At 39.1% G+C, this 70,271-nt stretch overlaps 5 protein-coding genes across 8 annotated transcripts; 3 read left to right on the top strand and 2 right to left on the bottom strand.

Annotated features, from left to right (window-relative positions):
- Nucleotides 1-3,019: 3,019 nt before the first annotated feature.
- LOC135606322 (protein NSP-INTERACTING KINASE 3-like) lies at nucleotides 3,020-16,517 on the top strand. Of its 2 annotated transcripts, XM_065097378.1 has the most exons (12): nucleotides 3,021-3,295; nucleotides 3,419-4,101; nucleotides 4,961-5,093; nucleotides 5,201-5,272; nucleotides 5,462-5,605; nucleotides 5,697-5,768; nucleotides 5,883-5,942; nucleotides 6,025-6,122; nucleotides 6,231-6,398; nucleotides 7,184-7,522; nucleotides 8,221-8,612; nucleotides 15,956-16,517. In XM_065097378.1, the coding sequence occupies exons 2-12, from the start codon at nucleotides 3,900-3,902 to the stop codon at nucleotides 16,271-16,273; spliced, it is 1,998 nt and encodes a 665-aa protein (XP_064953450.1). In that variant the 5' UTR covers nucleotides 3,021-3,295; nucleotides 3,419-3,899; the 3' UTR covers nucleotides 16,274-16,517. The 2 variants fall into 2 exon arrangements, with proteins under 2 accessions (XP_064953451.1, XP_064953450.1); XM_065097379.1 differs by having other exon boundaries at nucleotides 3,020-4,101; nucleotides 6,249-6,398.
- Nucleotides 16,518-24,138: 7,621 nt separating this feature from the next.
- Nucleotides 24,139-30,078, bottom strand: LOC103976620 (NEDD8-conjugating enzyme Ubc12). Of its 2 annotated transcripts, none has more exons than XM_009391889.3 (6): nucleotides 29,854-30,078; nucleotides 27,510-27,622; nucleotides 25,864-25,972; nucleotides 25,391-25,469; nucleotides 25,199-25,315; nucleotides 24,139-24,454 (listed from the first exon to the last, which is right to left on the bottom strand). In XM_009391889.3, the coding sequence occupies exons 2-6, from the start codon at nucleotides 27,616-27,618 to the stop codon at nucleotides 24,317-24,319; spliced, it is 552 nt and encodes a 183-aa protein (XP_009390164.1). In that variant the 5' UTR covers nucleotides 27,619-27,622; nucleotides 29,854-30,078; the 3' UTR covers nucleotides 24,139-24,316. The 2 variants fall into 2 exon arrangements, with proteins under 2 accessions (XP_009390164.1, XP_018675153.1); XM_018819608.2 differs by lacking the exon at nucleotides 29,854-30,078 and adding an exon at nucleotides 29,365-29,622.
- Nucleotides 30,079-36,219: 6,141 nt separating this feature from the next.
- On the top strand, nucleotides 36,220-50,650 carry LOC103976803 (serine/threonine protein phosphatase 2A 55 kDa regulatory subunit B beta isoform). 2 transcript variants are annotated; one of them, XM_018822356.2, is made up of 14 exons: nucleotides 36,228-36,444; nucleotides 37,290-37,393; nucleotides 37,533-37,628; nucleotides 37,741-37,860; nucleotides 38,015-38,209; nucleotides 38,658-38,749; nucleotides 39,808-39,926; nucleotides 40,913-41,036; nucleotides 41,418-41,541; nucleotides 42,601-42,669; nucleotides 48,267-48,358; nucleotides 48,469-48,546; nucleotides 49,808-49,881; nucleotides 49,957-50,650. In XM_018822356.2, the coding sequence occupies exons 1-14, from the start codon at nucleotides 36,363-36,365 to the stop codon at nucleotides 50,112-50,114; spliced, it is 1,527 nt and encodes a 508-aa protein (XP_018677901.2). In that variant the 5' UTR covers nucleotides 36,228-36,362; the 3' UTR covers nucleotides 50,115-50,650. The 2 variants fall into 2 exon arrangements, with proteins under 2 accessions (XP_064953449.1, XP_018677901.2); XM_065097377.1 differs by lacking the exons at nucleotides 48,267-48,358; nucleotides 48,469-48,546; nucleotides 49,808-49,881; nucleotides 49,957-50,650 and adding an exon at nucleotides 43,882-48,229 and having other exon boundaries at nucleotides 36,220-36,444.
- A 7,024-nt stretch (nucleotides 50,651-57,674) lies between these two features.
- Nucleotides 57,675-61,125, top strand: LOC135606321 (protein neprosin-like). Its single transcript, XM_065097376.1, has 7 exons — nucleotides 57,675-58,200; nucleotides 58,296-58,382; nucleotides 58,473-58,688; nucleotides 59,499-59,663; nucleotides 60,082-60,135; nucleotides 60,256-60,402; nucleotides 60,507-61,125. Exons 1-7 carry the CDS (start codon nucleotides 58,012-58,014, stop codon nucleotides 60,882-60,884), a joined length of 1,236 nt encoding a protein of 411 aa, XP_064953448.1. The 5' UTR covers nucleotides 57,675-58,011; the 3' UTR covers nucleotides 60,885-61,125.
- Nucleotides 61,126-61,403: 278 nt separating this feature from the next.
- Nucleotides 61,404-67,181, bottom strand: LOC135585088 (uncharacterized). The gene is made up of 10 exons (XM_065097374.1): nucleotides 66,895-67,181; nucleotides 65,955-66,060; nucleotides 65,601-65,670; nucleotides 65,225-65,279; nucleotides 65,033-65,124; nucleotides 64,324-64,590; nucleotides 63,505-63,731; nucleotides 62,659-62,883; nucleotides 61,702-62,091; nucleotides 61,404-61,608 (listed from the first exon to the last, which is right to left on the bottom strand). Exons 1-9 carry the CDS (start codon nucleotides 67,008-67,010, stop codon nucleotides 61,981-61,983), a joined length of 1,269 nt encoding a protein of 422 aa, XP_064953446.1. The 5' UTR covers nucleotides 67,011-67,181; the 3' UTR covers nucleotides 61,404-61,608; nucleotides 61,702-61,980.
- Between the last annotated feature and the right edge of the window lie 3,090 nt (nucleotides 67,182-70,271).

The following is a 70,271-nucleotide window of genomic DNA, read 5'->3' as shown; positions in this document are numbered from 1 at the left end:
AGTTTTTGTGCTTGATGCTTGTAGCATAAGTTATCATTGATTATAAGCCGAGTATCCTTCATTGATTATTTGTCCTTTTGCCTATTTTACTTCGAGAGAGTTACAATTTTTCAATGTGCCATGATGTGTCGTGTATATGTTAATGTATATTGCAAGAGAGGAACGTTAATACGTGAGAACTTACGGTGGTTGATAGATATTATAAGTCTCTTTTATAAAGTCTGAGTTAACATACTGTCACGAATGGTTATCGTGTACCCGTAATAACTCTGTTCAACGAACCGTTCATCGTTCTCATCTACATGTACAACTGCTTAGCAGTATGTTTTGGTTTGATTTTAAGTCATTTTGCTTGTAAAAATGTGAGTTCGAATAAGTTGCAGTGCTACAGTACGATCGCTCACCGAACCAAGCAAAACAGTCCCAAAATAGTTCCATTTTCGTATGCCACGAACTGTTTTCTACAGCCCGCTGCTGCACACGAAATGTCAGCCATCTCGGCACTATGAAACCACCTAGGTGGCATGTCATATATTAATATATTTCTTTAATATATCAACATAGGACACGATAATCAATCATCCATGCTGCTTTGTACATATTGTACTTGTAAATAAATTCAGCCACTTTATGACAGATGAAATTTCGAAATAAAATTATAATTTTTTATCACTTTAATTTTTTTTTTTATAATTACAAATTAAAAAAAAAACAAAAAAATAAAAAAAAAAGTTTTCGGTTTGTAATAGAAATCAGAAACAGAACCATCCATCTAGGAACCAAAAACAAAATTAATAAGTCTCGAACTGAAATCGAAATCATCTAAACCTGATTCGATTTTGATTCTAAACAATTTAGAACCGGAATCACCAGTTCGGGGATGTCCGAGAAGTCATGCCGAAGTGGCTTGGCTTGGTTTTTTTTGTTGTTTTTGTTTTTTTAGTATATTAGAAACATGTCCAATCACATTACCGTATTATTATTATTATTATTATTATTATTTTGTATCGCATTCCTCGCAAGCATTGGAAGGGCCCGCTGCCCCATGTATCATCGCTTTTTACGCCTCAGAGAGTTGCCCGCCTTTGGTATATAGATATATTCCTTTCACCATTCCCTTCAGCAACAGTGTTGTTCTTTTGCAAAGGGGAATATCTTTGCTGGTTGTTGTCGGAGCGAGCATCTTATCGTTTGTGCTCTCGGGCCAAACAAAGAGCGGTTGAAGTTAGTGAGGCGATCCTCAGGTAATTTTATCATTTGATGTTTACATTTACCAAATAAAAAAAAGGGCTACCATGTCTCTCTCTCGGCCATAGGTTTTTTTTGCAAGTTGCATGCATGCCCCACCCACAACCCTCATATTTTATTCACAATTCAATGAATTAAATTGCACAAAGATGATGATGATGATGATGATAATAATAATAATAATAATAAAGATTACTTATCTGATCGTGGTTAATAATTTTCCAATAAATCAATGTTCCTTTGCACAATTATGTTGGTTTCATCGAAGAATCACATTTTTATATATCAAGAGAAATTCATGTGCTCTCTTCCATCTTCACATGAGTCAAATATTTGTATGAGATATTGCATTATAATGCAAATTTGGTCTCTACTTGTCTCACTCTGACACACATACAAAAAAGCAATCCTTAGTTTTATTGATTCCTTCAAATATTAGTCTTAGAAGACAGATAGATGCCTAAGATTTTGTTTTTTAATATTCTGGAAATTTGGGAAGGGAATTCTGAATCCGTAAACAATGAATAATCAAAAACAAAACACAGGAGAAAAAAATATACAATGAATGAGAAATGATATGTACCTTCAAACGGTAAATAGACAATTACTTTCACGCGGGAAAGTGTCATGATTGTCTAATGACATCAAGTGATTCGTTGGTGCAGGCACAAGGAGCGAGTGACGTGCGCTAGGATTTGTGATTTCAAGGAATTGTTTAATTTAAATAAATGAAAAGAGGGTTTTTTTAATATAAAAAAATATATTAAATATATAGATGTTTGTGAATATAAACAAGACAAAAAAAGGACGTACCGTTGAAAGCGAAGCCAACAAGGAAAAGGCCGAGACCAAAAAGAAAAAGGTCGGGGCACCCATGTGACCTCCAGCATGCATGCATGCATGCCTGCCCGCCTGCCTAGGAGTACCTTCGGCCATCGCCTTGCCCATGTTTAAACCACCACAACAAGCAAGGTCTTTAAAATTAGGAAAAGAACCACGCGCGCGCGCGCACACACAACAACAACATCTGTTCTTACACATTGATTCGAGAAAATGGAACGTTGAACCCTTCATTTCTCTCTCTTGTCTCAACCGCCCGCCTATCTTAAACGAAAATAAGTTTGTAACGTCCAAGAAATCCCACCTACACATCAACGTGAATATTTTAAATTTATTCACTTTATTAAAATCTATGTATGTATTGTATGTACGTATACATGATTTGTCGAGCGAGCGCTTACAGATACCTTACAATGTTCGTTCTATCAGGATGAGGAATAGGTGAATGAATAGCAAAGGTGGCTGTTCATTCGTGCATACGAACAGTAGGTGTTGCATTGTGAATCGAATTAGACCAAAAGGACCCCGCCCGGATGGAGATGGTCGGGATGTAAAACCTAACCTAACCGCATGTTACGTGATATGGCAGCCTCCCTCTCCTCTTCTTGGATAATGGATGAGAGAGAGTGCAACAGTACAAAGTTCCTTCCTGCCTCCTCTGTATTTACAGAATGCAAATAAATTATGGCTGATCAACGGCCGTCACGACGCGATGCAACGATGGATGCCGGGTGGTGATTGGATTATTATTGTTGTCATATATAATATTTTTGCAGCATGGTAGATGTAGTGTGAGAACTGAGAAGCATCTCTCCTTCTCTGTCACGGTCACAGCAAGGATGTCATTGTAGTACATCTGCGCCCGTGTCGGCTTTGTCAGTTAGCATTGGCTCTTTGCGTGTCTGGTTGCAGCGCGGTTTTTGCCCTTTTCCTGGGGAGGGAGGGAGGTAGCGAGGAGGACGATATGGGACTCTGCCTGCCAGAACCCAAGGAATCCATCCACGCCCTTGCCCTCGCCCTCGCCTTCTCCATCTCCCTCGCTCTTGCTGCTGCTGCTTCTGCCGCCGCTGCCGAGAGACCACCACCTCCACTACCACTGTTGCTTCTGCTGTGCTGCCACAGCGAGGCGAGGCGAGCAACAACGACAACAGCTACAGCTACAGATACAACGACAACAACAGTAACAGTAACAGCGCGGGCGGGCGCAGTATATCTCTTGCATATACCTTTTTCTTTTTCGCGATGAATGAAAAGAATAGACTCCTTGACAGATCTGGCAGCGACATTTGTGGCTTTCCCTGACGCTCGTTCTATCAATTCCATTCTTCAGCCCGCAGAGCACTAAGGCGGTCTCGGGAAGCAGGACCGACTCAAGAAGGAGAGCCCCTTCCTCCCTCTTCTCCACGTCTCTTTCCCTTCTTAATTTCTCCGTGAACGCCTTCTTAATTAGTTCTGGGGCTGGGTCGGTGAAATTTCTTCCGGGTTGGTTGAAATCTCTCTGATCAGATCTGTGAGGAATTTCGTGTCTTCAGGAGCAGCCTTGGATTTTGCTTCTCTCCTTCTTCCGGTTCCGGCAGGGGGTTATTTGCTAAGAGTTTGGTCGACAAAGGTGAGGAGCCAAGGTGATTCCTTCACAGGACCGATCTTTTTAAAGATCTGGGAGAGGGAATAAGGTTGTGTTGTCGGCTTCTTGTGCTATCGTATCGCGGGTGTTTCATTCTGGGGCTCCCGCTGGCTTTGGCTCTCTGCTATCTTCATCTCGAACTGGTAATTTGCTGGTTTGTTGTGGTTTTGCTGCCTTGGATGGTCGTATGATTGTAGATTGGCGCGGATATGGTGGCCGTGGCAAATGGGTTGTAGCCATAACGACACAAGAAGAAGGGAAGAGTTTGGACTGGGGAAGGAGCATGGAGTGGAAAGTTGTTTTCTTTTGTCGGACGCTTTGTTTGGTGCTACTGCACTTTCTCTATTTGTCCGCGGCAACGCTCTCGCCTTCTGGTATAAATTACGAAGGTCAGTAGCTCTCCATTCATTTCCCTTCCTTTTTTTTTTTGTTCTTGAACTTAAACGAGGACACTATCAAAGACGCCATGTAATTGTTTTAATATCTGCCCCAATCTAGTGGTTCCCAATTCGAGCTCTTCCTAATGGTCCTCTGCTTTTCCATGTATGCAAGGCTTGATAGACGTCAGATTTCTTGGAAGATGCCTCCTTGCGTTCGCTTGTTTCTTTTTCTTCCCTCCATTTTATATGCTTCTGTGTTCGGACCATTTGTTTCCCCTTTCATCTGTTATCTTATTTAATTTCAGCAGTAAGAGCATCTGCATCTAACTCCCATAATTTTCTGACTGTTTCTTTTTACCTTGTTATATATTCATAATGATAGAGATAAGTGAGATGCCAGTTCAACTTTCTGTGTTGCTTTACCCTGAATTTCCCTACCTTTAATTCTGCTGTTATGACATAATGCAATTGCTTACTACTTACTACCTTGGGTGGCAATGTGCAGTTGCTTTTTGAAATGCTAGTAATCTTTTATGATTTGGTGTTCTTGAAGCCCATGCCACCTGCCTAGATTTCAACTCTTCCACTCATTTGACTCGGCAACTTCTGTACAGCTCGACTGTTAGGATAGTTGACACAGTGCACCAGTACCCAGTGTACCATCTAAATTTGAAGCATTACACTTTACCTGAAGAAGCCACTTCACCTTTTGCCCTGATCATCTATTAGCAAATTTCTAGCAGAAGAAATATTGTCACTTTGCCATTCAGATTTAGTAATCTAACAATTATTGAATGTTCTTGTATTTGTCAATCCCTTTCTTATAACTTGTTTTCTGATGCTTGATCTTGTCTTTATATGAATGCAGTTGTAGCATTGGTTGCGATCAAAATGGAATTAAATGACCCCTACAATGTTTTGGAAAATTGGGATATCAACTCAGTAGATCCATGCAGCTGGAGGATGGTCACCTGCACGTCTGATGGTTATGTTTCTGCCTTGTAAGACTAATTGACACTTTTCTTTTTTGCAGCATTGAACTGCTTTTCCTTTTACACCTCTCAGTAATGTACATCCTTGATTTATTTTTTCTGCTTTATCGTGTCAGGGGATTGCCCAGCCAAAGCTTGTCTGGAAAATTATCTCCTGGGATGGGAAATCTCACGAATTTACAGTCTGTGTAAGCGTGCAATACCTCTATGAGTTTTGATTTTTCAAGTTTAATTGGGTGGATACCAAAGTTATGTTATATTAATTCAGAGATTCTATAAAAATTTGGGTAGTTAACAATGATTGAAGGGCCCTGCTTGGCTAGTTATTTTTAAATTGTGTATTTGAAGAAGGTAAGATTTGGTGCTTCCTCTTGTAGGCTGCTTCAAAACAATGCTATATCTGGTCCTATACCTGCTGAGATTGGCAAACTAGAGAAACTCCAGACACTGGACTTATCCAACAATCAGTTTGGGGGCACTATTCCGAGTTCACTTGGGGACCTTAAAAACTTGAATTATCTGTATGATTTCTCCAGTTTCATAGTCTCTTTTAGTATCTACATTGTTGATCTTTAGATCAAGAGGCTTATGATTTTTTGCTTTCTTTTTCAGGAGACTAAACAACAATAGTCTATCTGGATCTTGCCCTGACTCATTGTCAAATATCAAAGGTCTCACTCTTGTGTATGTTCTCTTCTCTAACTCAGCTTAATGCAATCTGTAAGCCCTGAGTGCTTTGCTGTAAAACATGCCACTTGAAACTAAAGATAGCATTTTAAAGGCTGATAACACTTACAGGGACCTTTCCTATAACAACTTGAGTGGTTCCTTGCCAAGAATATCTGCGAGAACCTTCAAGTAACACATTCAGTCTCTATTTCTGTGCTCTCCAACTTTTTTTCCTCTTAGGAGAGTAATTTGTTTTCAAATTTTTTACCAGCATTATTGGAAACCCTTTAATATGTGGAACAAATTTGGGAAGTAACTGCTCTTCAACATCACTCGATCCAATTTCATATCCACCAGATGACCTAAATGGTAAGCTGTATCTTCTGCTGTTTCTCATGCTGTAGAGTCTCTGCTCCCACAGTTAAGGAAATTTTGAGAGAACTTAAGTAATCCTTTAATAACTCCTCTAATTATTAGGCGTATTGGATTCTTCAGCTCAGTCAAGGTTTGGAGGAACAAGAAGTCAGCGTGTTGCTATTGCATTTGGTGTTAGTGTTGGTTCTGTTACATTACTGGTATTTGTTATTGGCTTGTTTCTTTGGTGGCAGCACAGACATAATCAGCAAATCTTTTTTGATGTAACTGGTAAGGGACTTTGAGATTCTTTTAGATTGTACTTTCAATCAGGTACTTTTTGATGGTCTTTCTTTTTGCATCTTCTTCTCTTTGGTCTGTCTTTTTTTGTAAAGGATGGAATAACTACAAATTTTGTAAGGATGGACTAAATCTATTTTGACTATGACAATTTCTCTTTAACACTGATGCCAGATCTTTGACAAACTCTTATGCTGCCTTTGGCAATTTGAAGAGCCACCATTTATATTTGTAATTATGTTAGGTGCTGTTTTCTACTTCCTATAGTCTCCTAGCTTCCCGGTTGCTTACCATTGATTTTATGCTTCCAACAGTCATTAGATCTACTCCCAGACCTTGCTACTTTTTCATTAATCTTCTCTTCATATTGAGACCCTGCTGCATGCAACATATTGTACTTTGTCACTGACATGTGTAGGGACCTGCTATGAGAGATAAGGTTAGCAATTTCTCGAGTAACTTGAAGTCACAAAAAGCCACCACTTTCCTTTGCTCTGCTAAATCAGATTGCTTGTATTGAGGTTCAAATTTAGCAATTCATCAACCATTGTTAGCTCAGAAGATGAGTGTCTGATCAATTGAAACACTGCAATGGTCCTTTTCTCAAGGCTCTTGTCATTGCATGATTAACCTCTTGCTTTTGATGTTGTGGTCAGGCACTAATTTACGAAACTTTGTATGAATCTGTGACTTAAGATAAACTATTTTCTCATAGTTAGTGACCTGGTTCTGCGAGTTTTATCTTTGTTTCTCTCTCAAGACAGTTTCTTTTGCAGATCACTATGATCCAGAAGTATGCCTTGGGCACTTGAAGCGGTATTCATTTAAGGAGCTCCGAGTAGCCACCAATAACTTCAATTCCAAAAATATATTAGGAAAAGGAGGATATGGAATAGTTTACAAAGGTTGTATGCGTGATGGCACCATAGTGGCTGTTAAACGTTTGAGAGACTATAACACCATTGGAGGAGTTCAGTTTCAAACTGAGGTTGAAATGATAAGCTTGGCAGTTCATCGTCATTTACTTAGGCTTTGTGGATTCTGCACAACAGAAAATGAGAGACTCCTTGTCTATCCTTACATGCCTAATGGGAGTGTAGCTTCTCAACTAAGAGGTGAATGTCCTATGTCTTTGCCTTCTTCATATAACATGGCCTGTGAACAATATGAAGTTGTAGCATGTTCTGTCACAAGCATTCCTTTCCCATAGTAACCACTAGCCATTGATACATCAGTAACTTTAGAACACAAGAAATTTTGGATGTCTAGCATCCTTCAGCAAATTTTTTGGTGACTCAGGTAAGCTAAAATTACACAATAGTTTTTGTTAGAATTAATTTATCTTTTAATCAATGTATGATTTGCATACTTTATCAGAAAATACTGAAAATTTACATCATTTTTCCAGGTATTCTTTTGACATTTTCCATCAATTGCTTGCATGAAAATGCTGTCATCAATACAAATTGATATTCCTTAATATTTCTCCCTCACATTATGGTGTGACAGATTATGTGCCTGTGATTCCCTTGAGTTTCATTATAATATCCTAGAGAATTTCTTGTGCACACTGCACCATGGTTTCCTGTGACCTTTCTCTTGCTTCCTATCTCAGATTACGGCCTTTGGGCTTGCTTTGTAGTATTTTTCCTCTTTTGTTTATGATATGCATCTGCTCCATACTTCAACAGTAAAAAAACTAGAGAAAAGCTTTATGCCATGATGTAATCGAACCTTCTTGGAGTTAAAAATGAAAAATATGCGGCACTGCTTTTAAAACACATTTTTTTATTATTAGTTTTGTTTCTTGCAGAACATGTTCATGGTAAGCCAGCTTTAGACTGGTCAAGGCGAAAGAGAATAGCACTGGGGACAGCCCGAGGATTATTGTATCTGCATGAGCAGTGTGATCCAAAAATTATTCATCGTGATGTAAAAGCTGCCAATATTCTTCTTGATGAAGATTTTGAAGCAGTGGTTGGGGATTTTGGATTGGCAAAACTTTTGGATCACAGGGAGTCACATGTTACAACAGCAGTACGTGGAACAGTAGGACACATTGCGCCGGAATATCTTTCAACAGGTCAATCATCAGAGAAGACTGATGTCTTTGGCTTCGGTATATTATTACTTGAGCTGATTACTGGTCAGAAAGCACTGGATTTTGGAAGACTCACAAATCAAAAAGGGGTGATGCTTGACTGGGTAAGTTTTCTTTATGCTTTCTCATGTCAATTATGGTAAAAGATAAAATTGTGTAAATTTAGGTTAGGACAAGAAGAAATGCTCAAGTGACATGTGCAACTCTAGCAAGAGTCCTCATTAAAACTGGTTATAGTCATCTATCCATTTTCTTTGGTGTCTCAAGTTTAAGAATCAATTTAACTTAGACAACTGAAAAATCTTTCTAGTCGAATGCTAAAACTTATGCCAAGTAATCCTTGGAGAAGAATGCATGCTTCTTACTAAAAAAGAACACATAAAGACCTAAAATCCTAAATGGGGCATGAACAAATGATTATAATGGTAACGCTGAGCAGCATTGTTAGTGATAGTAGATGAGATTTCCCCAACTGCACGAGGAAATCTCAATGATCTGTTGAGGAAAATCTTCTCCTCTAACTTGTATAAATAGTGAGCATGTCAATAAATTTTCATCAAGATTTGTAATCACGTTTCATTTTATCATGGTATCATAGCCACTTGCCTAGAGTAAGCTCTCTTCTCGTTGTCCAACAATAACAATCGATCCTCATCGAGTCCTGCAACCTCCCGACGAAGAACCTTAATTGCTTTGTGGTACCTTCGTCTTCTGCTCCAATCGCTCATTCGTCCCTAGCAACCCCACCGTCGTTCCTGCAAAAGCGTGACATCTCACTGCGGTTGATTTCTCGCTTGAACTCACAGTGAGCTTGTGAACTCACAATACACTACTACTTACAGTACTAACATGATACCCCGACGTCTTCCCTTTCCCTTCGTGAGTTGACGAGTGGTCGCTTGCCTCAACAACCTATTCCAAATGGCTGAGTACAACGGGAGAAGTGCTTGGTGAGTCGTGCATGCATCTCACAGATCGGCGACGATTGCAGCTTCCTCCCCCTCTTCTTCCTTGAGTAAGACCCGTTCCACCGAGTCGACGTCGAGAACTCTCTCTTCTCTCCTCCCTCGTCCTCTGAGGCCCGCCCGGCTAGGGCAAGACCACGCTTGGTCCTGCTTTCGCCGTCGATCTCCCTGAGCTTCCTCCTCTGCCTCGGCCCACCTTCGGCGACATTGATATGAGACGACAACGACTGTCCAGTAGCCGTCGCTTTCTTCCCAACAGCGATTCCGGTGCTTCGTCGCATCTTTTTGTCGTTATCGCCCGGCTGACCATAACTCAGTAGTTCGTCCATCACCTGCGCCTCCCTCGGCAGATCCGTCGCAACAAGGCAACTGACTACTCACGGCACTGGACTTCGTGGGCGTCATCCAAGTCGCTCTCTTCTTCCTCAACAGAGCTTCCTCAGCCATATCTCACTAGGCCGCTCTTATCCCTCACTGGCCTTGCCTCCCTACAGGTCCTACTCTACGACAGCCTCTTCACCGATCACTCACTACGTCGATCTCCCTGTTGTCCTCAGCGATGAACCTATGATGTCAAGGTTGTCACCTGCGCCAACCTTGTCACATCCGTCGTTGCTCGATGGCCTTCTTTCTTTGCTGCCAATCTAATCATAGTCGGTGGACTTCAAGCCTCTAGCGGACAATAGGACGTAAGCGCCCCCACATTCTTCCTACGGAGGCAGAGCCTAACCTTCTCCCTTAACGAAGAAAGGTGGGAGTTTTGGGCGGCAAAACAGAGAAGCAAAGAGGAAGAAACGCTGCCCTGCCTCTACAACCCCGTCGCGCTCTCTGCCCCGTCACACCCCAGCACTCTCCTCCCTGCGACTCACGAAAGTTGCAGTGGCAACACAGATCTGTGGCACGAATTGTAGTTCTCTCACCGATTTGGGACAAGAACTGTAGATCTCTCACAGATCTGCAGTCGCAGCACAGACTTGTCGATTCTTCCTCCACCAATAGATCTCTGCTCAAATCTGCTGAGATCTACTGCTGCTTCTCATTTGGCGGTTGCAATCTTGCCTGCTTTAGGAGGCAGTCGAGCTTGATCATCACCAACGCCACCAGCTGCCCAGGAAGCGACTCCCTATTGATCTACCGTAGACTCCCAACTTGATCCCTCAGATCGGTACTTATCCTCAAAATGTCTTCATCGTCTACCTCTAACGCTCCATGTATTGTTCCTGTAGGGAACCATAGCACTACTCAACATACGAACCTTATCTCCATCAATGCTGCAACTATATTCCTCTTCAAATTATCTAAAGGTGGCAACTACGTATCTTGGCGTACACAATTTTCTAATCTCCTATTTGGATATAATCTACTAGGCTACGTCGATGGCTCTCTCAGTTATTCACCAACGATGATCACCATTCTAGGAGAACTCATTCCAGTATCAAATCCGACCTACAAACTATGGTTATGCCAAGATCGTCTCATCCTCCAAGCAATTCAAGCCTTAATTGTTGGATCCATCGCCCCACTCATATCTTCATGTGACACTATTGTAGAAGCATGGTGCAAGTTGCAAACCACCTTAGCAAATTGCTCGCATACTCGGATGCTCAGTCTCCTATCCAGTCTAATGAAAATAAAACAAAAGGGAAGTACTATCGCTGATTATCTACAAAATATAAAAAGTTATCATCGATGACTTGGCTTTGATAGATCATTCCCTCAGTGACGAAGAAGTCATAGTCCACACCCTCAATGACTTGGGAGACGCTGACAGCAGCAATTCGGGCATGCGACTCACCGATATCATTCGAAGAACTCTATGACAAGTTGACTGACTATGAGACATATTTGAAACGCGATGATAGGTTGCTAAGACCAACCATCACAGCTCAAGTCAATCAAAAATCCAAGAATAAAAGCAACCAGTATAACAAGAACATCAATAAAGGTTTGGCCAAGATGTCTCTTGAACCTATGGGTACCAAACAAACCTCCCCTTATCCATATCAACATTTCAATCAAAACTTCAAAAACTATCAAAGTAACAACTTCAATAACCATCATCCCTGGCGTAATGACCACATAAACCAACAATGAGTTCAGCTGTGTGATAAAGTCGGACACTCCGCAAAAGTCTATCCGTCTTGACCCAGACGTCCTGCTCCATCAAATTGGCCTCAAGCGAATCTCATGACTACTCCGACTACTAGTCAACATAATTGGATTTTTGACTCTGCGGCCTCTCATCATATCACTTATGATCTACAGAATTTGTCCATCCACAACAACTATGGTGAAAATGAAGACATAATCATCGGTGACGGTAAAGGAATCTTCATTAATCATACTGGTTCCACAACGCTTAATTCATATATCATAATTTTTACACTCGATGATGTTCTGTGTGCATCTCACATTAAAAGAAACATCATTTTCATTTTTTTAATTCTTCAAACAAAATAATACCTTAATTGAATTCTTTCCTGACTCTTTTCTTGTTAAAGATTTGAGCACGGGGCATCCTTGGTTCGAGGCCAGAATAAAGATAACATTTACGAGTGGTCGTCATCTCCACAAATAACCCAACCCATTGTTCACTCTTCATTTGCAACTTCAATTGATGTGTGGCATCGTCGTCTTGGTCATCCTTCGTCCTCTATCTAGCAGAAATTATTTTTTCTTTACTCTCTTCCTATTTTTTAAACAAGTAGCATTATAATTCATTGTGATGCTGGTCTTAGCACTAAAAGTCATAGACTACCTTTTGGAACATCCTCCATATCCTGCTCTAAACCGTTTAAAATTATTTATACCGATGTTTGGGGCCCTACCCCAACCACTTCTTTTGACAAGTTCAGATCTTATATCATTTTCGTAAACTATTTCATTAAGTACATATGGTTATATTCTCTTCATCATAAATCTGAAGTTTCAATAATCTTTACCGACTTTAGAAAGTTGGTCAAGAACTTCTTTCAGTCTACAATTAAAACAGTTTACTCTGATGGCGGAGGTGAATATCAAACCCTCATATCCTGTCTCTTAGCTTGTGGTATACAACACCTTAAGTCACCCCTATATACTCCTAAACTAGTTGGCTCTGCCAAACGCAAACATCGTTATATAGTTGAAATTGGTCTCACACTTTTACATCAAGCCTCCATACCACCAACCTTTTGGTCAGCAGTCTTTCAAACTATAGTCTACCTCATTAATCGTATGCTCACTTTAGTCCTACAATATCAGTCACCATTTGAAAAACTATTTCATAAACTTCTAAATCTTCAGAAACTTAAAGTATTTGGATGTCTATGTTATCCATAGCTATGTCCTTGTGCCTCACATAAGATAACACCAAGATCTAAGCCTCATATTTTTATAGGATACTCTTTTAAACATAATGCTTTCCGATACTACGACCCCTAAACTCAAAAAGTCTTTATATCACGTCACGTTATTTTTGTGGAGTCTACCTTTCCTTTTCAAAACCACGAGTCGCCTGCCATGCGAGCCACTCCAACAAACATACATCACTGGAGTATACCTCCGATCCTGTCAAACGAGCCTCCCACAACACCGTCCAGTCCTTCCCCTCAGGATTCACACTCTATTGTTACTTCAGTTCCGTAGCTCCTAACTCCCTCCACTACTTCTCCACTTCCTTCTTTACAAATTCCCCTTATTGATGAAGCAATGCCCTTAGAAACACAACCATTGTCTTTACCTTCTCCTGGACCCAATGACATTGAAGTACCTTAGCCTGACCAGGCTCGTGTCACTGACTCTCCACCACTTATACCTACAACATAACCTAACAATCCCACGACCCCTGGACATTCAATGACAACACGCTCTAAAAGTGATATTTTCAAACCGCGTCACGTCCTTGACCCTCCATAACTCTACATAGACCCTTGTACTCTTTCATCACACAAAATATCATCGGGTGTAAGTGGGTCTTTCGAATGAAGGGGAACCCAGATAGATTCGTTGCCAGATATAAAACACGTCTAGTGGCCAAAGGGTTTCGTCAACGACCTGGTGTTGACTTCACAGAGACATTTAGTTTCGTACAACTATCCAACTTATACTCAGTTTGGCCATCACAAAAGGCTGGCACTTACGACAACTTGATGACATTATTATCACAGGCAATAATCCTATGAATATCAAAGAATTTCTCCAGCAATTGGTAAGTCGATTCTCCTTCACAGATCTAGGAACCTTGAGCTATTTTCTAGAAGTGGAAGCAACATATACATCTTGAGAACACTTCCTATCATAAAGAAAGTATATTCAAGATTTATTATCAAAGACGAATATGCAGGGCGCGAAAGAGGTTACAACTCTCCTCTATACTAGTAAATCACTTAAATTATGTGATGAGAGCTCTGCTACGGACCCTACTCAATACCGACAAGCAAGGTTTGCAATACCGAATGATACTGCCCATATCGGGCGATACGTACTGGTCCGTCAACAGACTGGTACATGGACCGAGCAGTACCGTCGATGGAGAAGTTATCGTCGACGGTGACCGAGGGAGAAGAAAGAAGAGGTAGATGGTGAAGAAAGAAATAGGAAAAAAATAGAGAACCTAGAGATCGTCGCTCTCCTCATCTGTCGGCGACTTCTCATCCGCGCGCGGGAGAAGAGGCATCGTCGTCGTAGGGCGGAGAGAGGCGAAGAATTTTTTTTTTCCCTTCTCGGGCGACGTCGCCTGTAATTTTTTTTATCTTCAACGTTACCTCGGCTACATCGCCCGAGAAGGGAGGAGACGTCGTAATTTTTTTTTTTTTAATCGAGGCGACATCGCCCAAGAAGAGAGGCGACATTGCCCCGCATAGAGGTAAACCGAGCGGTTTACCTATATATATATATATATATATATATATATATATATATATATATATATATATATATATATATATCGCTCGGTATACTGTACCGAATAAGTCTCGAAATTTCGGTACAATATAAAATTTCAATCTTTGCCAACAAGTACTTGGCTCCTTACAGTACTTAGCTCTCATCCGTCCAGATATCTCATTTGCAGTTAATAAATTATCACAATTCATACATCGACCATCTACTATGCATTGGTCTGTAATTAAACGAATCTTGCGATATCTTAAAGGGACCCTCAATTATGGACTCTTTCTTCGTAAACACTCCCCACTTCATCTCCATGCCTTTGTCAATATTGATTGGGCAGGGAACTTTGATAATAGAACATCCTCGTGAGGGTATATTGTCTTCCTTGGAGCTAATCGAATCAGTTGGAGTTTTAAGAAGCGAAAGATAGTCACACGATCTACAACTAAAGCTAAATATTGTGTCATCACCATGACTGCTGCAGAACTCAATTGGGTCACGAATCTGCTCAAGGAACTTGACATCAACTCCACACTTACTCCTACAATATATTATGAGAATGTCGGAGCCACCTACCTATGCGCCAATCTAGTATTTCACTCATGCATTAAACACATTGCCATTGACTTTCACTTTGTGCGAGATCAAATTGTCATACATCAACTACGCGTTTCTCACGTATATACGGCTGATCAACTAGCAGACTCACTCACGAAGCCTCTCACCCGCAAACTATTTTCATTGCATCGGTCCAAGATCAACATCTTTGACAGGGGCCCAATCTCGCAAGGGCATGACAATAGATAAGATTTCCTCAAATGCACGAGGAAATCTCGTTGATTTGTTGAGGAAAATCTTCTCATCTAACTTGTATAAATAGTGATCATGTCAATAAACTTTCATCAAGCTTTGTAATCACATTCCATTTTATCAGTTAGCACTGGTGTTGTGCTTCATAGTTAGCTGTTTCATGCTTATCTAAATTCCAGACATGTCAAGATTACCACACGTATGCTTTTGGGTTTAAACTAACATGTCCTGAAAAAAGAGAACGAGAAGTTAGCAAGTAATCTTTTTCAAGCTTCTAAAGAAATCAGTAATGGAATGCAGATCTGCGTATGCAACTGTATTCATGAAATGGGGTGTCAGATGGAACTTTCTGTTGTAAACTGCCAAAGATAATGCAAAGAAGCTTTTGACTGAAATGGATGAAATGCCATATGTTCCTCATAACTTGGAGTGCGCACCATGAACATAGTTTATTCAGAATGGACATGTATCGAATAGTTGTAACCTGTAGTTCAGTTGTTTTCTTTTACATTTATTTGAAATGCACACATGGTATATCTAATATGAGAAGTGATTTAGGTAAGGAGACGTAAAACCTGCTTCACTCATACATCCAACCACAAAGAACGCTGCAATAACAATATGGAGAGTTAGAAATTCAATGACAGCACACTGTACTATATATCTGTAAACATGCAGTTTCGACTTTCACAAAATTGTTGCACGAATAATAGTAAAACTCAAGACGGACATGTTGGTTATAACCTTGTTACTGGCTCAATGATCTGCAGTTTGGTTAATGTTATCTTTGACATTCACAGGTAAAGAAACTCCATCAAGAGAACAAGCTGTACATGATGGTGGACAAAGACCTCAAAAATAACTATAACAGAGTTGAGCTTGAGGAGATGATTCAAGTGGCTCTGCTTTGCACGCAATTTCTCCCTTCCCAGCGCCCAAAGATGTCAGAGGTGGTAAGAATGTTGGAAGGTGATGGGCTTGCTGAAAAGTGGGAAGCCTCACAGAGGATGGACACCCCAAAGTCAAGATCTTCAGAGCAGCTTACTCCAAAGTATATAGACTTCATGGAGGATTCTTCGTTTGTGGTAGAAGCAATTGAACTTTCAGGGCCTAGGTGAGTACAATATGTTCATCAACTGTAAATGGAGGAATCTTCTGAACTTTCAGGGCCTATATGAGTACAATATGTTCATCAACTGTAAATTCGTGGGTTTTGGAAGCTTGGAAATGCATGTGGATTACAATTGTGTACTTCTTGCAGTTTGATTGCATGACTGTACATCTGTATAAAAGGAAAGAGATTGTTGTAAAAGAAAATTTTGTCAAATTTCAGTCTTTGTCAAAGAGATTGTTGTTTGCGTGGGTTGCTCGTTCTTTTTGTCTGCATTTTTCTTTCTTTCCTCTCCGCAGAGACCAAATGTTTCATTTTTACCCTTGTTTTGCCCTCTACTCAGATGACGCTTTGACACAGCTCAGCTTCCTTAAAACCAGAGGCCTAAACTACCAAGGGTTTCGCTCAGAATCCATCGAGGATTTGATTCATATTCTATAATCATGTTTAGGAATCACGCATGGGCAGATAGTTCATCGACATGGCTAGCTGCAGCCCCGACTTCTACAGTGATTAGGAACCGAGATATGACCTCGTCCAACCCTCGCTCATTACAGACATTGCAATTCTCTGGGACTAACCCAGCAAAAACCAATAACTATTCTTTAGGGCACGACAAAACCTCGGAGATCATTTTATTGAACGTTATAATTCTTTTTACCCCGGACTGCATCACTGATTATATAATCATGATATCTTAATTTCATTGCCACAGCAACTGGTCGACGAGGGAGGTTAAAATCAACACAGAAAGGAATAGAGGTACAAAAAGAAAAAAAGAAAAGAAAAAGAATAACACATGGTAGCAATTTCATTGCCACCATCTTATGTTGCAAAATAACTTGTATTACTACATCAATTTCTGACACTTTATTGCACCTATTACAGTAAAGAGACCGTGATACGAACAAAACTATCGAGCAGGTATAGCACCACAAGCATTTCTTGCTGCGGCTGCACAAATCATGGTCTACTGGCATAACACAGCTTCACAATATGACTTCATGGATCTAACAAGAACCTTCTTAAGTATTCAAGGCCTCCTGAAGGACTGCAAAAAAGAAGCCGGACAGATTAGAGGGCATCACATGAAGAATTCAACAGAAAAGCTTAGAGGCTAGCAAAAGACTATTCTATGAATAAAGACATACATCATCATCTTTTGTGGCATCCTTCAGTTGCGCAACAAGTCGTTCTCTTGCCTGAGCAGCTGCAAGAGACATCAAAAGTAGCAAATGAAAACGAAGTTGCCCCAAGCCAGAATTTTACTGCCAACTCAGAATGATAATTTTCAGAAAATAATCAGTCATTCATATATTTTTAACTGTAAATTAGATTGCTAGCCTTTATATTACATAACTACAAGATCAAGCAAGAAATTTACTGCCAACTCAGAATGATAATTTACAAAAAATGATCAGTCTTTCATATATTTTAACTGTAAATTAGATTGCTAGCCTTTATATTACATAACTACAAGATCTTTGCAACGATGTTCACCAATGGACACAGTTTGAGCAATGAATACAGTTTGCAAGTTCTTTCTATACCGCATTATACTGCTAAGATGTGTCAATGAGTATAGTCTAGCACTTTCTTTTTGGTATCCCGAGAATAGTAAGGTGATCTGTAAAACTTAAAAGGTCAAATTCTGCAATTTAAAAGGCATCGAAATTGCATAGATCCCACCGGTTGAGATGCATACTTCACAAAACACAAATCAAGCACACATATTGTAGAATAAGCAACAATCCTACAGTGAAAGACAAAGCTGTCAAAGACCCTGGTACTGGTCATCCGATTTTCACAACAATTTCTAAGAAAAACCCACAGGACATTCTGGTACTTCGAATTTTGCAATACTTCTAACCAAAATCCACAAAATATTTCAAACTAGCCCATGAGATATATTTATGTCCGTTGATGGAAAAGCATATGTTTTTTCAGGCTCAGGAATATGAGCTGGATTACATCTACATTTCCAAAAAGACAGAAAGCAAAGATAATTTACCTTTAGTAGAAACATCTTCTATAGCTTTAGAAGTTCTCACGGCAAACCTTTGAAAGGCACGGCTGTTCACACCGAATCATAACGTCAAGGTTATATCAAATGACCACAAAAATCTAAATTAACATTCTTGGATGAACCAGAAAACTTGAGAAAGAAAATCTGGCAACCAAGCCAGAACAGTTGGTACGAACATGTGGCTTACCATCATTCAAATGCTCAAATGCAACAGTGAGTTTGCACCAAAATTTTGTTGCTTCAAATACAAATATAAACTCATAAAGCAGACAAACCTCTCTGAATCTCTCCAGTAATGAGACAAAGCAAAAGGACAACTTTTTCTGACTTCAAATACAAATATAAACCATAAAACAGACATACCATGCATTTATCAACTAAGGAGACAGAGAAAAAGGCAAATTTTCTTGCTTCAAACACAAACATAAACCATAAAACAGACGAATCATATTCGATATAAAATGAATGCAAAGGATATAACACTGCAAATAGTTTTATGTTGTAAAGCACTTCAATAGAATGACAACGACTTCGGTCCTATAGATGGTCCATCACCTCCACAGTAGTCATTACAGGTCCGAAGGATGATTACAGTTTTGTGAGCTGTCTAACAAGAAGATTCTTATAATTCTAAAATCGGTAAACAGGACAAGCTTGAAAAGAACATAAAATATAAAGCAGCCCAAATGATCTAAAAATATATATAAAAAGGAGAAAATTTTAAAGGGTATTTATTATACTGCAAACCAAAAAAAGATAAACTGGCATGCGATCATTTCCATAGAATCATCACGGCCTGTGGGATCATCGTGGTTGTATAAATTGCAAAAGAAGCAGGTTTCTTAATCATCTAAGTGAAATATTTGTCAAAAGATAGGGAAAACAAACAATTCTCAGAAGCATAGACCAGGTGCAATCAGTTCTCAAACAAATGTGACCTCGTTACCACACGGACGTCAATTGGCTATGCTAAAAGGGTGCACTCGATCTCCCCAGCCGGCGGCATATGCCTGAAATACAGTCTACTGGAACGGAATACAGAAGAAGAGAGATAAACTAAAAGATGCCTTTGCAGCTTCGAAGGAACGAGTCGAACGAGAAATGGATCAGAAGACCCATCTAGAAGATTAAGAAGCATACACCCAAGGAAAAAAAGAACAGGCTGCGAGATAGCATGGGAACCAATAAAGGAACAGAGGGTTACTTGTTAGCGAGGCCTTCCACGACCAACTCGTTGACGACGTAGCTGATGACTCTTCCCAAGAAATTACCGCCAGCCATCAGATAACCAGAACCAGGAAGCTGAGCGAAGTCCCCGACCTGCTCTAGATCAGGAAAAAGAAACTAGTTAACCTGCCCTGCCTCTGGAGATGGAGAACGTGGATTGGAAACGGAAACAATCGGGAATACCAGAGGCGGAGGCGGAGGCGGAGGCACGGGAGGGAGGCCAACCGAAAGGACGACAGGAAAGAAGGCGGCGACGCGATCGCGGCTGCGAAATAGGCGTCGATCTTCGCCGGGATTTACAGAGACGGAGACGTCCCCTGACCCAAATAAGGGCTGTGATTCGGGCGCGTAACGCTTCGACGGTGTAGATGGATTTTAATTATAACCCTAATCGAGACGGGTTCGGATGGCCATCTCGACTAGTTGGCCGTAGGGATGTTATAGGGTGTCAGATAGCCACGTAAGTGGATGCCCAACAGTTGGGTTGGGTGGAAACGAACCCATCGGCAGTGGTTCTGACATGTGACATGCTCATGGGCTGCGCGATTAGGGAAGTTCGCCGGTCTGATTGATGGGAAAACGAGCAAACAAATGAAAAGAGATAAATCGGGCGAGTGCAGCAACCACTAAATAGCTATCTTTAATATTTTTAATTTATAAATTTTAAAAGATATATTAATATTTTTATAATTATAAAAATAAAATATTTAAATTCATTTATCTTAACGATACCAGTTTTACCGATAAAAATATAAATACAAAAGATAAAAAGATAATTTTAACGTTTGATGGCAGATAGCGTTGGTGGTGGTAGACGGTGGCACCACTAGCGTCGATGCCGATACAGTTGTCTAGTCGCCTTCGATGATGATAAGGTCCGCTCTCACAGTGACACCACCTTCCTCTGTGAGCAGTGCACCGCCGATCTCATCGTTGCTTGTCTCGCTCCACTCTGCATATGCGTCGATGCTGACGCAGTTGTCATTCAGAAATTATGTTGATGTCGACACATGGTAGTGGTTGCTCCCCATTCCCTCGCACCTCTACCATCCCATTCTCTTGGGAGCAATGCCTCGGAATCCCTAAATTCCTCTCCCACCCAGCTCGTAATTGAGGATGCCTTTCCCTACCATCTCCTCCCCCATCCTTCCCCCAATCCGCTCTCACTCGGAACTCTCCACCACGTGCAAGAAGCACTCTATTGCCTCCTCTGGCACGTTCATGATTGCACTCGCCCTTTGCTCTAATGGCCTCCCGCACGATGATAACAACGTGGATGAGCTCTAGTTAGTGCCCAACGTCACACCACAAAGGGCGGAATCCATCATCGACTGGTTCTAGCTCTTCAACTTGTATAACTCTTGCAAGGCGGCATGCTCCATTGTGGACGCCACAATTCACCTTCCTCGGATCGGGTCGTTGGGTTTTCTCGACTATCGATCCAGCCCAGACAACATCTAATACATTTGCATCTGCGTCGAAGTAATTATCGAGCGACGCTGCTCTGCATCTGCGTCAACACTGATGTAGATGCAGAGCGACAGAAGAGTCGCTCGGCAAGAGGTGGTGCCAAAACTGACGCGGTAGGAGTGGTAAGAGCTCTAACGTCCCCAACTTCGAGTTGAGGCTAAGATTCGCCTAATGGATTAGCAGCAAGGTAGCCACCATCTTCGTCGTAGACATCGTGACAACCACCAATATTTGTATCGATGCTGACACAGACACCGAGCGGCAATTGCGTCAGCGTCGATGTAGATGTAGAACGGCATAGGGTGGGCAGCGATGTCAACGACATGCTCCTCGTGAAGGCGAGTGGCATCATGGTGAAAGTGGACTTTATCGTCGTTAGAGGCGACCATGTAATTACGTCGCTGTCGATGCTAGCAGTGCTACTTTCCACCACCACCGATGTCATTTGTTACCGAACGTTAAAATTATATTTTTACCTTTTGTTTTTATATTTTTGTTGATAAAACTAATGCCGTTAGGATACATAAACCTAGATATTTTACTTTCGTAACTATTTATAATTAGTCTAGATAAATCATGCATCGTTGCAGTTGTACTTCCGTGTAAGAGGAATAGAACATTTAGTTAACGTCAAACCGATCATTTTCATTACTTCGATGTAACTTTTATTCTTATTATAAGCACTATAAATATAAGATTGCTATAGGTGATTAATCAGAGTTTATCGGACGAATGCTAACACAAGTATTATATATACAAGAGTGTGAAGACTATAGATACCCTGTGTATTAAGATGCGTAAGGGCAAATGCCTCGGAAGGCATTATTGGCAGATGGAGTTGTCGTCGGAACCAATGATGCACGCCATTAGTTTAACAAAAGTGTACGAAGCGTGAATTCACTGGTTTTATGATTCGAATCGGTCGTAATAGGTAACTTAAGCGCGAAGAAACAGGAGGAGGGCAATGTATAATCTGGTTTTCACCAAGCAGCTAGCTCCCATAAATTCACACTTTATTGTGACCCAAGTAGCAATAGTAGCAGTAGCACATCGCTATGAGCTCCATCGTATCGTTGCCGTCGACTGATTGTTGCCAACCTTGGGAGTTCTTATTTAACAGTAGACCGTCAGAAGGGTTGATGCACATCATCATGCTTCGGTTCCAACATGAATCGCAACAGAAACACGAGGTGAGCACGAGTAGTAGAGCTACAGACAAGAAGAGAGTGCAAACTGAGGGCGACTCGTCATGGAGTTTCCCTCTGCCGTCGCGTGACTTGCCGGTTTGCCATGCATGCCTCAGCCACAAGCTCCGCTTTGTGTGCAGACGGAACGCATGGACAAACTGAAGGAGAAGGGAGGGGAGGGGTTTGGCGAGGAAGAACGAACCTTCGTCCCCTTGCTTCCCCTCCCCTCCGAGTGTCAACCTATATCATCGGGAGCCACGGACCAGAGATCATAACCCATAGCTACGAGGCGAAAGAGATGGATAAAAACGGATGCCTTCGTCCCCTGCGGTATCTGTGGAAAGCAAGTGCCATAGAATCTGAAAGGTTGCCTTTAAATAGCTGCTAGAGGAGTCTTCCTCTAAAAAGGAGGAAGGAAAGAAAGAAGGGAGTCGTGATAATCTTGTAAACCAAGCAACCTGCAGCCGCCAACAAAGTGCCCTTGCTTTTGGTCCGGCAAGAAAATTTTGAGGTGCGTGGTCTCCATTTTCTAGCAAAAAAGACGGTGCGTTATATTCCATCGTTAAGCCAGGTTAATTTCCGGCCGGCTTCTATTCGTCGTGTTAATGCCTAACATCATCTACCTACTTGCATGCATATCCCCAACATTAGCAGTGCGCTGTTGTCCTATTTTCAAGCGGACGCAGATCGATGGTGCCCGCATCGTTTTTACGAGGAACCAGTGGAATTTATTATACTGGGAATTTCAACGAGCGGTAGGGTTAATCCTCTCTCTCTCTCTCTCTCTCTCTCTCTCTCTCTCTCTGCTTTTTGGAATACGAGAGTACGTGTTCACTTTTAGCCTTCGTGGTGTTGCTCTTATGTTCTTCCACTAACTCGAAGCTTATCTGAAACTTTTGCTCGCCTTTCGTATCCTCCACTACCAGCGACTTAATTAGCTTTTTAGTTAACACTAACGAGTCAGATGATCCCTTCGCTTCCGTCGGCGTGAGCTCATCATCAGATGAGATGTGGAGGTTCCCACCACCATCGGGCCAAGTGTGTGATTCTACCCGTCTGCGTCGACCCACCTACTCACGAGTGTTAGGGAACGCCAGGCCGAACGTCTGAATCAATTTATTATTAATTTGTCATTAGTTAAATACTGGTTCCTCTTTCCAGCTAGGAACCCAGCAACATGTGATTGTGACTTGGACCATCCACTCACTCTTCACTTTTGCTGTTGGCTGAGCATCGTGTCCACGACCAAAAAAGTTGAAAAAGTGATCCCTTGCTTACGTTCGTTCCGTGTAGGAATGCTTCACATATGCGGTATGAACGGCTGTATGCTTACTGCTTCTTTTCCACTAGCTGTTTAAAGGTGATTCCAGCTTTGTTTTGAGCAGCTCGTTAAATAAATAAATAATCAGGGAAAATTACTCCTGCTAGTATCTGATTCCATTTAACATTTATGTTGTGCTGGGATCTGTTGATCAGCTAGGAAGAGGAGGCGGGTATCCGCGCATGCAAATTATTCGTGCCTGCAAAAAGAGAGAAGAAAAGAAAGTGAATTGCGTTTGGCCAGCTGCTGAGATACACACCTTGCCGAAGCCATCTCCATCTTTTATCCTGCTTACGTAGAATAACGAGTAACATAGGTTCACGGTCCTTCGCTGAAAGATCGAATAGCCATCAACCATTTTTGCTCAGACAAAAAAAATCGTGGCAGCACCCAGCACACGAGGTTGGCATGAGATGAAAATGAACATGTAATGAAATAGAGGCAAAAGACTGTAGCTCTATGATTGCCCCCAACAATTAACAAGGTTAGGTGATAGAAGGTCATCAAATCAATTAAAAATTTATTTACCCACAGAAAAGCAAAAAGACGAGGGTAATTGAACAATATATATGTATGTATGTATGTATGTATATATGTATGCCCCAATAAGACCAATATTCATATATGCATGATCAAGTCGATGAGAGGCCAAATTTACCAACTTACACCACAGCAGAGGAAATGAACATAAATATCAACAGAGTTTTACACTTAGCAGCACAAGTAAAAAAATTCACATAGGCAATTCCATGGTTTCCAAGGTATTATATCATGAAAGCTTGCATACCATACATTACAAGCTGCCATTTAACAGCACTGTTATATGCATCTGGGGAAGTAGATTTGACCCACGTATCCTCCAGCCATTGCCCTTCTGACATTTGTCTCAAACAACCTAGGGTTGTCACGTAGGACTGCAGCTGCATCATGATTTAGTGGGTCCTCATCGTTTGGTTGCTGTGCACAAACCAGTAGCAGCCATATACAACAGTTAGTTATATACCATATGAAATACGCTTAATCAATCTCTTTTAGATTGTGCATCCATCATAAAGCAAATCGAGTGACACGATACTAAAGTGCTAAAAAATATAAAACAAAAGGGCATCAAAAAAATTTGTCTAATGTTCATGGATCACAGAATATATATATATATATATATATATATGGACTAATTTTTGGCATGGCAACAGGAAACATGTAAGTGCTATCCCAACATACAAGTGTCGAATCATAATCATGAAGGATGTTTCAAGACAACCCATCATTCAGAGCAGATGTGTTTAGAAAGAAAAAAACACATTCAAACTGGATAACATAACATATACATACCAAGTACAATGCCATGAAACAATCAAATATCAAATAAAGAACAAAGTAACTATTGGACTTAATTTTCATGAGCATTTTAAATGATATGATTTTAATTCAAGAAAAAAAATCAAAAGAAAAAAATATCATAAAGTTCAACAATTATCAAATATACACTTGAGGTGTTGAATAAACCAACAAACATTGCCTGTCTTCTAAATTGATCTCTTGATGCAAAAATATATACCTTCATTGTCTGATTATATTTTGGAGAACCCATTAAATCTAGGAGTACTACATGCTTTGAAATTAGCTAGACATGGCTACACCTACAACAATGTATATAATGGAGAATAATAAACTTTGTAGCACCAGTCTAAATTATAGTACCATGAAAAGAAGAATCAACCCATAAATAACAGTATTTATGTTAAGCACAGGCTTCCAGTCTTCACGCAGAATGTTCAGGCAAACATTTCCCTCCAGGTCAATGTTAGGATGGTAAACCTGGAGCAAAAAATTTACATTTAATGTAATCTAAAAGGCAAAATTTGGTAAATATTGCCTCAAATCAAACTTTACCTTTGTCTTGCACTTGACCTTTGGTGGCTCATGAGGATAAGAAGGAGATACTTGAAAGGTAAAAACAAATGTACCACCTCTAAAAAATAAATAAGCATCATATAATTAATCAAGACTCGTAGAAATTCACCATAAGAACAATATAACATAAAGAAAACATAAGTTTTTACAGCTTTACAATATTTAGGACAAAAGTATCACAGGTAGAAGATGAATAAAATCTTCATAAAACAAAACTTACTGTAACACGGAATAATCCAAGAGAGAGATCAATTGATTTACAAGAACTTGGAAATTGAATAACTGAATAATCAAATTTATACAAAAAAGTCAAAAACCTATATATGCTTGCTAGTTAAAGTACAGATCCATGTAAAGCAGTAATAACCTTCAACATAAGATAACTTTTTATTGGCGGAGCAATTAATGTAAGAATATCCCATGGCTGGAGATTACCGGCAGGAACTACTTACTGATAGTATCCTTCATCAGGTCTTATGCTGATCTCAAAGTTCATCAGATCATCCTTGCCATTTGGGAATGATATGACAGTGCTTTTGGGCAGATTAAGCTCACTAATATCTGAAAAATTAAAGTAGCAACTTGTGAGTAGAAAACCTGATTCTATTATATGACAGAACATTTCCGATCAAAGAGATGCGAGGTTAGAAAGTTGCGCAATAGATATAAACTTTTTACAAAAACTAAAATCCAAAATAACTATTAACAATATTTATTTCCATAACCATTTATGTCAAGTACAGAAAAACGAATTGAAGAATGAATTACTTGTCCATTACTTCTGACTAGAATCCATGGACAAAAAATTGCATCGACAAATAATTTGCTCAATAGAGTGGTCTACATCTAATAGAAGTGTTACAAAAAACGAAAACTACCAAATAGTTAACACAACATCCTTTCCAATATTAGATTATTTAAAGAACTGCCTTGAAAGTAGCGCACGACACTGAATGAGAAGTAAAAATTAGAACTCTCAGTCTCTGGCAGTATCATCAAATAATGGTACTTAAGATTTAAGAATTGTTCGTAAAAGTTTACTGCAGGAAAGTAAGCCATGATGAGCTCAACATCTAAAAATGTGTTTCCAGACCAAAGCCAACATTTAACAAAACTAGCAAAACTATGCTTGGAGCAAGACCATTCTTTTGCTCCAAAAGAATATTACTAATTAGTAAAATAAAAAGTAATAACAGAAGTGTAATTCAACTTTGTTGATCATCGATTTCAAGATTAAGTGACCCATGCCCATGCTACCAAGAACAAATGGTTTGTCTTGTTAAACAAAAAGCAAAGCTAATAACACAAGTTCTTCAGTGTAAATAGGAATCTGAATATGAACTCTCCTTTAAGTAATCAAATTCATACCTCTGAGAATCATAAAAGAAAATTAGAGATATATGCAAGGATTGAAATATCATACTGTACCGAAGTTTCGAACTTTTCTCGATATGGTATTGTACTATATACTAAGCAATATACTCTTCGATATATATATTAATATATATATATATATAATTAAAAAATAATGTGCGATGTCGCCTATATTATATATATATATATATATATATATGTATATATATATATATGTATATATAATTTATAAATAAAAAATACCGTCCGGTAGCAAGCGGTCCGCATACCAATTTACTGTCGGACCGTACAGCCCGTACCGGGTGGTATCATTTGAAACTTTATACCTTGGATATTTGTATCTTTTCTTTCACATGGAAATTCATAAAATAAGCAAATAATATCACACGTTAAAAACATAATGGTCAAATTTAATGTCTCTAAATTTGATAATAATTCTTCAAAGAAGGGTATACAATTTACAGCCAAAATGAAGATATCTAGATCACAATCAGATGCTAACACTCTAATTTTATCATGAGTTTTAGTGGATTTCTATTTAATATAATGGAGGATAAATATATACGATGTGTGCACCTAGGGAATAATAATTTATGCTCATTGGAAATCAATAAGCAAAGATTTACCAATGCCAACAAGTTTGCCAAATGGTAAAACTGTGTTTGAAAATAAATATAAAACAAAGGTAGTTGCAAAGATGAAAAACACTTGATTTTAGACAAACCTTTGTGAAGACGCAATTCTCCAGCACTCTGCTTCTTGACAGGAGCCCTTCCACTCGAATTTGCTGCATCCTCCCGCTTTTGGTCTTTAATTTTAAAAAGCTTTATCATAGCTCTGCAGTAAGATAGAGAAATAGAAACAATAAGATATACAATCATTCCACAAAAAAAAAAAACAAACTTTAACTGATATTGACCAACGAGCTCCTGTTATAGCAATCGAGTGAGAGCACAAGTGACCATAATTGTTATTGCTTCCTTGTATAACAAATACAAAAGGAAAGTTTTGAAAGGAAAAGACGCAGACTTCTATGTTTACATGGGGTCTAAATTTCATAACATGTACAAACAGCAAGTTTATTGGTTTCTGGAAAAATCATAAACAAAAAGTCAAAGCAAGTTAACAGCAATATTTGAATACCAAAAGCACTACTTTGTGTGATTATTATTTGGATTTAGAAGAATGTCTCGGAATAAAATCATTCACCGATCCATGGATGAAGAGGATGGAGACAGAGGAGCGAAATCATTTTCTTGTGTATGTGTGTGTGCATATATAACAAAATCTACAAGATTGTCCATATTTTTGCTCATTAAAGAAGTTAATGACATATAGAGATCTGATCAAAAAGTCAACTCAATAAAAAAAATGCAGGTCTAGTATCTTGCCTGTTGTCAACGTGGAAAAGCATTAGATCATGAGAGAATCCTTAAGAATAAAATATATTTTTTGTTATCCTACTGAAACATTATTTGGTTAGATGCTCAAATATAGCTATCATGTCAAAGTCTTGTTATTTGGATTCGGAAAAATTGGAGTTGATGATTAGAAACAAATTGATGTTTTCCTTAAGTTCATCTATCCTTATGGTGACCATAATATATCTAATACTATTTTGCTTTTCCTTTTCTTATATGATAGGAATTTTGATTTTACTAATCCAAACTAGTTTGTCTCTTCCTTATCTTTACAAATCCAGAAGGGCATAAATGAGAGTTGCTTAAAAGCTACTGTTCATATATATTTGAACTCTATATTTGACTTTTCAAATGGCATAACTATGACGTACATAATCACAGAAACTCCAAGCAAGTTTTCTCCATAAAATAAAAAAAAGAAGCCAGTTATCTAGTTTTACCAGAGAGTTAACATGATTGACACAAAGTTAATCTTTAATCATATGATCTCAATTTCTCTATATTTTTAAAGCAAGCTTTCATCGTGATCCATTGGCCAGGAACCTCAACTCTAGCCTGTACTATGAACATTCTAATTTTGGTTGTTTATGTATATTGAATCTTCATCAGGTCAACAAGCACATGCGAAAGAATTTAATGGTTCAACAAATTATAAATGATGACCCACATTTTCAGTGAGCTCCACAATCTTTTAGACAAGTGTGCATCTAATTGCGACTTGAGTTGAAAACTAAAAGATGCAGGGCTTGCAAATGGCATTAATAAGTACTACCATCGGTGCGCCAACTTTTGATGCAGAAGAACTAAGGTATAACAGAATTCCAATGATATAAAGGGGCACATATGTTAGAGGGACGAAGAAACATAATTGATAAATCCAAGATATGGGACCTCTAAAAACCAAGGGGTGACCACATTCAATTGTTTTAGTAGAAATGACAATATAACCCCAATAACCATGAAACTGTAGAAAGAGAAAGCACAAAATAAGTCCTACTTCGTTAGTGTTGAAATAATAAATGATGCACACAGATCAAACAGAAATCCCAACCCAATCATAGATCAGAAATTAAAAATAAAATATAATAGGGAATCTATCCATTTTGATATGAAGGAATTATTCAAGAGCATAAAAAATCTCGAGAGTAGACACCTAACCCAAGAAGGATCAACTAAAGGTTCCGGGAGGCATCGGCGTGGAAAGCTCTAACGCGAGATGCAAAGGGGGAGAGGTCGAAGGAAGAAGCGCCAACAGATCTGATCAGCAGGGAAAGAGTCCGGTCATCTTGGACGGGAAACGAGAAGGGAAGAGAAGGGATGGCAAGCAAGATGAAAGTGGATGTAACTCCACAGAAGCCTTATCTCAGTAGCAGAAGCAGATCGATCCCCGATCTTAGCAACATAAAGACCGATCTCCGATCTTAGCAACATGATAATTATTATTATTATCAGTTGTTACCGTTACCCATCCACCCGATAGCTTGTCGTACCGGATGATGCATCTGGTATTAGCCCTAGCCGCAGCTAGGCAAAGGAGAAAATGAGATGGTTTTCTTCTAGAAACCAAAAAGAAGATCGAAAGGGGAAAAATATAATATTTACTCCCTCCAATCAATCATCGAGGAACAGAATAAGTCGAGGACGCACCGAGTAGAGACGGCGGAGGACCGCTACTGGCGGATGACGATTAATATGGTGGCCTCCAACGACGAACGTGAAAACTGCTTCCTTTTTGGGGAATCTGAGGGATCGAGAAGAGAAAAGGGACAGAGGGGGAAGAGCAACAACAGGCGACCCTCGCAATCGGAGGAGAGAGAGAGAGGAGGCTCGTTTGGTGGAGCTCGAGCTCGAGCTCTCTTTATACGCACGATCATCAAAATAAAACAGAGGAAGAAAATATATATAAAAAAAAAAGAACTAGAGAACGGCAGGGGTGGGGCCCGCTCGACCCGTCCCTAACGCGTGAATAATAAGCCAACCATCTCTCCACAGTGACGTCGAAAAGCTACAGCAGCAGGACAGCAACGTGGTTCTACAACCACCCGTTGCATCCCCCGAATGAAAACGTACGTCTGTTCTTTTCGCTGTGGCAGCTCTGCTTGCCGTCGGCTTTGTGTTCTCTCCCCTTCTTTCTTTTGATCCGGTCTTCCGGATCATCAAACCATCCGATCCCTTCTCTTATTAGTTTCTATCTTAGCCGATTATTATCCGCGGATGTGACTGTGATTGTCGCGGGAATAGCAGTTACGCGATAGGTTGTTTTAGTTCCGGAATCAATGATATCAGCTTGATACTTTTAAAAATCAGAATCGAGTGAGATCCGGAATGTGTCGGTTCTGGTTCTGATTTCTAATCTAATCTAGTTTCGAATCAAAATTATTTTTTTTTAACAAATAATATATAATTTTTCTTTTTTTTAATTAAAAATAATTTTAATAATAAAATAATCATAGTTTTATTTTAAATTTTTCATCAAAGTCACAAAGTCGATGTATTACTATATGAGTAATTACATAGAAATGAATAAAAAATATATGCATCATATGTTCAATTTGTTTTCTCGATTGATTTATCAAATAAATATTCATTATTTTTTGGGCAATCTCTACGCTTTATTGCTTCACTCCGATCATCAAGATATACATTCGTCAACACTAAAAATGTCTTATGATTAACTTACAGTTATATTTTGATTGATATTATATAATTATTAAAATTTAACTTAAAATAATTATGATTATGAAATTTGAATGAACATTAATTTTTGACTTAATGATTGAATCATAAAATCAATAAAATTAAATTTCTTTTAACTTGAATTCAATTTATGCATTAAAATAATATATGATAATTTGAATTTAATTTTATCATAACTTTTTAATCCTAGATTTGATGATAAAATCAATTGATGAGTTTACGAAGTAATATGCTTTTGAAATAAGTGACATAGAAAACACTTTCATCATGGATTCAGATAAATTGTCGAAGTAGGAGAATCAAACTTTGGGTCGGAAAAATATCATGTTAGAAATTACACATCCGGCCAAAGGATTGATCGACGTGCCAAATATTAGACTTCGTACTATAAGTTTGGGTATCGTGCCGGAGGAATAAGGTGTTGTGCTAAAAGATTATATGGTGTCAGAAAGTCGACATGCCGATAGATTGGGCGATATATCGAAAGAAAGGATGATGTGCTAAAAGTTTGGACGAAGTGTCAGAAGATCAGACAACATGTCGGAATAGTGTATAACATGCTGAAAGCTTCATAATTGTGCTGGATATGTGGTTGGAATCTTAAAGTCTTAATCAAGAATCAAATTGAGTTGGTATTGGGTTGAAACCATGCCAACTTATCAAAGAATCCATTGGGCTTAAACCAGGGCTAAATTGGGCATGTTACAAGGTCAAATTAGTGACCTAGGCGATAGTACCGCTTAAGTCATTCGAAAAGCACTATTTGTGTTTTTTCAATGGTTTTGATGGTAGTACCGTCCATGCCGATGATAGTACTACCTAGGGCTATGGTTGTGCCACCTAGGCCGACGGTTATAACAGTCTTCATTTTTAAAAATTTTATAAGAGCCTGTTTGTAATGTAGGGACCTAAATATAAATATTAGAAATGTGATATGATTTGTGAAAGATTCATATTAGGTTTTTAAAAAAAATTTGGTGGACATATGTCACTAGCTAACCTAATAGTGTCACCTAAGTTTGTTATATGGATGACACCTAAGCCTATTTTATGCATGCTTGCCACCTTACAATCCTTATATTAGTCAAATCTAATACATTAGAGGAGAAATTAAAGACGAAAAACTTAAGAGCTATAGTTAGTTTGAGAGGAGAAGAGAAGAAGAATTGAAGTAGAAGAAGGAGAAGAAGCTTTATTTTGGCTTGTGATTTTTCATCAATTTCATACATTTGAGACTCAAATTTTTCTAAGACAAGTATTCTAACTTCTTTCTACAAAAATTTTGATCTCTGATTTTGTCTTAATTCTAAAAACTTTGGAAGATTTTGGCTTCATACTTAATATTTCTATCGTTTGAGAATAAAATTGTGAATCTGAAATTTTTCGAGATTTGACATTTTTGTATCGTTCTAGCCATAACATTCTTCACCGATTTTGGATTTATAAGAAACTAAATGCATCCAGAGATCTTTCTTTTGATACTAAGATTGAAAAATTTGGAGTCTATTTACTTACCAAAACTGTTATTTAAATTTATCCTATGAAATCTATAAAACAGAGATCGTTAGTTTTGACCTTTTAGTACTTTCTTGCTTATAACTCTTTGTTGAAAATTTTAATTTATTTGAAACATAATTTATTGGAGACTAGACTCATAAATATTTTTGTATATATCTGATGTAAAAGATTTGGAGCATAAATTCATATTGAATCATCTATTCATATTAACTTTGTACGAAACTCCAAATTATACTCGTAATGTCATATGTGACATTTGAGCTTATGTTTCATATTTGTTCTTTGATATATTCTAAAATATTTCGTTTATTATTGATATGCTTCGAATAATTTCATACGTCCTTAATATACTTCGAAATACTTCATATACTATTGATATGTTCCGAAATATTTCAAACGTCATTAATATGTTTTAAAATATTTCATCTACAATTGATATGCTCTGAAATATTTCATATGCTATTAATATGATCCAAAATATTTCTTATGTCATTGATATGTTCTGAAATATTTCAAACGCCATTGAAATATCCTGAAATGCTCCTTACATCGATGATTTGCTCCAATTAGTCTTTACTCCCTTGTTATGAACAAAACATGCTTCAAATGAAATAACATTGTAATTCTGTATTCATTGAGTGGCTATCTATGAACTCTAATATCCCTGCTATTTGGTATCTTATTTATTTTAAAAATGTTCTCTTTTGTCATGGATATGTTAGTTCTTTGTTGAGCTTTATATTATCATCTCATTGTTATATAAATTTTTTAGGATAGTTTGTCGCTCGCTAGAATGTTTAAATTAGGTTGAGGCTGTGGAAAACTAGAAGATTTTGGACAAATCTTTAGTGGATGATATATTTTTGTTATATAAGTATATTTAGTGTTTAAATTAGGTTGAGGCTGTGGACAAACTAGAAGATTATAAAAGTTTAAAGAACCTCTCATATTTAGAATTTTGGAGTATTAAGTTTAATTTATATAATGATATGAACATATGGTAAATATTGGTTTTGTGATTACGTAGAATCCCACACTTGTAGATTTATGAGGTGGTTATTGCCTTGGTAAGTTGGTTTTCAGATTTTATGATTCATCGAGTGATGTGGTATATTCTAAACTGTACAGGTTTTATGAATTAGGAAATTATAGATGTGAATGACTTGAATGTTTTGATTGGATTATGGATCGTTGATCTAAATTATAATATTATCAATTTTAAGTTAGGTTCACACCTCCTAAATGAGAATTAAAATTTGGGGGGGGCGTGACAATGGTGGCATCGCGCTAGAGCCTGAATTCTTAGTCCCGTGATGGTGGTAGTACTACTAATGCTGATGGTAGTATAACTATTACCCCAAAATTTTTGGAATTTGAATTTTTGACTTCATTTTTGAAGCATTTTGGGGTCTATAAATATCTCATTTATACTTGCTTGATAGAACACTAATTTTTTAGTACAAAAGTATTGTAAACTCTATTTTTGAGCATTGTTTGTTTGAGTCTCTTCTTTTTTTCTTGAGTTTAAAGGTGATTCTAACTTGTAGGAGGTAAAGTCTTTTGTAAAAGAGTGAGTATAAAAATTCTCTCCTAAGCTTGTTAAAAGGATAAGAGTTGTAACAATGGTAGTTGATCTTTACCCGTTGAAAAGAATATCGATAGTGAAAGTCGATGACCTCGAGAAAAGAGAAATTGTGAATGAATGTAGGTCAGGACAATCAAACCATTATAAATCAATTTAGATTTCTTCTTCTGCCTTGATTTGCTATTGCTTACTGATTTATTTTACTCGCAACCCTTACTTGCACTTTTGGTTAATCATATTTTCGATACGAATTTATCGATCAAATTTTAAAATTGATTAAAATTACTATAAAACTAATTCACCCCCTATTAGTGCAATGACAATCTTAGATAAGATACTACCAAAAGTCAATTGACAGACTTGCCCACTCAAGGATAAATGTAGCATTTGTAGATGTATTATAAAAAAAATTGATAAAATTTTAAAAATCATATTATATTTTTTAAAAAAAGTTTTAAATATTTTATAAATATTCTCAGAAGCATATCGTTCCAATTATATATAATTCTAATATAAAAGTGCATTTGTCAATATTCACTTAAAATATCAGAATAAATTAAAATATGTTAATTAAAAGTCCAAAATAAATTTTATAAATCCTTTTGTGTCTTTTGTTTTATAAAGCTTGTGAACAACTCGTGTGATACTGGGATCGAAAATATTTTGATAATAATTTATAGACCCTAATGATTCACCAAAACTGTAAAAGAGATGTTTAAGAAAAACAAATCCTGTTAATTATTTATATTGTTTATTAAAAAAATGAAAAGAATGATTAGTTGGGCCTTTATCCAAATCGACTTGCGTATCATATATATTCTTAACACTTTCTAAATGTCTCGGATCCATCTCCTTCTTTAAATTTAGAAACTTGAGAAAAATAATTTCAAATCTTCTTGAAATGCAAGTTGAACATATATAACTTGATTATTTTGGATATTATATCTACTTCCTCTGGCTCTATGGTGAAGTATTGACCTTCTTGAGTTGGTACAATCGGGCTTTATAGGTTGGAAAAATTAAACTTTCACTTGCCTTTTAAAATAAAAGAGCTCAATGACAATAAAGAGAGCTCAGAAGAGGAAGATGATGCCATTACAAAGAAGATTAAAATTAGAGTGAGCTAATAAGAATATAAAGATTGCTTCAAAAATTGGTCCGAGGAAGAATGATATTTAGGGGGCTATTTAGATTTTCTTTTTGAGGTTTTTTCTTTCCTAAAATGTCTTCCTAACTAACGGTTATTTAGTTATTGAAAAAAAAAACAAATTTATCTTTTTATTTTTTTACATTTATTTTTTATTTATGAAATGACCAAAACTAACAACTTATTTGTGTTGTTGGAAAGTGGTAGAATGGTCATTTAGTCCAATGATTGGTCCAAACGATCGGTTTATGACCAATTTTGATGGTTGACTTTTTTTTTTGGGTTGAAATTTAGAATTAGAATTGAATTAGTTCTTAGAAATTGGAATATAATTTGAACTGAATAATTCTGGTTGAAACCGAGCCGAGCTCACCCATTTTGCTTTTAAATGGATGTTTCAAAAATTATCTGATTTCTCTTCGAAGTGCTAATGCAATCATTCATGAGAAATATCATCGTAGCATCTCTCGGTTCCAATCATGTTTTGCTCCAACCCAAGTTCAAACGTTTTTTACACCTGCACCCAGATTTCGTAAGCTTCTCCAAACACACTAGAACTCAACCATAATAGAATTCCACTTATATACACAAACAGAATTTTAAATAATTGTTCTTATTTGTTTAGAAACCAAAACAACTAAACAGAATGACTAGTTATAATATTTTTTTTTATACATAAAAATATTATAAATTTATTTTAAAAAGAGTAAATGTACTGAAACCCGATAATAAATAAATAGGGAGACGTGTGTATCAACTATAATTTTTAAAATAATCTTATAATGTTTTTAAAAAAATACTGTAAACTTAGTCGAGAAATTAGACAATCCACAATCAATGGACCAGTTCAGATCGATAAAAAAAAAAAAAGAAGAAGAAAAACTAATGTTTTGTGATGTCAAAAGTATTCCTTCGAAAAAAAATACCTCCCCTACAAACACTTAAAAAGAAGATTTTTTTAATTAAAATTATATATATATATATATATATATATATATATATTGTGAAATTGGAAAATGTAAAACAAAGTAGCTCTCTCGGTCGGATAAGGCGACGCAATTACTGAGATATAATTCAGCGGATAAAATCCTCCTCTCCAAAAGTGGACACGAATTCTCTCTTCCATCTTGTGCCCCTCCTCCGGGGTCTTGCCTCGCCACCCCCGGAGATTTCTCCTCCGATGTGAGCGTGAGGGAGGGAACTGTGACGATGACCTCGTCGATGCGGTCGTTCAATTGGAAGTTCTCCCAGGTGTTTGGCGAGAGGCAACCCGGAGAGAAGGTCGAAGAAAGTCAGGCCTCCAAATCCCTTCCTCATTCTGTCCCTTTTTTCTTGGCCTCTTGATTCTTCGTTTTTCTTGAAAATATTTATGCTACCCATCGTTCGTTTCTAAACATCTTTGGCAGCATCTTGTGTTACTGTTTGTGAACTTGCTAAGATAGTGATAAAGATAAACTAGGAAAAGCAAGGAAATCGGACTACCTGGATGATGTTGTTGTTGATCCCATCCCTCTCTGTACCTTCTTACCGGTGATCATATATGAAGAAAATTTAGAGGCGAATTTAAATGTTATTTGCATTGGGACGCGAATCTCGATTGGTTGCACTTTAATTTATTATTTGCTCACTTTTTCACTCTCTGCGATAGACAATGGTGTACTCTTTTCTCACAAGCTTTGTCTAACGTCGAGGCCTTCCTGAAAAATGATTAAAAGGTGAAAAAGTATTTCATACGCCAAATGCTTCTGTTCTCTTGCTCCGCAAGCACCACAAAAGAAGAACAAAAAGAAGTAGGTCTTTTTCAAATATGTTGCGTCTTTTTTAGGTGAATCCATTGTTATGTTGACTTACAACTTCGAATGGAACTCTGAGAAGAAACGGCGAAAGATTTTACAGAACTGACAGGTGGAAAAATGATTATCCACCTGTCCTGCAGCTCGTGGTTCCTTGAATATTCTATTCTCTTAAGATTTTACACAACTGATGATATGATAGCCACATAAAAGGATCTGGAAATGCAAAGTGGTGCATTAGTTGTTTTCTTCATAGGTTTGAAATATCTTGTTTATGAATTATCTGGCTCAAGCACCCACCATGAAAACGGCTGATTGTGATAAAAAAACTTGGTTTTTGCAGTAGACATAATATCAGCGGTCGAGTTTGAGAGTAGAGGGGACTATCTTGCAACTGGAGATCATGGTGGTCGTGTTGTCCTTTTTGAAAGGACAAATGGAAAAGATGTAACTGCCCTGATCCACAGCATTGATCATTTTCTTTTTTGCTCAAGATTTCCACTGGGATTTGATCTCCTTGTGAATTTTTTTCTTTTTTCTATTGTGGATACCACTTTAGTAATTGGATTTTTAATTATATTATCAGCTACGATCTAGGAAAGAGTTGGAGCATACAGACTCTTCTGTTACCTCTCATCCTCTATATTCTTACAAGACAGAGTTCCAAAGTCATGAGATAGAGGTACCATTCTATTTCACTTCAATTGCATAATCTCCCACTGATCCACTACAACAGCACGCATCAGTTGCATAGCAGTCTAGAAGCTAACCCTGATGCATTTTTATCTTGTTAGTTTGATTACCTTAAAAGTTTGGAAATTGGAGAAAAGATCAACAAGTTGAGATGGTGTGCCAGCTCCAATAACTCTCTGTTCATTCTTTCTACAAATGACAGGACGATTAAACTATGGAAGGTAAGATAACTGCTGAATGAGCCAAGTTAAATTGCTGAAAACAATTCACTTGTACCTTGAAAGTTAGCACCTACTCACCCTTTAGAAGTGAATGCTTCTGGTGTTATTGCTGAATTTTGGGCAGGTTGTAATTTTTGCTTGCTTTGTTAAACAGGTTTCAGATCGTAGAGTAAAGAAGATTATAGAAATGGACTCAAATGCACATATATCCTCAGAAAACGCGCTTCTGTCTGAGAAGAGTTTCTTGACTGACCAAAAGATACAATCTGTTCCAAATGGTTACCATCTTGAATGGATAACTAAAAAGCCAAAGAGTACATTTCCAACATATAAAGAAAGTCCCAAAATGGTACGTAAATTGGTACTATGGAGATCTCCTGGATATTCCTGATAGACTAGTCCATCATGGACTGTCCATGAACTGATATTCAGGTTGATTTCTTTGATTTGATGTGTTCTACTACTGTAGTACTTAATTCCTGCTAGTCTAGATGATTGAAACATAAATCAATAGAGAGAAGCCCAAGTTGCATCAAACAAGTTGTTAGATGAATAATTTTATGATTACAAACTCTACGAAGGGACTTGCTAAGGCATGTCTTGACATCGAATTTAATTAATGTTTATGATCAATTGCACTTTTTTACAAACATGAAGTTGCAGTTTACCTTGAAATGCTATTTTAGTTTTGTAAATTGGAGTAGCATAAAGAATAATGACTGTAGAGGTTGTATGTTTTTTATGTGTTTAACTAATGATGCTTGAAGTATCATTTATACTGATATCTCATCTATCAGATGTTTAAGTTTGGAGAGTGTGCCTCCTCAAGGTGTCGAAGGGTTTATTCCCATGCTCATGACTACAACATTAATTCTATATCAATTAATAGGTAATTTTTCATGCTTTTTCTCTTCTAGTGTTATACGTCCTTATTTATTAAGGTGTTACATGATTACATCTTGTATTTATATGCCAACATCAATTTTCTTATCATTCAAAACTAATGTACCGTTTCTAACATTAACAGGAAGTACATAAAACCAAGATTTTTAATTTCGAATAATACCACCTGTACTGGGCGGTACGTACCGGTCCGCCAGTAGATCGGTACGCGGACTGCTCGCTATCGAGCGCTACCGTCGATTGGAGTTGTTTCCGCTCCATTACCATCTTAAATCGGTCGATAGCGGACGGTATTAGCTGAGGGAGAAGAAAGAAGAAGGAGAAGAAAAGGGAAACCTGGAGATCCGACGTTGCTCTCCCTCGACGATCCCGATCCGTCGCCGCCTTCCCTTGCCGGATGTCGCAGATGATGTCGCCTCCTCCTCATCTGAGGCGATGAGGCCTTGGTGTTGTCGACAACTTCTCCTCATCCGCGCAGGGAGAGAAGAAGCCTCGGCGACGTCCCGGGGAGAAGAAACCGAGCGTCGTTGAGGCGGCGTTTCTTCTCCCTATGCAAGTAAAAGAAACGAGGTGACGAGGCGGCATCATCGGCTCGTCACCCTTTTTTGCCCGGGGAGAAGGAAACCTCGGTTTCTTCCTTCTCCCCACGCAGGTAGAAACCAAACGACGTCGCATTTTTTTTTTCGCATGGGGAGAAGGAAACGTCGGTTTCTTCTCCCCACGCAGGCAGAAACCAAGCGACGTCGCCTCGAGGCGACGTCGGTTTATATATGTATGTATATATATGTATATATGTATGTATGTATATATATACATACATATGTACATATACATATGCATACATATGTACATATACATATACCGAATGGTACACCGAAATGTACCGCTCGGTATATTATACCATACCATACCGTATCGAGCTAAGCTCGATACTCCGGTACGGTATGAAATTACAATCCTTGCATAAAACATTCATGTTTGGCACTACAAAATTATTTTGTATGATTTCATTCAAAATCTGATATGAGTCACTGTCGTATGCAGTGACTGCGAGACATTCTTATCTGCAGATGACCTCAGAATAAACATGTGGAACCTTGAAGTTGGCAATCAATGTTTCAACATTATTGATTTGAAGCCTTTGGACATGGAGGATCTCGTAGGTGACTTCCCTTGTAACTCAATGCTTCGCAGAAAAGAATTTGTTCCACTCTTCATTTCTTGTGTGTTTTAGGTTGCAACTTCCTCATGAACTTTGCTGTTAACTTAAATGGCAGAGGAAAGCTACGTTGTTTTTTAGCATAAAATGTAATGGTGTTTCTTTCCTAGTGCAAGAAACTTTAGTCAATTGTTTTCTTCTATGATGAGCTGTTTTTAATTTATTAGCTGGTGTATAACACTATGAAGGGCTACATATTATATATTTGGTCAGTATTGATGTTTTTCAGGGCCAGTCATCACTCATCAAGTTGGGTCTTTGTCAAATATTTGATGTGTCCAACATTCGGCCTGACCCACTGGCTTCCCTATGACCTGTTGTTGGTATTATTTTCCTTTTAATGATTGTTTTTTTCTTTTTTTGGGGGGGGGAAATAGCTTTGTCTGTTAAAGGTATGTTTTCTTGCATCCACCATCCTTTTTTATTTTGTTTGATTTGTTTCCGTGGTCTATCGTTTGGTAATGGTAGCTCTTGTGCTCTTAGGATGGTAGGTTCCCTTAAATAAATACATTGATTCTAGAAACATTAGATGAATAGATATCCTGAATGTTGAGTCTTTTTTCCATATTTTGGTGTTTGATGTGTTGTGGTTCCCATTTTTCTTTTATAGTAGATTGACAGTGATGGACAAAAAATTTGAAGATATGTTGGATGATACAATTATCATCAACAGATAATGTACGAAGTTCAGAATCAGTTCTATTAGTTCTTTGTTATATGATAGTTGTTCTGGATGATAGATATGTTATACAATTTATATACCGAACTTAGATACAATATGCTATAAGTTTCTTTATAAGTGTGTGATTTTGACCATTATGATTGCAGTCATCATTCTGTCATTTGACACTTATTTCTTGATGTAGTTTTTGTTTGTTGTAGACATATTACTGATTCTTTCATGGTATATGGTAAAAAAAATCTAATCAGAGGTAATAACGTCGGCCGAGTTCCATCCAGCATACTGCAATCTCTTAGCTTACAGCAGCTCAAGAGGTTTTATACGGTTGGTCGACATGCGGCAGTCAGCATTATGCGACCAGAATGCAAGAATGTGAGTCTTTTTTTTATCTTTAGGTACTTGCTTCTGGGGCATATATTGTTTTGACTGTCAAACTCCTATTTTTCCATTTCTCCTCTTTTGAGGCATGATTGAGTTGTGCTGTTAATCAGGTTGACTTCTATGGAGTATAAAATGCTGGTTGTTTTAGTGAGCAAGTAAAAAGAAGGGTTATATAAAAGAAAATTTCCATTAACATGATCCTGCCAAGGGACAAAATTTTTACCATCAATCATATTCCTATGATCCTATCTTTCTTATTCAATCCACTATCACGATATCCAGCTCATGATATTGTATGCCTGATCTTTTACTCTATATGTTTTGTGGGGTAAGTTAATTTTGTTTTTTGCTAACTTGAATTTGTTACTACAGTTTTCAAGACCGTGATGCTCATGGATCTAGATCCTTTTTCACAGAGATAGCTGCTTCTATCTCTGATATAAAGTTTGCTAAAGATGGAAGACATATTTTAACTCGTGACTACATGAACCTGAAGGTTTTCTATCTATTATGTTGATTTCTATCTATAATGATTTTGTTTTAAATTTTTCGTTATGAAACATTGTTTTTGAATGGTAAATAATTTTGTTTGCTTAACTATAATTGTTTGCTAGATGCTATACTGGAATTTGAGTGGGTTAACTTTAATTATTATTTTTTAAATAATTCAACCTTCCCTTGGAAAATATTTTTTGGACTGCAGTGGTGCATGTTGGCCTCTGATCAGTCAATATATGAATGTTGAATTCCTCTCTAATTGGTAGAAGTAAACTTAACTGTTACTTCTGCACTCTTATCCTTGTCCCATTTTTTCAATATTTAATGGTAATTCTATAAATTATATGATGCATGTTCCTGGGGCTAAAATGTTCATAATCTAACAAAAGGAATTACTGTCTTACTGCCATTTAGGTTTGATGTTGGTTTCAAACTTTTAAACCCTATTATACTGCACACTAGTTGAAATTCTAATCTTTTATGGGGTGCAACTTTCGTCATACAACATATCTGGTAATCAATGCTTAATTTTTTGTTCCTAATACCATGATTGAATTTTTGGGTGTGACATATAGCAACTTTTGCAAACACGACATTGGTAACATTAGACCAGATATATTATAGACATTGGCAACTATTCTATCAGGACCTACTGAATCGACGACATATGGGTCGAGAACTATTCTGGACTTTTCTGAAAGTGTTTCTATATTTAAAGTTGCTAACCTAGTCCTTTGGTCTTGGACTGACTTCTCTACTCGGATCAGTCCAAAACAATGCGAGAACACTTGTTCACTTTGTACTGCATCTGGAAATTCACCTCACTTTATTACGGTTCGGAGCTTTGCTAATATGTTGCCATATGTGAGCTTTCTGAATGTATTTTGTCATAGCATTAGCTACTTAGTGTTTTATTCAGGTATTAGTTTGGCATCTCTGGCATAGTTTATAATGCATTAACGTAAACATACATTGATATCATTTTTGTGTGTACATGAGCAATGAGCTTTGTGTGTTAGTATTTCTTATATGTTGGTTACTTCTTCCTTATTTACAGTTGTGGGACCTGCATATGGAAAGCTCTCCTATAGTTAGTTTTAAGACACATGAGTTTCTTCGTCCTAAGGTAATTAATTCCTTGATTTCATTTTTTCATCTGCCTTCTAATGGTTTTTGTCCTTGGATGGGATGAGTATTTACCATGTTGAATTCCGGAGCTTATAGCAGATGCAAAGCGAAGAATATGCTCTAATTCCCAACTCTTGGACTCATTCATCCATTATTTGTAAAGCCAAGCTAGCCTAGAGGACAAACAGTTACAACTAAGGAACTTAAGAAATTTCCATATATGATTTACCTATTGTATAGTTCCCATAATGATATAGTTATATACACTATCTATTATCATCTTGATATCATTGTCAGTTTCTTTTTAAAGAGCTTATTAGAAAAAAAATGTTGACCCAGTAACCCTTCCTAAACCCTACAAGGATTGTAATCTCATGATGTAAGCTGTCTTATAGGTAACCTATATAATCATCTACTAGTTGATATTTGTTGATACTACAATATTTGTTAGACTTCATTGCTTGGCTCACTTTATTAAACAAGACACTAGCATATTGCTCTCTTTTTGTTGTTTGAATATTATAGTGTGAATCCTTCCTCTAGTTGAAATATCTACAGTGGTTACAGTGTGCATGCAAGTCATGAACACATGCAAGACAGCAAAATGGGTAGTGATATCTGTGAATCCAGACTGAGGAATCTAGATATGGTCACAACAATAACAACAACAACAATAAAGCTGTAATCCCAACTATTTTGGGTCAATCTAGATATGGTCAATATTAGTCTAAATTAGTTATTTCTTTTCTGTTTTCATAATTTTGATTTTTTAAACTTAGTTTTTTAGATAAATTGTCCAAGTGTCTTGAAGCTGTATTTAAGTTAAATAAGTGATTGATGTTTTTAATTTAGAGCAAGAGGGTTTATATGGATACATATGTATGTTATCGCAAATTAGAAAAAGGATAAGATAAAGATCTTATTGTCAAGTTTATATCTTAGGGGTGTAACAAGTCTTTGATTAAATAGTGTAACTAGTCATCTAAAATAAGACTAAAGTTCATTATCTACGAAGGTGGTTCCCAGCTAATACAGTTATTTCATGTTCTTCTCCTGTAATTTTCTCTTATCTCATCTTACAATCTCCATAACACCTTTTGAGTCTCATGTACTGCACTCATTAACTCTTATAGGTGCCTATCTATATACTTTGTTAGTTATATCAAATTGCTGCATTGTATAAATTATGCCTAAAACCAAGTTTCATTAGGTCAAACTTGGTATCAGTTTGATGATTCCAAATCATTATCAGTCGGACAGATCAAATCAGGTTGGTGAATTTGGATCTCTGATCATTTTTATTTTTATTTTTAAAAGGAAAACTGAAATAAATTAAGATAAATAAAAATTAGTATTTTTTTGAACTTCAATAACTATTAGATGAAATTTTAAAGTATAGATTGATTTTTCAAAATATATCCTGTCGATCGCATTAATTATTCAGTCGCTAGTTAAGAGAGTCATGAGAACAATCTCGATTACCTTAAGTAGGGTGACCAATCTTCCAAATTTCTCTTCTCTCTCCCCTTATCACTTGTTACACTCCTCTTCATCTTCTAGCAGAGCAAAAGCGTTCAATAAAAATCATGATGCTGATATCATAAGTGTTTGGCATGATAAGTAGGTTACTTTCAGCAGCATCAGTTGGATTTGGCTGTATTTCATTGCAGTTATCACTTTATCCTCTCTCATTCATTTTTTCTATCTTTTCTTCTGGAGACACCTTTCCAGAATTGGGATCAGTCAATTTTGATCAAGATTAGTCAATTTGGGTTGATTCCTGATGAACCTGCAGGATTGGGCTTGGGACTGGGTGTAGCATTTAGAACTGGGATTAATTAAAATTGGACGAATTGGATCATTGTTTTTTAATTAATTTAATTCAGTTACAAGCAATTGAAAATCAGACAAAAATTAACTAGATTGGGTCCAATCAGCCAGGATCCATTGGATTAGTAAGAAAGGTATGAGTTTTGGCAATATCCCATAGGTTGGTCAAGATTGGTTGGATTGAATATCTTATGGTTGTACCAAGGTCCACCCTCATTTGTTGGATTGAATGATTCGAGAGAAGTCTCACGATTAATTTTAATCTCTGACCAAACCAATAGGATTGGCCAGTCCTACAATCTGTCTTAAGTCTTATTCGTTTTCATTCTTTTTAGCTTTAATCTTGGACATTTGATAGCCTTTTGCTTGTACGTGTATGATTTGCTATGATTTAAGCGATTGCATTTGTGAAAGCATCATACAATGATTTACATAATTCACAAGTTTTCAAGACAAAAGTGGACTATAATCTTTTGATATGAGTTTGTAGAAGCAGAATTTTTTTCAAATAATGAAGTTGAAGTTGAGGGCTCAAAGGTTTTTTTTTGTAAAGACAGATGATTGCAAAGATGAGGCTTAAGCAAATTGATTTATCCTGATCATAAATAAGGACAGATGGACTGAGGTTTGGTTAGGTTGAATCTAAAATATGGATGTCTTGGGTCTTTTTTGTGATGTATTGTTTTACACAAATTGGTTTTGAGTGTTTTGGAGTTCAGCTTTTTTTGTCTTCACCTCCAGGATTATGTTTTTCTATCTTATGACCGCTTCCTTCTCAACATATTCTATCATCTTGTAGTTCATCGTCAGACTTTCTGTTAGTTTTTCTGATTGTTATTTAGAAAGAAGATCAGATTGTTATCTATTAGTTCTCATCGGTTAGTCTGCTGTCAAACCTATGTTAAGCATGAAAATCAAATTAGAGTATAATTTTGGGGTATGATGCAGTATGTTAAGCCCATTATAGGGTATGTAATTTTTCTCAGATTGGTACGTAGTAATCAGTAATATACTCGTCCGAACATGAATGGACATGCGAATTGTCCAATTTCGGACACTTCATATGCAGCAAAAGGCTTACCGCCTGCTTTTTTATTTTTTAACCCTAAAAACCCTAGTGAGAGAATACCCCTTTCCCACCCTTTCTGGTGCAACCCTTATCATGCCCACATGTCATAAACTTAGCTACAATTGCATAAGTTGCTAGGCATCCAAGCCATACCTGTGCACAAGGGTTAGCCTAAATTTCAACCTCATATGGTCTTGAAGGATGTGCAAAATAAGAAAAGAGAGTCGAAGGGGCGAACAACAGGTAAAATGTCATTGTTGCTCAGAAGGTGCACAGAACAAACAATTGAAAAGCAATCAGAACTTAATTAGCCTTGAAAGGTAGTCGTGGTTTTGAATTGTCATAGACTTAGTTGACTTTATGTTGGTCGTGTGACACCCTTTGATATTCATTCACAAAGGGTCAATCTCTCGCAACCTCATGTCTCGTCTGATCTTTTAGGGAGCTGCAAGGAAAGGTTAACTTGAACATGAGGGCAAACTGCTATCATCACTCCACCGAAGTGTACACTCATATCCCACAAATAAACATTGAAGCAAAGACTTTATTGGCAAATGTAGACTTTGTAGGCTTTGAATGATCATATGATAAAGGGTCCAAAGTAGCTTGTCGTGCACAAACTCCCAGCACACAAGCACTCATACTTAATTGTTCCAGTACAAAGATGGTCTGACCCAGAGCCCCATCCAATCCTGTGCCGCCCGAGATTTTAAGGTGTCAAGATGGTTGACATTTTAGACACTTGAGACACCCCCAAGTGTCAATACGACGACACCCTTTTGATTTCTCTTCCTACATGGTGTACCACCAAAGTTTTACATCCCATCGAGGTACATGGTTGTGACCGACACCATTGTCTCATTGGACTCAAGTCTTTGCTCGAAAATGTTGTTCCATATCAAAAAGAAAGTTCTCGAGCTCTATATCATACCGAGCACCATAATATCAGTACAACTCGAGTGCCCTTGACTATTGAGTCTGTGAATGGCCACGAGGTTTCTTTTGCCCACGTGCAACAGTCGTGTGAGAATTGTGATTATCACAGTGAGGTCCTCTAATTTCTTGGAGATGTTGTAAGGACTAGTGCAACATCATTGAGCCTTCGCCATGAAGCTCCAGTTGGCCCATTCGAGACTTGGTCTCTTCTCACGTGGACTCGATCATCGCTAAGCACTTTTCACATTTGTAAGAGATTGGCGTGGATGACAGTGAGATATGACTCAAGTTCTGACATTCATTCTTTATGGCTCGTGTTTGTCCTGGTTTGCCTTGCACCACCCCTTCCTCGACGTGGAAGATATGTGGTCCTCTTGACCGCTAATGTGGATGCCATGCTCGTCTTGAGCGATCATGCGAGGGGATTGTTTGTGATGAGTAGTACCACTTGATTCACCATGCTTTCTTGCCATGGTGTAAGTCCAATCATCGAGCAAGGCTTACTTTTAGTTGTTTGCCTTCTTGGTCATTGAGCAAAGCTTGATTTCAATTAAGCTTCCTCTGATACCACATGTCATGAACTTAGCTAGAATGCCTAAGTTGTGAGATACCCAAGCAACACCTGCCTGCCAACCTAAGTTTCAACCTCTTGGGGTCTTGAAGGACATACAAAAGAAGAAGAGTTTGTCGAAGAGGTGAACGATGGGCAAAATGTCATCATCATCCAAGAGGTGCACTGGACAAACAATTGAAAGCGGTGAGAACTTAATTTCCTTTGGAGGACTATCACAATTCCGAACAATAGCAAGGTCCCAGGTTGTCAGAGAGCTTGATGGAGTCTCACGCTTGTACAACTATACTGTTGATGGCATTAGAAGTTATCAGAACTCTCCAACTGCTATACCAGAGCGCCATCCAGCTCCGTGCCATCTATGCAGTTCGAGAGTGCTGAGATAGTTGATGTTACACCGATAACCCATCATGGCACAGGTAAAAAGGGCTATTTTGATCAGTTTTAGCTTGGGACTGCTGACGATCGATGGAACATAGCTCGAGACTACTGATGATTGACAGAACAGCCAGCAGACTACATTTACAGTGGAAAACGAGCAAATTACAAGCAAAATAAGGCTACTGTTCCACCACCCACCGCTCATCCTGTTATTTACAGCCATTACAGAAAAGGGTTACGATGAACAAAAGGACAAACTGCTCAAGCGATGAAGGTGCTGTGTTGTGGGCTTGCTGTAGCTGTCTGTGACACTCCGCCACTTGCCTGTTGTTGCGCTGCTCCTTGAAATTGACCCACTAGTGGTACTTCTCTGTTGCCATTGTCACTGCCTCCTCCTCCACAACTACCTCCTCATCGTCCTCCTCCCCCTTCTAGCACCATGTTGTGTATTGGCAGACTGCGTGTCAATATGTGGGTTCTTATGAGTCTGGTCAGCAACCAGCATGGGTTTGGTATCCGAAATTGCAAACCTTGACCCATTATAAAATAAGTAATCTAGGCTTGTTATTGTATGTCTAATCATGGTGTGAGGCAATTGCCCTTCTAATCATCTTGCATCCATACCTTGGCAAAGTAATTATTGATTGGACAGATCTTGCACCTTGATCCGATCAAATTTTCCATGCTCTTCGGTTCTGCCTCTTTATGTAAATTTATTCTTATTGTTGCTTACAACTTGCTTGTGACTTCAAATGTACTATTCCTCTATTTAACCAGGAATCTACTTATGACTGTATGGATTCTGCAGCTATCAGAGCTATATAATGGTGACTTCATTTTTGATAAATTCGACTGTTGCCTAAGCAGGGATGGACGCCACTTTGCTACTGGAACATACAGGTCTGCTTCCGTATATAACATTGGGAATGCAAGCATCTCCATGGTGTGGATTTTCCTTATTCTTTTAATATAAATTGTAATGTTTTTCTGATTTTGTATTTTTCTGTCAGCAATACTTTCAAAGTTTTCTGTCATGATGGTGGGTATACCGATGGTACCAGATTGGAAGCCAGCAAAAACCCGAACAGGTGAATTGTGTTTGTTTTTCATTTACAAGGTGCACTAAATTTATATATCACGAATTTGATTTTAAGAGGTTATAGTCCTACCAAATGCAACTTTAAAAGAAAACCATAAATTTTCATGTCGATACTTCTATTTACAACCTACAATAGTATGCAAAGGCAGTGAGACAACTTAATTTTTTGTTTTATTATATTGTATGGTTTTGTTCTTAGAAGATTTTAGCTTTATATTTCCATATTGCTGGTATCATGTGGATTCAATGCAAATGTTGTCTTCCCTGACTTTCATATTACATGTACCTTCAAAATTATGGAGATGGCATATTCAACAGTCTCATATACATCAGTTTTAGTGCATCCATGATATAGCATGACAATTTTAGATAATACCAATGGTCCTCAAATGCTGTTGGAAGCTCATTACAGACATAAGCTTTAACTTCTAATTGCTTCATCATTTGGATTTACCTCTTAATAAGTATTGCTTTTTTAGATTTTTAGACATGTACAGCTGTGTTTTATGAACTTACATGTGGCATATGTTGATTTATCATGAGTACAAAATTAAATAACATCTTTTTTCATGAAGAGGTATGTGTATATATATGAATTCAATAATTCTCTTGTACATATTAGATATCCGGTAGAAGTTGTTAATACTTGCCCCCTGCACTTCTAATCTTTATGATAAACAAATAATAAGACAGCCTCAGATTGTTGATTTGACAAAATAGAAAGTAGACATCATAAAGTATAGGATTATGTGTTCCTTTCCTTGGCTTGTGAAGAGACTATATCTTGATTCAAAATGATATTGCCTGTCACAATGGGGAGATTAGTGGCATGAGTAGCTTGGGGATGGCATACCTTGTAAGTTGTAGCATTATGCTCTCTGTTGGTACGGGATGCAAGGGTGCTCTGGGAGAGTTCAGGTTATTTCTATTTCATTGGTTTTCTAGCACCTTTGTTTATGGTATAATTTAATATATAAAATGGTGAGGGGCATCAGGATAATACTCTTGAGATTAAAAGAAAAATTTTATAGGATGTAAAATGATAATGCTTTGTCGATCCGATTGTTTAGGAAACGACATACAAAAAAGTATGAAAAGTATGTGTTGCTGGTATGAAAATGTTAAGGTGGATTTGTGAAGTTACCAAGAAAGATAGGAAAAGAGATGGAGAATCATAAAGTTGATTCATACACTTTTTTAATTATTGAAGTATGTTATAGTTAGTCAATTCATGTATTTGGCTCATCCAGGGTATCCCATAGTCAAGAATGCCAGAAAAATGCAGGATTGCTGACCTTCTTTGCTCGTGGACTCCACCGGCGAGGTTAGAAGAGAATCTATGATTGTTCCGAGTAAATTGTTTTTCTTCAATCATTTAGCGTCTTTGTCTTTGTTACAGGCCATGAGAATTCAAGGTTTGATAGTAGCGATGAGATTCCATGTGACTTGGATTCAAAACTGATCCACTTGGCATGGCATCCTACAACAAACTTGATAGCTTGTGCAGCAAAATGCAGCTTGTACACGTATTATGCAGAGAGCAGTTTTAACGCCTAGTTAAAGTTGAATGTTGCATGCACAAAAAACGCCAGGACAGAGAGACGAGCAGGTAGCCATCTTGCTGAACCGAGAGACAGTATTTAAAAACCTAGATGAGGCAAGAGGATGCTTTTCTGGGGCATCGTTGATTAGTAGATATTGGCAAGCGTCTGCTGCAAATCCTTGGAGGAGCGTAGTTGTTGAGGGGCTCTCAGAAATTTGTCACCAGTAGCAGTCAAACTCATGCCATTCTAATAGGTTTCTGCGGCAGCCGTTCCATCTCAAAATAAGGGTAAAGATACAGCAGGATCATTGAAGGGAGGGGGCGTGTGACCACCGACGCAGAGAAGGTGACTCCAAACAAATGGTTTGGCTTCACGTAGATATGCTTGTATGAAAGCCACTTTATTACTAAATCATCTGATATCTAATCATTTGTGATAAACAAATGAGGGTGTATGAAGTCTGCTGCAAAGCATGTCGTCGTTAGCGTCCTCTGTGTCTGCTGCTTCTGTAACAATATCCCGTAATTAGTAAATTATGCATGCGACTGATATGTGCGTGATCGTCCATTCGTGAATCAATAATCAAAGTCACTGCATAATCAATAATTTATACACTGATTTTTATCATATTCACTGCATTTCTCTGCATTTTCAATATGTTATATTTTTATCAATAACATATTCACTGCATTTCTCTCTCTAATACAAAATAAATATTTTTATCATGCGTAATTCGATAATTCCCGTTTCAAGTGACTCCGTTGTCACTGATTCTTCATCGGAAACCTCACCCCGGTGATCAAAGACTCTTTCGTTTCGCTCCTTGCTGCTATCTTTTAGTCTTTTTACCCATACCGGCGGTGTACATCAGCCTAAAGATAGAGAGAAACTGGATCCAAAGAGCCCAATCTAGCCCGGTGCGACATGGCTCTGGTCGGGCTAATTCAGAGGCCCATGGGACGGGCCTTGACAGCGGAGCCCAACGTTGACGGGCGTAGGAGTGGATTCAAGTTCGTCGAATCCGGTTACCTCTCGTAAGTTTAAGAACACAAAATATGAAAGATCTGACAACGAAAATATTTTTTTTCGGCCCCTTCATCGCGAAATGAGTATGCGGTATGCCTACCGACGGCGCTTGTACCCATCTTTCGCGGGTCGAAGGCAAAGAAAGAATTCGCTCCGCCCCGTCTCGGCCCACTCTTCTTTCTCCTGCTCTTATAGACAAACAAAAAAAGCCCACTCTTCTTTCTCCTGATCAGAATGGAAGTGATTGCAGCGTTGGCGAGATTTCTGTTGTAGATTCCAGTGAGAACACGTCGACTGAAGGATTGTAGGCCCAAAATATTTTTTTTGGGGCACTTTGTAGCCAAACCGATATACGGTAAGCACACATGAGGTCATTGTACCTTTTTTCTTTAAAATATATTTTTGACATTGATTTAATCGATGGAGCACAAGCTAAAAGCGGGGAGGACGGGAGACAGTGATGGGATGGGATGCGATGGGATTGGTCAAGGAAATGGGGGCGATAATATACGGAGGCAGCTTTTGATGTGACATATGTCGGTCGATCGGAAGTGTCTTTCCATCTCCTTGTCCTCCTCCTTGCTCACGAATCGACGACTTTCTCCCTCCTTGTCAATCCATTTTATTCTTCTTCTTCCTTCCTTCCTACTTTTCTTCGTCCTACTACCGTTCTTGTCCTCCGCTGTTCTTCTATCTTCGCCCTCCTTGCCAACCATTTTACCATCGTCTGCCCTTCGCTACGTCTTTCTCTTCTTCATGACGATGGGTCCAACCTCTTGTGTTGGAGACCGTGGGAATCGGGGTGGCCGGTCGAATAGTGCATAATGCATATAAGTAGATTCCGGTCACCGTGCATTGAACCTCGATGATCTGAAGCCAATACGAGTTTTTTGGGACGCTATGTGGTAAACGGGTACGCGGTAATTAGGGTAGACACCCACGTGTTTGTATCCCAACTTATTGGGTCGTTCTCATAACATAGGGCTCGGTGTCTTTTGGGCCGCTACCAGCTGGTCTGGCTCGGTATAGTGTGGTCAATCAACAACCCACCTACGAGTCCTCTAAATTTATATAGATATAAAAAGTGTTTTTATAAAAATTAAGGTCGATTTTCTTGGAAAATATTATGTATTTCTAAAATGGCACCCCCATTTTATTTTATTTTTTTTTCTAAATAATATCTCAAATTAAAAAAAAAAAACAAATGGCCCCTAAAGAAATTTTCTATTCGTCACAGTGTTTTGGTCACTTATAGTGTTTTTGGCATATTACAGGGCTTTAGCCACCGTAATAAAAAAATGATAAAGTCTACTTGAAAACAGAGTTATTGTTTGAGAAATAATAATAAAAGATATATACCTTTTAAAAAATACCCAAAAAATAATTAAAAAAAAATCCAAAAAATAAATATAAAAATTCAGGCACTTTTTTTTTATATAAAATAGCAAATTTAAAAGTAAGCTTCTGATTAAGCGTTGAAGATTTCTTTTCATAAACCAGTAATCTATTGGGCTCAACATTTACAGTGTTGTAGAGAGAGAGAGAGAGAGAGAGAGAGAGAGAGAGAGAGAGAGAGAGATGGACATTCGAGATGGTGAGGGTGACCAAATTTAGATCCACCGGCTGTTGACATGGGCCACCACACGCGCACGGCCGAAGACTAACCATTAAATGTGGCGTCGACAGCGCATCCAACCCGCACTCGATGCTCAAGAAGACGAAGCGCGTTGCTCGTGTTCATCCAGCCTGGGTTTTAATTAGCTTAACACCTCGATGGTGCGTGGTGTATGTCACTAGAACTGCTATGGCTCCGACTGACCAATCTCGAGCATCCAAAAGATCAAGTGGGCTTCGCCAAGATTTGATCCCTAGCTTGCGTGGGTTGTCGTACTACATCAAAGTTGCTAAGATAAAAAAAGTTTGCTGCATCGGATGTGATTCTTGCGCCGGATATATACAGCAGAGGCAACAACAACAGACTACGGAGGACGTTAACGGGTGGGTACATACGTACGTGCGAGGCTTGCTTATAATCAATCTTCTTTAGTTTTCTGTCTTCTTCGGTGCTTCGCAGACTTTTCCGGAACAGCGCTCGAGCCTGTTCGCCACTTTCCACTCGCTAGAGCCTGTTCGGCGTAGTTCACTGCAAAAAGGAAGCAAGAGAAAGAGATAAGGTGATCTGGCCTGGCCTTGCCCAATCACGACCGCTTACATGGTATAGTGCCTCCCACTATTCCTTGTTTTTGTTTTTTCTTTTTTTTTATCACTATCACTACGCCACTCTCTTCTTTTTAGGCGTGAGTGCTTCTTGGTGGCCTCAACTTTCCTTGGTTCGTGCGGTGCACCACCAGCATATGACCTCCACCATGTGTGCCACCTGCAAGCATTTTCTTCCATGGGAAGCAAACTTCTCGAGCTTTTTCCTTCCTTTACCAAAAAGTTGCGCATTCTTTCGTGTCGATCCCGCCTTGCCTTTCTTTCTTTTCTTTCGTGCGTCCAGATTGCGGACAGGCTGCCTGCGGGAACATGATTTACGTGTGAACTAAGCTAGCCCAGGAAATATTGTCGCAAGCTCCCAACCTTGTGCCTACCCCCTTACTACATCTCAAGGTACTGCAACGCATAATCCTCCTCCTCGCCTATACTTTGTCACCCGCCACAATCATTTCAATTGCCTCATGACATGTGACCGTGAGAGGATCAACATTAAGCCTACGTGCTTGGTTTGGACTGGTACCGAGGTTAGGCGATGGAAGCTCCAACTCAGTCTGACATGGGAAGCACTAACGCAGCCTGCTTTGGTTGATCGTACCCGAGGGCTTTCAGAATTGTATATTTCGCGAAACACAAGCTGACACCACCACATTGGCCAGGTGATGTCAGTTTCGATACTCGTAATCCGGTAGATAGTGTTTTCGAAGCATCCTCAAGAATTCCAATCATAAACTTGTTTGCTCTTCGAACAATATCCTCCTAAACAGTCGTATGTACCTAATTTCAGTCAGCTATTCAGGAGGAATCGAAGACTGACCCTTGCTTGACCAGGCTCTCTCAATCAATCTGTGACGAGCTAACGATGCATGCAACTTTGTTTTAATCTCTCTCTCTCTCCCTCTCTCTCTCGATCATGCCCATGTGAGCGACAATTACGAAGGACTTGCAAACACCGTAGATTCGTGTCAGTTTTCAACTCATCAGTTCGCATTACTAAGCAGACCGCGGGATGCGATCTCGTCCACCTCCTATCGCATCGATCTAATGCTGCACATTCCATGCTGCTTGTCTAGGGACTGATCAGCTGACGAGCACTGAGAGAGGGTGCATGTGCCAGGAATGAACAAGCGTAGTAGACCCTTCACAAACGAACAGGAATGTCCCTTCACAATCTATTCACAAAAAGAACAGGGATTAACGCTTCGAGCGCTTAATGGGTTTTGGGGCCGTACGCTCCCTTAGTCGTAATCTATTCAGAAGAGTGTCCCTTCACAAAAGAACAATGTTTTAAAAGAGAATGCCCATGCTTGGTCAAGTTAGAATCTTTCTCATCAACAAATGTACGTGGTGCCTTTGATTATATCAACCACTCAGCAAATTAAGGAGAGAGAAGTGCTAATCTGTTGGGTAGCGGCATAAAAGAGAAGGAAGCATGCATGGTGTCGTAGTAGTTTATGTTTTGCTCACATCTGCCTACCATCTATTCCGATCCTCAGGTGGCTGGCCAATATGGAAACCACTGCTTGCTTCCGATAAGATATCCTGATCCACTCTCACTAGTGATGGGCGAGAGTGGCCTTGTGGACCAATGTATCTCTGTGTTGGTGCATGTTCCCTCCCTCCCTCCCTCCTTCCTTTTGAGCGCTGCAAGGCCATGATCAGTCGGCCGGGTGGGAGGGGATGAACAAAAGTAAAGGAGCACTATACGAGTGGCCAAAATAATTGCCAAAGGACTGGATGAGGGACGCCACCATAAAACAACGTCAGGGTCCCCCACGTCGGTGCACCTAACTATACCATTAGGCTGGTTTGAGCTTATCGTACAAGGGTCCTACGGCCGGACTCCATATCCGGTGGCCTTAGAACCGAGAAGAGACAGTACAAAGGGCAACAAGTTACACGAAGACAAGGAATTAATTTATATCCCGGCCCGTAAGAAAAAATAAATATAAAACAAATTAACCGTCGATTCTTGGGGGATGCATTTAGAATTGATTCATTATAATTATCTAGATAATTATCATGTTCTAAATAGTTTTAAGCATGTTTCAAGAAGTGATCGATGATCTAGAATTTATAGGATGATTCCTATAAGTACCTCAATCATAAGTGACAGGGTGAAATAAGTTAGTTACCACTATGTCCTATAAATAGGACCATAGTTCATGAAGTAAGATAAACGTATAATACACTTGGAAATATCTTGTAAGTGTTCTATATCAATCATCTTATTTTAAATACTATATCGATTTTTTTGATCGAAAAAATTTCTTTTACTTCATCATAATATTCTATTTTTATCGTTTTCTTGCTACTCTATCCCCGGCATCGTCATGGCAGGGACGCACTGTAAAATCTTCTTTTGTGTTTCTTACGAGAGAGAGAGAGAGAGAGAGAGAGAGATGTGATCTTCACATCACAAGGGAGATGGGAGATCCAATGGGAACCTGCACTTGCGTGCACCTCATCACGTGCTGTAAACTGCATCGATTTGCAATCTTATATTGGCACTGCACCGCCGTACCGCCATGAGGCTGGAGCCGTCGGCACTGTTGTTCACATTCGGACATCATCATGCATATAGCGATGGAACCTGGAGGGATGAATATATAGTTTCCAGCGACACCCGATGGATTACAAGTTCACTCACTACCTGTTGTCCTCCTGCTCGCCACACAGCAAAAGGGATCGAACTTACCGCCCGCACCTCCCAGTAAACATCAGCAAGCTGGTTAAGGTCCCGTCGCCTTACGTACACCCCCGCAAGAGAACAGACGGTGAAGGGACCACCAACAAACGCTTCATGAGCTGTCGTAGAGTGAGAGATAACGTTCAGGGTGACGATACATACATGAAACTAGTTGGGACTCGGGAGTTGTGTATTAGTATCATCAAATTTCTACGTACGATAGTCGGAGTTGTTTTTTTCTTTTCTTCGCCCTCGCTTCTTCAACCCTCTCATACACAGAATGTGTTTTTAGTTATTTTGAGGTCATAACACTTGTCATTCCCTATTAATTGTATCGCACCAACCGACCACTTGATGGACCAACACGATCCCTGTCGAAACTCTAGTGTGCTCCCAATTCTCAGAATACGTGTTTTGTTTCATCGAAAAAGAAAAAGAAACTCCTTTTAATCTTAGTTTTTTGTTTCATCGATTCACACGCGTATTTTCTTTCTCCCATCAGTTGTATATATATACACGATGAAACGAATCAGTGTGGAGGCGGGGTGACGCATTTATGCCACACGAAGAGAAGTCTGTGCAAGGAGTCGTCCCAACGTCCGGCCAAATAAAATAATGGTCCTCCACCGTTTTTCTCCGTCAACCGGTTTTAGTTTATTAATATTTATTTTATTTCAGTGATGGTAATCGTCATATTCTTTTCCCTTTGCCGAGGGAATGGTAAAAGTCATATTCTATAATCACACTCGTTTTGAAGAGTGGAATCTCTTGAACTTGGCGTCGACAGTCGCTCGCTCTCACTGTCTCTCACTCTCTCTCTCTCTCTCTCTCTCCGTGCCGTGATCAAATCAGAAACCCAGTAGCTAGCAATAATAAAAGACAGGACCACGTAACCAGCTGTGTTAACAGCATTTATGGGGCATATTGGATTCTTAGCGATTTTATTTTTGTTTTTTTTTTTTTGAGGAAAACCTTTCGCGGTTCATTAATCAACTCAAACGCATCGAGGCATAGACGACTTATTGATTCTCAAGTTTCGGCAGGTAACTCGAAGACCTACCGATTGTCAAGCTTCAGCTGGTAACTAAGATGATGGTAAGATACGGTACAAATTAGAGGAGGAGGACCGGTCGGCAACTTGAGTTTACTATTTGTTTTTTTTTTCTCATCAGAGTTGGTTGGGTAAGATGCTAAAGAGGTTCATAGGGAGCCGAGAAAAGAAGTCCACTTTGGACTCCATGAACCAAAGAAAAATATAACATTAAGGGGAACCACGAGGACCGGAAACTAAACAAATCAAAAGATGAAGTGACCGGCGGCATGGTAACCGGAATTGGAGCTAGGACTGATTGCTTTCCTTTTCCCACCTATCAATAAATCATGATACATATGCACGAAAATGAAAGAGAGAGAGAGAGAGAGAGAGAGAGAGAGAGAGAGCGGTCTGCCATGGGTGGGGGTGGGGGTGGGGGTGGGGGTGGAGGGTTGGGGAAACCCACCTTAATTACTTCACCAGCGTGCTCCCACGTTACCATGCTCGAAAAGTTCTCCTTGTCAGAAGCCATTACCATGAGTTCCGAAGCGGACTCGGAGAGAAAGCGAGAGAGGCAGAGCGCGGGACCACACGAATGCCCAGGGAGGAAATGTTGTGGAGTTTTAGTAACTTTAGGTTTGTAAGCTTCGGAGTCGGTGCCCAGCGTTGTTGGTGGTGGTGTTGTGGTAGTGGGGTTGGAACTCCATGAGTAGCACAGCAGCTGGCTAGAGGTGTTTACTTGGGAGTGAGAGAGAGAGAGAGAGAGAGAGAGAGTTTGGTATCGCTGCGGAGAAAAAAACACCCAAGCCGTGGGGAGTTTTTTTCCTTCTTTTTTAATGCCCAGCGAGAGGGCCATATGATGATCATACAAGAAGAAGACAACCAAACCCATGTCCACAGATACAGACAGCTCTAGAAGAAGGATCGCAGCTCCAAAATTCCCCAGGCATGGCTTCTAGCTGCGCCAAACCTCACCTAATCATTTCCCTCTTCGTTGGCTGTCTCCTCCTTGCTTCTCCCGCTCGTCCCGCTGTCTCGCCGTCGGCGGCGGTCAATAGCACGACACTACCAGTGAAGCACAGCAGGATCAGCGCCCATCTGAAAAGGGTCAACAAGCCTGCCGTCAAGACGATCGAGGCATCCTTCCATCCTCTATCGTTTCCGCTCTCCCTCGTTTTGTTTGTCTTCTCCCTTTTCCTCTTCTTGAGGGATGTCGCCTGTTGTGCATGCAGAGTTCTGATGGTGATCTCATAGACTGCGTTCCGTCTCATCTCCAACCAGCATTTGATCACCCGAAGCTGCGGGACCACAAACCTTCGGTATGTGACATCTTCCGCATCGAAGCGCTCACTGATCAGGTGCTAAGGAGATGGTTTGATGCTATATCTACAGTGGTTGGTCGGTTGCAGGATCCACCCGAGAGGCCAGAAGGCTACAGCTTGAGCAGCACGGTGGATGCCAGCTTCCAGGCATGGACCATTTCCGGCGAGTCGTGTCCCGAAGGAACCGTGCCGATACGGAGAACGACACGGGAAGACATACTAAGAGCCAGCTCGGTTCAGAGATTTGGGAGGAAGCCTGCGGCGAGAAGGTTGCGCCGTGATTCGACGAGCACCGGGCATGAGGTAAACCTTCTGATCTTCTTCTTCTTCTTCTTCACCGAGGTTCCATTCACCAGTTATTATTATGACTGACTAGTTCGATCAGAATTAACTGTGTTTTTTGGGGGGTGGGGGGGGCGGCAGCAATCGCTTCGTCTTTGCACGGATCACAGGAAGTAACGATTTTTCTTTGTTTCCATCCCTCTGGGTTTCCAACCTGTATACCCCCAAAAAAAACACACACATTTTTATGGTCCAGTGTTCTTAGCTTAGCGACTAACAATAGGCACTCTTTTCCCAGTAACTCATGGATTCCTTTGCTGCACGGCCCCAAGTCTCGGACTGCTCTAGGAGTTATGCAGCAGTCCTTCCCGTCGTCCTGTAGGCCAACACTGCAATAAGTCCCGGAGTCCTTGATTCATGGATAGTAGTTGATGAAAATGAGGAAAATGCACACCAAACCATGCTCATGAAGAATAAGAAATGATCATCCTCCATGTGCATCTACAGCAGCAACCGGAGAAGGGGACCAAATCGAGGTGGAGGTGGCCTTTGACTGAACTAATAGTTAATTCATCGATTTCCGTGGTCATGTAATTAAAAGCCTTCGCTTGGCCGGACATGAGCGAAATCTCAAAGTGTCCAACCAAGTCCTATTGCTTGTTTCATTTATACCAGTCCATGAGAGAGTGAGAGACCCTTCATAAGCTTCCAAGCTATTGTTTCGTTTCTACCAGTCCATCGGAGACCCCTTCATAAGCTTCCAAGCTAACTTCGTCGTCTCTTCTGCGCACACTGACGTGGGTCATTAATATTGCCTCATGCTTGCTGCAGCATGCTGTTGGGTATATCATCGGCGATCAGTATTATGGTGCAAAAGCCAGCCTCAGCGTGTGGGCTCCGAGGGTAACAAGTGCGTCCGAGTTCAGCCTGTCGCAGATATGGGTGATCTCAGGCTCCTTTGGCAACGATCTTAACACCATCGAAGCCGGATGGCAGGTAACGACAAGTATACATGTTGCATTTGTTTATCTATGCCTGCCGACCCAGAGACGTTCCCCTGTTTTTAGAGAACACCTCTCCCCCACATCAGACTTGTTTATCTATGCCAACCTTTTCTTTGTATGATTTTGTATACATATATATGTATGTATATATGTATGTATGTATGCATGTATGTATACATATGTATGCATGTGAGTCGAGAGGTTTTGCACATTGACTAGCGGGAAGGTGAAAAAAGAAAGCAGATTCTATGCTCCGCATTATGTTTCTTTTTCTTCTTCATGAAAAGAAGTATATATTTCTTAGCTGAGCTTCCATATGACGAAAAATTTGCCACCCCTTTTTTGCCTGTTTCTTTTTGTGTCTTTCAAGGGATCGAGTCGTTTGGTAAGGCAGTCTACTTTTTCTTCAGGTCAGTCCTCAGCTCTACGGAGATAACAGGCCCAGATTTTTCACATATTGGACGGTGAGCACCACTGAACTTTATGGACGTGATCAGACGAGAAACATATTATTACTATGATGTTGTGCATGCCTATATACGAAGATGTTGACTAACAATTACCCATCATCTCTTGATGTATAGAGTGATGCGTATCAGGAGACCGGTTGCTACAATCTCTTGTGCTCAGGCTTTGTGCAGACGAACAATAAGATCGCCATCGGAGCAGCAATCTCGCCGACATCGGCGCTGAACGGTGGCCAATTTGACATCGATCTCCTCGTGTGGAAGGTGATTTCAGACGTCTTGTTTTGGATCTCGTCTCTCTAATCTTCCTTCCTAGGCTGCAAATAGTAACCAGAAAAAGGTATTATCTGTGGGGACACCATGATCAGGACCCAAAGCATGGACATTGGTGGCTGGAGTTGGGGTCGGGACTGCTGGTGGGGTACTGGCCATCCTTCTTATTCAGTCACCTGGCAGAGCACGCAAACATGGTGCAGTTCGGGGGAGAAATCGTGAACGCGCAGACATCCGGGTTTCACACATCAACCCAGATGGGCAGTGGCCATTTTGCAGGAGAAGGTTTCCGCAAAGCATCTTACTTCCGCAATCTGCAGCTTGTGGACTGGGATAACAGTTTGATCCCCTTGTCCAACCTCAGGCTCTTGGCCGACCATCCAAATTGTTACAGCATCCAAGGCGGGGTCAACGCCGTCTGGGGAAACTATTTCTACTATGGAGGGCCAGGGAGGAACGTGAGGTGTCCTTGAGAGAGAGAGAGATGAGAGATGAGAGATGAGAGATGAGAGAGAGAGAGCTTGCCTTGTTTCTTTCTTTTTCCGGAATTTTACAATTTTGGGTAGGTTACATCGGGCCATTCTTAGATTTTTTTTTTCCCCCTTTTGGCTGGGCATTTCAAGCAAAGAAAGGATCTCTGTCGCTCTCGCTCTCTATCGTACGACTTTTGAGGGCTCTGTAAATGCAAAGGTAAATATATATATTCTTTGATCGTGTCTTTGTCCAAAAAATGAAGTTAGTACATGCAGATTTGTGGTCCTCCCAAGCTACAATGTTACTACTGTTTCTGCCTGAGTTTTGCACAAGTTTGTAGAAGCACGCACAGCTCTACTTTTTTTGTGTCGATCAGAGAGCTGTCTCTGAAGTTGCATTAACGAAGAAAACAAAACACCCTATAAGAAAGTACAGAGGCCCATAACCATTGCCCAAAGTCGTCAAGCCACAGGAAACTTGACCGTGCATCAATCAGTTCAAGTGGTTACACAAAATCAAAACGATAAAATCGCACTTTATTACTCTCCTTTTGAGTCCCAACGACGCGTTCGTTGGTTACATTCGCCATCGACGCCAGGGGGAAGGGGGAGTACACCGACCGATACGGTGGACCAAATCGGTGACTTCACGAAAAGTCCAATTGGATGCACAACCAGTGAAAAGGGCCCAAACCTTGGCGTTCATATTCCGAATAAGCATATCCTGAATTAGGTGCAACTCTGGAATAAATTACTGCACCTGATAATGAATGGATTAAGCACAATATAAAAATGCCCTGATAATAAATTACTGCACCTGATAATGGATTGGGGACAACTGTCTCGCCCAAACTGTAACTCTGGAATATTAGCATCCCCATGATGAGTTCGATCCACACAGAATGTATACATGCAGTTATAACAGTCGATGAACTTGATTGAGGGAAACCAAATGAGCCATCACAAGAATAAGAATCTCGGAAGAACTCGTCTCCATCGAAAGATTAAAGGTCATCGGGTGTAAACTGAAGATGTTGGACACAGATGCTGTCAGACTTTAGCATTGGGCCACAGATAATAAGAATCTCGGAGGAGGCTACGAAGCATGCCGCAGGGAGTCGCTCCATCCCAAACCAGCACAGCCCTTGTTACCAACAGCACGCAGCGGCTCCAAAATACCTTTTCTGCTATTCCCTAGACCTTCTCCCTGAGTAATGTTCAAAGAGAGCAGCTTGAAGAAACACAAAATCAAAGACGAAGCACATCTACAGACCACACATGTCGAGAGAAAAATACATAAGTTCATTGTAAAAAATAAATATCATCCGTCAAGCATGGGCCAGTCGATTATGTTTTCTGACCTCAAGCAACCGGCTTATTATCATAGCGTACCCGAAAATAATTAATTAATTTCTCATTTTAGTTTGTTTCTTCTAAAAAGAATTTCTTTGGTTCTGCCCCTAGTGGACTTGGACATCAAGGCCAGCAACAGGCCAGCAGCAACCTGTTACTGCCTCCTGATCCACAATAATTAAAAAAAACTAAATTATAGATTCAACTTGGGTTATAAAGAACCATCATTCGATGACTTTAATTTTGGTTTAGGTCGACTATACACATATATCTCTAACATCATACATAAAAAATCAGCCAGCTAAATAACATTCATTCTACAATTACCACATACCTGATTTATATTACACTCGGAACTAAGCTACAGAATTATTTGAACATAGTTAAGATGAGTGGTAAAAAAACTGAAATTTGAACTTACATCATTCCACCCCATGTTTTCTAGAATTCTTCTGGCATAACTTCCACTTCCAAATGACATATTTATGGCTTCTGCAGCAGCATCTTCTGCACTGGAATATCGTGAAGGTGAGCTTGCTTCATCAAAAGATCTATTCTCAGTGTCCTTTTGTCCAGGACCTATACTGAAATCACCATATAACGTTCTCCTCGCAGCAGCTCTATCTTTATAAGTAAAATTTTGGTGCTGCAACACAACTTAAATATTAGCAAGCACCAAATATGCACTATAAGCTGAATGCTATAGCAATCAATATTCAATTATACCAGAACATAACCATATACAACACTCGGTGATTAGCTAGTCAACGTGATAAAACTCATGCACATTCCTGAAAAGGTTACCATACTACATGAAGAATTACATTTTCCGCAAACATGTTTTTAACATAGAAACACCTTTTTCTTGTGAGCTACAAAGTCAAAAGACAATTTAAGAAACATTGACATAATAACAAGATTTATTTCACCACATGTGCTGTTGATGTTAGTGCATACAAATAAATTTAAGAACAGCATGTTTCAAACATTCATAATCTTCCTAAGAAATCTTTAATACACATAATTTCATGCCCTAACTCACCAATGGATTTTATTGTTCTAGAGACACTGAATTTTAAACACAAATATAAAGACATTTGTCATTCAAATTTAACATCAATTGATGTCACTGATCCTAGTAAAAAAGAAACAAAATTGGTGGATTTAGAATATACCTAAAAAGATAAAATAATGCTTATGTTGTATGAAATCAAACACCCATTGTGCAGTATCATACAGAACCGAAATGAACATAGAAGACAAGTACCTTCTCCAATGTGTTAGGAACTTTGTCAATCATAGAAGACGATACTTCACCAATGACTTCATTTGCAAGATAGGATTGGCATTTTGGATCCAATGTGTGAAACACAACACTCTGAAAATTGGCATACAAATCAGGAAAACCCCAATCCTTTGTGGGGTTGGAAGAATCAAATGTTGATATAGAAGCCAAGTATCTTCTGTTTGGGCTCCTCAACCGGTAAACCTTTCCTGGAAATAGGAGGGTGAAGGCAACAAACTATCTGATCAGCAATCCATAGACATATCTACAGAGAGAACAAATATAGAAAACAAAATATCTAAAGTTCAAACCAAAAAAACAACTCCAATATGAGTGGGTAATTCAGCTGGCTCCCACTGTGAGGGTCAAAATCTTTATTGCCCATGAGGTAATTAAGCTTCAAATGAAACACCCTTGTTGTTCAGCTGGCACAGCAAGCACATTTTGCAATATGGTGCACTAGAGAAATATGGTAACAAACATATGCCTTAAGCGTCTTTAGCTGTTTAATTACAGCTATCTTATAATTGTGATGATAGTAGTAGAACCTGAATAGGCAGCAATATCATATGTAATAAGCTGAAAAGGAACATATAAATCTAAAGACTGGATTCCATACAATACAGGCAAGAGTGTACATAAAAAAATTTATGCATAAGAAGTAATATTCAAATCATAGAAAAGGGAGGTCATTTGAGCAGGGAGATACTTCTAGATGGAGTCAACAATTTAGCATAAGCTGCATGTTCCAGTACTAACTCCAACAAAGAATTATATATCAAAAGAGTGAAAGAGATATACCTGAAGCAACATGCACCAGATCCAGATGAACCGCATCGATGGCAGCAGTTTTCACAAGACCACCAGCAGACACAGAAGGATGCAGCTTGTTAGAACATCTAACCGTCCTGCCAATCAGTTTGGAGACTATGTTGCTTTTCTTCACAGGTTTAGTAACCATCTCCCAGTCCCAAAGATCAACAACTGGAAAACACGGCATGCCCTCATCATCAGATCTAACTACTTGACCATATTGAGCCTGCCAGTTTTTCTCCTCTGATGACGCATCTGCATTGTGAATAAAATTTCAGAAAAAAAAACTTTGCTAAATGAAAAAGGCCATTCTATCAGGTTTACAATAATAACAAGAAAAAGGTTATTATGTTCCATGATCCAACTGCTGCAAAAAGTTTGTACTAACCTAAATAATGCCAGGAAACACAGCACACTAACTTAGAACCAGAACATAAACATAGTTTAAACATCATATTCTTCCATATCCCCTGATGACCACCCACCATATACTTGCCACAAATAATTGTCAAAATAATCGGAAAATTATATGAAGCTAGCTAATATAGTTTTCCATTACTGCCGACCTATCTTCTCTTCAATATTAAAAATTCTAATCAACAAATAATAAATGTTCATACTATAGCTCCCAGAGTGCTCTCCAGTTATATGAAAAAAATAATTGAAGTTATCTGGATCTGATCAATTAAATGCATACCATCTGTTTGCAGACAAGTTGATGAGACATCAGCATGGGCATTTCGGTTGGAACAACCAGACAAATAGAGATCAATCAGCGTTTCTTCTAACCTTCATCAAGCAATTAACATCAATAAGTTACAAAGCCCATGATAAGGAAAACAATTTTGCGATAAGAACATGATAAGCCATAACAATGGACAAAGCATACCATTCTGATGGTGGATATACCATCCCATCAGCTGTTGGGTTTTCTTCTACACCAGCTGAGAGCAAAAAGAACTAAATTAACATTTTTATCGAGTTTGAGATGCTATGCATGTGTTTATATTCCATATGATGGATCAACTTTGATCCAAAGACTGAAAGAGCACAAACTATAATGTCACGAATATCATTCACCTATAGCAACCCTGAATATGCAATTTTATCATGCAAAACAAAAAAAGCAATGTGCTACTTATGCACATATTATGTAGCCCGAAGCCTGGCCAAGATGTTACATACATCTTGTGTATAACCAGGAGAAAAAAATCACAAATTTTTGTTTATAAAGATGCAGAAATTTGCACTTGGATAGCACATACATGCCTTATCTTGAGTGGTCCAAGGGGAATCACATCTTGCATTTTCAAGAGCTTGAGTTTCCTTGCCGTTCTTCAGAAAAGAGGCAAAAAATACATGAGTGAGCATCAAAGAAATTAACACTTCTATGGTGACACAAGGAAGAAAATCTAATGGCAGAGTTGGAATATCTAATTGCATTGCAATGCTGAAGTATACTGGCACCAAACAGGTGACCAGGCAGACGTCAAATGGAATGTTAAAACTTAAAACTGATATCGTTCCTTCTCAAAGTTGTCTGAGACCAATAAAAAGACAACATGTTTACAAACTGACTCATTAATAATAAGAAATTACACAATATTTCTAAAATTTACCTCATCGCATGGCAGTGGAATGTATCTTCCATCTTCAAATGTGTAATAAAGACCATCTCTACTGCTATAGTACCATCCAGCACTGGGATCATGATAAAACCCACTACTGCAACAGAATGAACCGAAGAAACTTGAATACCGGCCAAGTGAAGATCGCTATAACAATTAGTCGAACATTTAAGCATAAAAGCAAAGCAAGATACTAAAATTTGCACTAAGGTTAAGAAAGTGAATGCACAGACTCATTTTATATCCTGAGCTAACACAAATGGCTAAAAAACTAGAACTGATAGTGTGATGGATGCAACTTTAAAACTTCGCCCATGTTTTATAATCATCAAAAATCTCCTAGGTATCTGTTCTAATGTTTCCCTGGTCAAATCATCTTCTTACTTCTCTTTCCTAATTTGGCTACCAAAGAACTACTGCACAAACTCTCCAAGGGCCTAAGTGAAAGCTGCAAACCGCACAGGAATGCCAACTTCAATGCATGAACTTAAAGATGTTTGCATTGTTTTAACAACGAGTCTCACACCTTTATGCTTTCTCTACCTCATCCTTGCTTCAACCACATCTAAATTTTAACACTTTTGTCGGTGCCAGGTTCCTTTTTTTTTTTTTTTTCCAACGAACTAGCAAAATTTTCTCAATATATTATCATTCTTGTGTACTATCTAAAAATTCCATAAACAAAACCAAAATGCGAAATAAAGAAGTGGAACCTATGTAAGCGAGAATTATTGCAGCGACTCAACAGTTACGAAACAAGAGGGAAAAAAGCCCAACATCATAGAAACAAATAGAGATGGGGAACCTGGCTTTCGTTGGAGCAAAACCCTAGAACGAAGGAAAAAAGGGGGGGCGGGGGGCGGGGGGGTGGGTAAGAGGAAAGAGAAGAAAAGGAAACCCTTCAACTGGCGATAACCGAGAGAATCCGGACCTGGCGTGGTAGTAAAGCTTCGAACCGTCGTCCCACACGAAGGATGAAGAGGCATGGGTTTGCCGATCTCTCTCGAACTCTCCACCGCAACCGTCGTCCTGCTCCGGCCCCGCCATCTTCTGGCGTCGGCCTTCTCGGATCGCCCACCGTTTTGATGTGTGGAAGAGGACAAGGACTCCCTCGCAGATCGGCGGTCCGGTGAAACGGAGCAGCTTATTACGAGGAACGAGCCTGCCGCCCAAGTTGCGGATACCCCTTTGGTTTCCCAACCGAGTTTGGAGTTTGGAGTTTGGAGTTTGGAGTTTGGAGTTTGGAGTTTGGGTTGGGTTGAGCCTCGTTTGTTGTCTATTGATGCGCATCAAGTCGACGTTGGGCTTGGCCCAGTATTGCCCGTTTTACATGCCAACCGGAGTCTTTGGGAACATTTGTATTTTAGATGTATAATATTTAGATTTTTTTTTTTGAATGAATGTATAGTTATGAAATATTTTAAATATTTAATAAATAATATATAAAAATTATATTTTAAATATGCATCGATGCAAGTATTGTTCGATACAATTATATTTTTAATATTTATTTAAAAGTAAATATATACTTTTATATTTAAATAAATAAATAAATGTATGTAATACTATAAAAATATTTTGTATGGCCTAGATATATAATAAATAAATATAGAATAGTATAAATGAACGTAGGTGGGCTTCATGCGTTGGCATGGTATAAGTTGTTGCTACCCCACCACGTCGGTGGGCTTCATGCGTCGTCGTCGTATAAGTTGGCATGCGTATGGTCACACGAAACGGAAGCAAGCCTATCTATGTAACAGCTGCAGCAACATGAATTGGAAAGAGAAAGAAAAGAAATCATAGGGCAGGGCGCTCGTGCTGTTCCGACTACCGGCGTGCATGTGCCGGGAGCAGACAAAAAAGTCTGCAGTCTCCAGAGTGCTGTGAGGACGGAAGGGAGACGATCGAGGAAGAAGTCAGGGCCCTCCGAGGAATACCCCTACCACTGTGATGGATGTGACCTCCCTCTCCCTCCCAGCGGCAAAAGCCCGCCAAAGAAGAAAACTCTCTCTTTCCTCAGAGACTCCAGTTTCGTTTCTTGACTTGCAAGTTTCCGATCTTGTCCACCGATACAACTAAAACAAGAACGGCCTCATGAATTTTGATCTGTCGTGTCAGCGTCGATACACAAAGATAGTATAAATCAGTGTGCGGCCGAGAAAAGAAGAATACTTTTTTATGTCTCTCTCCGTATAACAGAAATGACTTACGCGTTCACGTAATTATTCATTAATCTTTGTATCAGCTGCGAGCTTTCTGGGAGGGAGGGAGGGAGGGATGACCCTCTCGGATACTTGGCCTAATGGAGGTTATCATTGTAAAATGCGACCCAAGAGAAGTAAAGAGAAGGAGAGATTACAGCAGCCTAACATTCAATGATGAGCGTCACAATCTCAATCGAGCTTTAATGGACATCGTTACCAGCTATACCTACTTTAATAAAGCGCGCGTACATCGGTTCATGATCGTCCCACAATCACCGTATCCATTAGGTCGATCGATCCATCCTCTTAAGTAAATCTCTGAATTATATCTTGGAGATGTTGACGAAGAATGGAACTTAGTATTTGCTAAGAATATTAATTATATATATAGTCATTACATAAAAAGGAAAACATTCGACGAACCTATAGTTCCCCGAGCAACGATTTGTGCCTTGAATGCTCCTCCGGCCTCTTCCCACCTCGTCTGGATTTCGTCAGGATTGCAGATGCAGTTGCCGGTCAGCTAGCATTTCTCAATCTGTCTCTGGCTTTGCTTCTCCTCGAGAAGATCAACAAGTCTGTTCTTGCAAGGTGATGATAAAGCTTGATGCTGGAACTGACTTCATGGTTCCGGAAATTTGTGGCTGCTTTCACTCCAAGTGCAGCCTCCTGCACGCGCAGTTCTGAACCACACGGAATCACAGTTGAATACCCAGGCAGATTCTTCTTTGTAGATCATCGGTATCTTTTTCCTGCATGCTTCCTTGTCCTTTCTAAGACCGATGCATGATGACGATCTACTTTCCTTTCATGATATAATGATGGTGAGTAGGTGAGCGTGGAGTTATGATTTCTAAGAAGCAAACAGCACGCCTACTTCACCGAGTATACAGAACAGACTTCTCCGTTAAATATCGAAGATTGTTTACGAACAACAAGGAACAATTTAAACCACGGCACAACAAAAAAAAAAAAAAAAGGAAAAGAAAAAAGAGGTGTTGAACTGCCCCCGGCGTTGTTTGCCAACTTTTGCAAGTCAATAAAGCTAAAGACCTATCTTTCAAATCAACCGTCAACTTTGGAGGTCCATCTCGCACACATACACGGCACAGTATTCATGATAGGAACTCCTAGTGGAAGGTTAGCGATCACCGATTCGGCCCACAGATACATAACCGGTGGTTGAGAACCTAAAGAGTTTAATTGAATTCAGTCTAATTCCTCAATACATCATCAAATAATTGAATTCCCAATTTTTCTACTGCCAAAAGTTGCCAGCGCAGTGTGTTCCCACTTGTTCAAGTGTTGTTGGTTAATACCCTTTTTGTTTAAGATCGCTGGTTAGTTCTATTGCAGTCATCGTATGATATAGCAAACAGATGTTGTGTCCGCATGGGAAGACGGGGAGCTGAGAGAGAGACAGAGAGAGAGAGAGAGAGAGGAGAGATGCCTCTATGAATTTTGAACACTAATATATGGACTCCGTCGAGCATACTTGTTGCTGGAGGAATGTTAGTCTTGACCTTAGAGCAACTTTCGGACGTAACCATTGGTATCTATCTTTGTATGATATACATCACTGGTGCAACATGACCGATACCTAACAAGAATGCTTTTTCTTCGGATAAAGCCAAAACGCTCTCGTACAGTGCCAACAGTTCCAAGGCTATTCATTGCATGACGATGAATCAGACTGCCGGACAAACGTGCTACAGTCTCCGCGTTACATTGGCGAAGGTATGTGGTGGCTTTGCCTCCGACTTCATATTTTCAACCCCCACAAGTTCACATCCTTCTCATAAATGCCTCCTCCTCCTCCTTCTCAAATCTCCCTTTTTGTTTTTTTTTTTGCTTAATGACTCTACCTGTCAAATTTGCAGCCATTCTCGTAAGTAATCCAATTAATCGTTGTGATCATTATTAGATCACATGACGCACTGGTCGTGAAAAACTCAAAACATTTTGCCATCCATCGATCAGTGCCTTGGTAAGATTTTTCAACATGTCTGGATCAGCAAATGCAAGGTAGAACGATCGACCGACAAACAAGACGAGCTCTTGATTTATTGTCGTCGAGGGAAAAAGGAGGCACGGCCTATAT

This window comes from Musa acuminata, chromosome BXJ2-2 (genome assembly GCF_036884655.1).
Source record: "Musa acuminata AAA Group cultivar baxijiao chromosome BXJ2-2, Cavendish_Baxijiao_AAA, whole genome shotgun sequence".
Classification (NCBI taxonomy): Eukaryota; Viridiplantae; Streptophyta; class Magnoliopsida; order Zingiberales; family Musaceae; genus Musa; species Musa acuminata.
Note: the sequence above shows the minus strand (reverse complement) of the source record. Positions and strands in the feature narration are given on the sequence as shown.

Excerpts from the sequence above, each read along its gene's own strand:
- LOC103976620 (XM_009391889.3), bottom strand. The coding sequence starts at position 27,618 with ATGATAAAGCTTTTTAAAATTAAAGACCAAAAGCGGGAGGATGCAGCA. Across the intron at positions 25,470-25,863 it reads CCTGATGAAGGATACTATCA|AGGTGGTACATTTGTTTTTA; the intron begins GTAAGTAGTTCC and ends TTTATTTTTTAG. Across the intron at positions 25,316-25,390 it reads AGGTCAAGTGCAAGACAAAG|GTTTACCATCCTAACATTGA; the intron begins GTAAAGTTTGAT and ends TTTTTGCTCCAG.
- LOC103976803 (XM_018822356.2), top strand. The coding sequence starts at position 36,363 with ATGACCTCGTCGATGCGGTCGTTCAATTGGAAGTTCTCCCAGGTGTTT. Across the intron at positions 38,750-39,807 it reads AATTCTATATCAATTAATAG|TGACTGCGAGACATTCTTAT; the intron begins GTAATTTTTCAT and ends TGTCGTATGCAG. Across the intron at positions 41,037-41,417 it reads TGCGACCAGAATGCAAGAAT|TTTTCAAGACCGTGATGCTC; the intron begins GTGAGTCTTTTT and ends TTGTTACTACAG.
- LOC135606321 (XM_065097376.1), top strand. The coding sequence starts at position 58,012 with ATGGCTTCTAGCTGCGCCAAACCTCACCTAATCATTTCCCTCTTCGTT. Across the intron at positions 58,201-58,295 it reads CTGCCGTCAAGACGATCGAG|AGTTCTGATGGTGATCTCAT; the intron begins GCATCCTTCCAT and ends TTGTGCATGCAG. Across the intron at positions 58,689-59,498 it reads CGACGAGCACCGGGCATGAG|CATGCTGTTGGGTATATCAT; the intron begins GTAAACCTTCTG and ends TGCTTGCTGCAG.
- LOC135606322 (XM_065097378.1), top strand. The coding sequence starts at position 3,900 with ATGATTGTAGATTGGCGCGGATATGGTGGCCGTGGCAAATGGGTTGTA. Across the intron at positions 5,606-5,696 it reads CTTAAAAACTTGAATTATCT|GAGACTAAACAACAATAGTC; the intron begins GTATGATTTCTC and ends TTTCTTTTTCAG. Across the intron at positions 6,123-6,230 it reads TCCACCAGATGACCTAAATG|GCGTATTGGATTCTTCAGCT; the intron begins GTAAGCTGTATC and ends TCTAATTATTAG.
- LOC135585088 (XM_065097374.1), bottom strand. The coding sequence starts at position 67,010 with ATGGCGGGGCCGGAGCAGGACGACGGTTGCGGTGGAGAGTTCGAGAGA. Across the intron at positions 65,280-65,600 it reads GACCACTCAAGATAAGGCAT|CTGGTGTAGAAGAAAACCCA; the intron begins GTATGTGCTATC and ends TTTTGCTCTCAG. Across the intron at positions 63,732-64,323 it reads TCTGGTGCATGTTGCTTCAG|GAAAGGTTTACCGGTTGAGG; the intron begins GTATATCTCTTT and ends TCCTATTTCCAG.